General features: G+C 61.1%; 1 protein-coding gene across 5 annotated transcripts; it reads right to left on the minus strand.

Annotated features, from left to right (window-relative positions):
* Window positions 1–2,404: 2,404 nt before the first annotated feature.
* Window positions 2,405–32,065, minus strand: TACC1 (transforming acidic coiled-coil containing protein 1). 5 transcript variants are annotated; one of them, XM_074852072.1, is made up of 14 exons: window positions 31,761–32,065; window positions 21,816–21,931; window positions 15,333–16,380; window positions 13,777–13,812; window positions 11,445–11,505; window positions 10,957–11,155; window positions 9,451–9,506; window positions 6,936–7,070; window positions 6,696–6,772; window positions 6,334–6,377; window positions 6,080–6,240; window positions 5,463–5,569; window positions 4,772–4,892; window positions 2,405–4,248 (listed from the first exon to the last, which is right to left on the minus strand). In XM_074852072.1, the coding sequence occupies exons 3-14, from the start codon at window positions 16,127–16,129 to the stop codon at window positions 4,180–4,182; spliced, it is 1,863 nt and encodes a 620-aa protein (XP_074708173.1). In that variant the 5' UTR covers window positions 16,130–16,380; window positions 21,816–21,931; window positions 31,761–32,065; the 3' UTR covers window positions 2,405–4,179. The 5 variants fall into 5 exon arrangements, with proteins under 5 accessions (XP_074708173.1, XP_074708172.1, XP_074708170.1 ...); XM_074852071.1 differs by lacking the exon at window positions 31,761–32,065 and adding an exon at window positions 28,582–28,641; XM_074852069.1 differs by lacking the exon at window positions 31,761–32,065 and adding an exon at window positions 22,474–22,652.
* Window positions 32,066–67,927: the final 35,862 nt, after the last annotated feature.

Below are 67,927 nucleotides of genomic sequence, written 5' to 3' on the forward strand. Positions count from 1 at the left end.
CCGGAGGGGTTTACCCAAGGCCCTGAAAGGTGTCAGGGACAGTGTGGGGATTACGCCAGTCCCGCTGCCCTCGGCTCTTCCCCCCGGCCGAGCTCACCGGCAGCTGCACCACGGTCCCGCAAAACCTGCCGGGAGTGTCACTGCAGCGTGGTGGGAGTCAAGGGGTCATCAAAGTCATCTCAGGTCTGAACTTCAGAGTTTATGAACGCGGATCTCAGGAACAGATGGTAACTGTGCTTATTTGACACCAGCTGCGTTGTAAACCACATTAATAAAAACGAGATAGAACACGGCCCTTCCTGGAAGATAAAGCCAACTTCTCCAAAAACCCCTCACCGACCTGACAAACACCGAGAAAGCTTTCAAGAGCGATAAACATGATTTTTATTCAGGCAATGAAACATGGAAAAAATATATTAGTAATCATTATAATAATCTCATTTGTGTGAGTATAACTCTTACAAATATTTACCTGACATATAAAAGGGAAATTATTGTACATATAAAATTGATGGCGATGGCAGTTACATACATGGTACGAAGCGATGGGGGTAGTAGTCAGTGCAGAGAAAGTTCCTGCCTCTGGCAGGGGGGAGGCTGGAGGGAGGGTGGAAGTGATTTGCAGTCGGGGTGGTCACTCGTTGGCACTTCATCGTAGACAGAGATCTGCTGGCAACACACACTTGCAAACAGCAACACGAGCGGCTGACGGGCAGGCACCCGCCACCGTCAGAACGGGATATTGAGATTCTACGGCAAGAAAAAGACGACGAACACAACCAGGCTGCGATCGCGACACACGGGAACCCGCTGCTTCCACGCCCCGGCGGGCGCAGCGGGGCGGCGTCTGAACGCCGTCGTCGTTACGAGATGGGTGCGGGGCCTCGGTGCAGCCCCCCCCGCCGCCGGCTCCCGCTCTCCCCCCGTGCCCTGGGGAGCTCCGGGCCGAGCCGGCCCCGGCGCCGCCACCGAGCAGCACGTGAGATCGACAGGCCTGCCCGTTTACAGTTACAACCACACGCCGTCTATTATATATAACTATAACCATTATATATATATTTATATATATGTAACTATAACCATATTATAGTTAATAAATCATTCCTTAGGAATCTTCTTTGCCCAGACTGGAAGTGCATGCTGACAGGCACGGGGACGCGAGAGCACTGGGGTGAGAGGCAGCGAATGTGGGGCCGGGAGAGGCGTGGGAGCGGGGACGGGGAGGGTCTGCCAGCGCGGATTATTGCCCCGGGAGCTGCCCCCGCAGCCAGCCCGGCCTTCCCGGGGGCTCCTGTTTGCCGGGGAGGGGGGACTGCGGCAGGGACTGCGCCGTAGGCAGGCTGGGGTCCGGGGGAAGTGCCGAAATCAAAACTTCTGCAATTAATCAGCCACCTCTGGAGCTGGAACAACACCCCAGATGAGAGACCGAGCTCAAACACTGAGCTCCAGGGAGCCCAGTGCCCCAGGGCTGGTGCTCTGCTCCTCGACCCCGGGGGGAGCAAAGACAGAGACCGGACTTATCCGTCCAGGTAGAGCGGGACGGAAACGTTCACACAGACGGACCAGGGCATTTACACCGCGTGTAAAGCCAGCACAGCGAGCGCCGTGTCCCCATGCCCAGCACAGGCCAAGGGCTGTGGTGACCCGTGACCCCGACCCGGGACCGGCCTCCGGCTCCATCGGCCTCGTGCTGGGACCTCGAGCACTGCTACGGGCACGACAGTGAACCAGAAACTGTCCCAAATCAACCTCCTATGAGCTCCAAGAGCTCCTGCAACGCTGTTCTCTGGTGATCCGCTCCCTTCGATTTCTGAAGGGTTGCAAAGAGAAGAACCCAACTCCCCAAGAAATCCCTGGTTCTTGAGGGTTTTCATTTAGCTGTACAGACCCTCAGAAGGTCCCAAGGGGCAGCACCTTGTGGGGTCACTCCTGGCTGTCACCATCACCCTGCTGAAGGCCAGCTAAGTGCAGCCAGGAAAGGGGGAAAAAAAAAAGGGGGGGGGGGAAAGGGGGGGAAAAAGAGAGAAAATAGGGGGAGAAAAAAGGGGGAGGAAAAAGGGGGAGAAAAATGGGGGAGAAAAAATGGGGGAGAAAAAAGGGGGAGAAAAAAGGGGGAGAAAAATGGGGGAGAAAAATGGGGGAGAAAAAAAGGTTTTTCTTTTTTGTCAGCTGTGCAAAGAGGTGACCGTTCAGCACAAAGCCACGGGTGCAGAGCTCCGAGCGGTACCGGCCATCGGCTTCCCCACCACACAGCTACCAGCCCGTTCACTGGGATAACTGGGAGCACGGTGAACAGGCCTGGCCTCTGTGTGCTGGGGCTGGCTGCTGGCATCTTCATCTGCTTCAGCGTGTAATAAATTCTCTCTATACATAACTAATAAAATATATATCAAGTGTATGGCTCCGATTTGAACAGCTGCTTGCACTGCATGCTCAACACAGGGAATTAGAAAACAGAAGGAAAACAGCTCGGTTCTTTTACAAAAAGGTAGCAGCAAAAAGGTTTGCGAAAGTCTTAGGCTGGGTAGGAAACAGGCCAAACAGTATTTCCCTTTTTTGACGCTTTACGACTCTCCGCTCAAGGCGACAGCAGAGGATCCTACGGACAGCACCGGGCACGGCCCGCGGAGGCCGAGGCTGCGCCCAGGGCACCGCAGTCAGGAAAACTGCACAGCGCCAAAACTCACCGGGCCAGGCTGGCTCGTGCCAACAGCACTACCAGGAGGGCACACACGGGATCTGCACACGGATTTAAACACATCCTACCGCCCCAGAGCCCCCCGGTTCCCAGCACAGCGCAAAGGCAACCTCAGCAATTCTGCTGGAGCGCGGCGTGTCCAGAGAAGTAGCGTAAACACCTCTGGAATGGAGCAGGCAGCCTGCCTCTGCGGAGAGGCAGATCTGGGGCTGCATCCAGACAGAGTTCAAAGTGTATTTTACTGCTGTCTGGATCTGTCTTTGCCTGTCAAGGCTGGCTTTTGTTTGGTTCTCTGGGAAGGGTTCTGACAGCAGCATGACCCAGGGCAGTACCACACTCCTCCTCGCCTTTCTGCCCTGACAGCGGAAAAGAGCCTGAAGTCAGCAGAATGATGAAGCAGTTCAGGGTTTGCTTCCTTCCTCCTGCAACACCCAAAGTGGGGAACTAACCTCACTACGGTGTGGGGAGCCAACAGCAAGAGGCTTGGCTTTGGGCATTTTAAACCGGCCTAGAACCCCACGTTCACAAGCCTCAGGAGGTGCCAGGGCTGCGGGCAGGGCGGCCATGGGGCAGGTGGACGGACGAGCCCCAGCTCTCCAGAACCAACATCTCCATTTCCCAAACACCTCTAGGTGCAGAAGCCTCCTGCCCTCCCCTAGGCCGGGCTCTCCTTTGAGAGGACTTAAGTTACTACTGGTTAAGTGGCTGTATCCATGCCCCTGGGGGAACGAGACGTGTAGCAAGACCGTGCCCGGTTGGAAGAAGCGAGCAGAGAGCCTGGGTGCTCACAAATGCTCATAAAGTGCACGAACGCAGCGGCGTCGGCTGCCTTCCTCCGAGGCTGGCACGGCCAGGGACGAGGACGCGCTGTGCTGCGTGTCACCCATGTACCAGGGCCTGGGACCAGCCCCTTGAACACCGCCAGCTCCCCCCAAACCCATCGATCTCCCAGGAGGCTGCTTCAGCCAGGGGATCCCAGCTGGCGGCCCCAGACCCGTGGCGAGTGCCTGGGGTCCCCAAGCCCCCTCGCTGCCTCCCCAGACGTGCACCCGCGTGCCGGGTGCCCTTCCCCGGAGCCCAGGTGGCAGCTCCAGCCCTGGCATCACCCAGGTCCCAGGGTAGGACCTGCCGCGCGGCCGGACCAGTGTGATCGAGCACGTGAGGACAGTAAGTGACAGAGAGTGTGGGGGCACAGCCAGGCCAGGGGGGACAGAGCCCGGGGTGTCACCTCCCCGCTGAGAGGACCCCGGGAGGGACACGCACCTCCGGTGTGACCGCGGGGAACCCAGCCCAGAGCCCTTGGGAGACAGAGGCAGGGGCAGCGTGGGGAGCGGCTCTGCACGGGGGGGCCGCGGGGTCCGGAGCAGGCAGCTGGACGCGTGTGCTTCTCTGCTGGGGGTTTTCCTGGGTGATAAGGCAAGGTGCTTGACGTGACGAGAAAAGCGGCCAAGTGCAGAGTGCTGGACGAGGGGCGGTGAGACTCAGTCTGCCTTTCCCAGCTTCGCTATCAGCTCGTCGCAGATCTTGGTCAGCTCCTCAATCTCCTGGTTCTGGAAGAAAGGCAGAACTTGAGGAACCCCCGTGGCAGGGGGTGGGGGACAACACCTGAGGCCACGAGCCAGCGCAGGACAGGGCAGCCGGCTCCAACGCCTGCCCCTGCAACAGCTCCTCTGTGCACCATCCAGGTGCCGTGGGCACCCTCGGGCTCACCCCTCCCTGTCCCCAGCAGACCCCGGCGCTGCCCAGCTGCAGCCCAGCATGTCGCTGCCACGAGCACAGGCGAGCAAGCCCTGCCCATGCTCCAGCACAGCCAAACGCGTGCCAGCCCTGAACGCAGCCGTGGGCAGAGCTTGCATCTCCTTCCTTGCGAGAGGGCACAGTCGTACATTTAAACAAACAAAAAATAAAACAACTCACAAAACAAGCAAACAACAAAATACCCCAAAAACTAAAACCACAAAACACTTTCTGGGCCAAAAATCCGAAGGCCAACTCCATCAGGATGCTCAGGGCAGCAAAATGGAAACCCGGAGCGCCGGCAGCGCGCCGGCAGAGGCGGGGCGGGCGCGGTACCTTCTGCTGGAGGGCTCTCTCCAGGGACTCCACCTTCATCTGCTCCTTGCGCAGCCCCGCGTGCAGCGCCGCGCTCTCCGCCTTGGCCTTCGTGCGCACCTGGGCGATCTCCTCGTTGGCTCTGCAGGGGGTTTGGAGAGAAGGGGCCGGTGGTGACGTCTGGGGGCGGCCAGGAGCCCCGTGGCACCACGTCAGATCAGGCGGCATCGGCAGAGCCCGGCTCCCGCGTGCCTGGAGGCACCAGAGGTGGTTTTCCCATATGGAAAACCTGCATGAAACTGGATTAATTCAGCTCCTCCAAACCCCTGTATGGAAACTCTGCTTTCTCACCCACTTCACTCAGGGCTACTGGGTGTTGGTGAGCTACTGCTCACCAGGTGGGCCTGAGTAGCTCCATGAGCCCTTCACACGCCACAGGCATGAGCCCTCCGAAACGTGGGAGCTTGCTGAATGACCGTAACTAGACCATGAACCTCTGCTTCCCCACTGAAAACAACTAAGCTGAGCTCAGAGAACCCATCCAGGGGGTTGTGCTGGCTTACTTACAGCCGCTTGAAGTCACTTGAGCCCGAGGTTGTGGAAGGCAGCTTTTCACATCGATGAGCTCCTGCCTTCCAACCTCAGGAAAGCCAAGTGCAGACACTGCCCTACAAGGGCTTTAAACACCCAGCAACGTCGCGCATGACCTTACTTGTCTAATTTTTCTTCTGCGTGGACTTTCAGGGCCTGATACCGCTGCTCTTCTTGCTTGACCCGGGTTAAATAATCTTGAGCACACTTCTTCAGAGCTTCTTCATTCTGGAAAAAAAAAAAGTACATCCATCTGCATGGAGACTGAGGACAGAGATGTTGCTCTGACGGGATGATGTATCCTCTTCTGAGTGTAAAAGAAAAAGGCTTTAAATAGACACAGCTTCTCCCTTATGCTGGAGCCCCTTATCCAGCTTGGCAGCATGGAAAAACGGTGCCTAGATGGAGGTAGGGTTTTTTGGGGCGCTTTGCCCTGGCACCTCCTCTTCCCTCGGCTCTGCCCAGGGCACGACGCTCCGCGGCCGCGCCGGGGAGGAGTGCAGAGAAGAGCCGGAGAACCCCACACCGGCTTCCCAGGGAGCCTGAAAGACTCTTTGCTCGTGTATCGGACAGCGGGCAGAGGGAAGGCAGCCAGTTGTTCTCTGGGCACGGGCCAGGGCATTTGAGGCAGCACAGCGGGATGGGAGAGCCGTGGGGACGGGGGGGGGCAGTGCTGCACGGGAACGCTGCGTCCAGGGACCAGGGCTGCAGGGAGACAGAGGAAACCAAGGCGAGGACCTTCTTAAAGCCTTCTAGGACGCCCTTCAGGTTTTCGTATCTCCTGAAGAGATCCGACAGGGACCTCTCCACCGAGTTTAGGTCTGCCAGAGCCTGGTCCTTTTCCATCGTGAGCTGCTGCAGGTTCTTCTGGGACGTCATGTTTGTCCTCTGCTCATCCTCTGTGATGGAGAACAAGCAGCGGGGACACGGTGACTGAGCGGGGACGGCCGTGGCAGCCAGCTCCCCGCCCCAGCCCGGCAACGACCCCTTACCTATCATCTGGGCAATGGTCTTCTCATACTCAGCCACGATTTTCCTAGAAGGAAGGGAGAAAAAAAAGCAGATGAGAGGCAGCATTTTTTTTTTTTTTTGCAGACACACACCTACAGCTCTGCGGCCAGCGAACGGCCCCAGAGGCAGCCCCAGCAGCAGCCTGCCTGTGCTAACACCTTGGGGTTTTATCCTGCAACAAAGAAACCATCAGGCTCGACACGGCACAAGCACAGAGACGACACGTCCCCCGGCGATGCCGAGCCGTATCCTCCCGTTACGGCCCCGCTAACCCAGCTCCCAGCGGGCAGCACGCAGAGCACGGCGCTGCACAAGAGCGAGCGTGCGAGGAGAAGGCTTTTACCTCATCTCTAAGACTTCCTGGCGGCTCTCTTCATATTTCTTCTTCCACTCGTTTGCTTCGATCTCCTTGGTGATTATCTAGGTTGCAGCAAACACAGCACCCTCGGGACACGCTCTGGGTGGTTTCCCTTGCTGCCCCATGCCTGCGAGGCGCAGGGGACCAGACCCCCCCCACACCCCCCGGGCAGAGCGGAGCTGCCCTCGCTCCCCCCGCAGCAGCCGGGGGGGCTCCGGCCGTTACCTCCTCCCTGATGAGCGTGAGCACAGCCGTCTTCTCGGATTCACTCAGGCAGATGCCATCCAGGGGATTCTCGCTCCTGCTCACGCTGGTGACAGCCGTGGGGGACTTGTCCATGGAGCACAGCCCGGGATTGCCCTGGGGGGAATCATCCAGCCGGGATGCTGCGTGGCTTTTCTTTTCACCCCGCTTCCCCTGCTTGGGGTGTTCTCCCCCATTTTATCAGCCTCTGTTTGGGCACTGAACCTCCCTACCTGCACACCGACAGCTCAGAGCCTGGTGCCAGACACCCGGCAGAGACCATATGGGGTTTTTTTCATGCACTTTCTGCCCAGTCCCTTGCCAGGAGCCGGGGCTGCGCCGCAGGACACCTGCGGGCTTGGCACGGCAAAGGAGAGACCCGGCAAAGGCCCATTTCGGAAGAGAGAGACCCAGCTCTGAGCAGAGACGCGCTCACATCTGACATCACTTTCCCCCGTGGCTGGTTTAAAAATATCTCCAGCCTGGAGGATCTTTGCTGACTGTGAGGCACAGGCGGGGGGTCTGCAAGGGTCTGGGTCGCCTGTCCCTGTCACCTCCCGGTCAGGCAGAGACATCGCTGACGCATCCGAACTGCTGCCGGGATGTTTGCGGGGCCTCGCTGATCGCCCCGAATGCACAGCGGGGCTGGCGGGGGGACCAGGCTTCACCCCCTGCAGAGCCCCGAGGCTGCTCCTGCTCCCCTCCCATCCCATGGTGCCCCAGCTGCCCAGGAGAGCCCCGAAATCAGAGATGCTCACACAGAGGCTCCCGGCACCTCCTGTTTCCATGACGGGAGCTCCTACGAGGGCCAAGGTGGTTGTACCCCCATGGCTCGCTGCTTTCTCCCCCCAGACCCCAGCTCCTCTGCACCAGTGCTGCAGGCACAGGGACCAAACTGGGCGGAGTGCTCAGCCCCGTGACCCAGGCGCCCAGCCCTGCCTGGATGCCAGCCCCAACCCTTCCCTCGGGGGGTCCTGCAGCCTGAAAGGCCTCCAGAAAATCCAACCAAGATTTACACCACCGCCCATTCCTCCTTTTATCGCCCCAGCCGAGTGACAGCCCTGTGCAGCCATCTCCTTGGGAACCAGCTGCCAGGCCATAAATAGAGAAGTGCTTCGGAGGAGGCAGTCTGCTTCTGCCGTGTTTTGGAAACGAGAGCACGAAAGCGCTTCTCCCCCTCCCCTCCTCCCCTGCGCTCCGACTGCTGCTCAGGCCCCAGCACCGCCGGGCCCCCCACGGGGGCTTGCGGGCAAGCGATGGCTGGTGGCAGGAGCCACCCCCGGGGGCAGGTTTGGGTCCGGGCAGCCCAACCCGGGGAGGTTCAGTGGTTCTGGCAGCAGCTCCCCCAGCAGCCCCCAAAAGCACCTCAACGCCTGCGAGCGCCTCTGCCCACTGCCCGTCCCACCACAAACCCACGCGGGGGTTTCGGGATGACCCGGCTCGGCGGGGGGCGCACAGCCTGCCCACGCTCCCCACACAAAGGTTCACTTTGCCTCACGCCCTTGCAGGGTTTAGCACAGTTAAAGCTGTCTCAGAGACGCTAATTTTGCTGACGTTGCTAATCTCACTGTCATCTGCTGCCACCCCAGCAGCTTTGCCCAGGGGCGACTAAGCGGGCACAGGGTCCCCCCTGCAGCCGAGGGGTCTTGGGGCCACTCCAAAGGCTCCGTGGGGCACACGGGGGTGCCCCTGGGCAGATGTGCCACTGCCGGGGTGCCAGGGTCACTGGTGGCTGCAGAGTCAGGGCTTGTTTTACTGATCCCCTCATCGCCCTGTCAGCCGCCTCCCCGAAAGCAGCGTCTGGGGATCCCTCGCAGGACACGCAGGCGCCAGCCGGCCGTCGGAGCCAGCCCTGGACTCCTGCACCTCAGACACAGCCCCCGGCCGCGGCTCGGCCCTTCCCCGTGATCTCCTCTGCCCTTTCTCTGTCGTTCAGGCTCTTCCGAACGCAGCGTTTGCTCTCGCCGCCCTCCCACGGCCGCAGCCCCGCTCCCTCCCCAGCGCCTCTCCCTCCCACCCACGAGCAGCAGCACCCACCGGGAAGGAGCCGTCCTCTGCCAGGCTCCTCCGGGCCTGACGGGAAATCGCCGCTGTTTTTATCAAGTCCCCGCGGGGCCTTTTCAAGGATTTTAGCTCACAAAGAAACTAATTTCAGAGAGGTTGTGGCAGCACATCTGGGATTAGCAGCAACGTTTGCTGCAGCTTCCCCCCAGCCCTCTGCACCGTGGGGCAGGCAGGAGCATCAGCCAGTGACACACCAGTGCCGGCACAGCCGCCCCAGTGCCACACCAGTGCCGGCACAGCCGCCCCAGTGCCACGCCAGTGCCGGCACAGCCATCCCAGTGCCACACCAGTGCCGGCACAGCCGCCCCAGTGTCACACCAGTGCCGGCACAGCCACCCCAGTGCCACGCCAGCCCAGCCACCCCAGCGCCACACCAGTTCAGCCGCCCTGAGGCTCCCTGCAGGCGAGGGAGGAGGAAGCAAGAGGCACTCACAGGGAAGATGCCAGGCCCATCCTTTTCCGTCTGCTTGGAGATCTCCTTTTCAAAGCCTAAAGACAAGGAAATACAACCTTTTAGCTACCTGGGGATGAGACCCTGGCAGCACATGCAGATCTGCTGGCACGCAGAGGGGCACCCCCAAGCCTCTACATCCCCTTTTGGGGAGCTTCCCCTCCCAAAAGGCTGCTTTGCCCCCAGCTCCTGCCCTTGCCGGGAGGTCGCATCCTGCACCCCTGTCAGCCTCCCTCCCACACTCCCCAGTGCAGAATCCAACACTCCCCTCTGGTGGTAGCTCAGCCCCGTGCCTGTGTCCCCAGAGCTGCCACCCGCCACCAGCCATTCCGGGGACCACGGGGGGCTGAGGAGGAGGAGGAGGAATGGAGATGTACAGGGTCGTTCTGCACTTTGCATCCCTGGGGTGAAGCCCAGCTGCTGGGGCCACTCCAAATAGCACAAGCCTCATCCCACGCCAGCTGGGCCCAGCGTCCTCCGCCGGGGCTGCCCCAAGGCTCCTGCTATTCTTAACAGCAGCCGAGAGGAGATAAAAGCCGTCTCCTCCCGCCTGCAGCGTGCGGGACGTGCTGCCGTCTCACATAGCACGGGAGATAATTTATGAACCTCACTCAAACGACCAGAGACATGACTGGCTCTTTGTGTGTTAACTGGGCAGAGAGGAGCGCACTGCGAGAGCCAAGAAAGGAAGGAGGAAACGTAGCACTGGCGGCTGCAGATTCCCCCCATTTCTCCCCATTTATCCCTGCGCCCTGGTCGGCGGCCGCTTCCCACAGCTCACGGCACCGTCCCTGCAGCCAGCACCGAGCCCGTGCACCCCTGCCTGGCCCTCCGAGAGGAGCAGCAATAAATAAAACCTCCCAGTCTCCCTGCTGACGATCAGATTTTTCCTCCCTTGGGAGACAAAGGACTGCTCTCCTCCCCTGAGAGCCTGCAGCTCTGCACAGCATTCAGGAGAAGCGATTAATGGGTGCAAACCTTCGGCGCGGTGACTGCTCCTGCTTGCACCTATAACTTTGCTATTGATTACATGTCATGTTGCCTGGCTTTTAATTATTTTTTAATTATTTTTTTAATGGATTGGTCAGAGGCTAATTACATAGGAGACTGACAGCAAAATGCATCAGCGGAGGGGACACTGAGAGCTCCACCACCCGCAGCCCTCGTGCCAGGGCGCGGCGGGAGCATCGCGGCGGCACGGCCTGCGACGGCTCGGCCCTCGGCTCGCAGGGAGCCCCGCCGGCCCGGGCAGCACCACGGGGCTCTGCACCGAGAGACTCTGAGTCACCACAGCCTGTACCACGAGTTTTCCATGATGGAAATAGATAAACAGTTGGAGGGTTCATTATAACCTGCCGGAGCCTTTAGTCAGTGTAAATAAACTGCCATGAAGCTGCGTTGCCTCAACAGCACCAGTTCATGGCGGGAGGCTGCGGGTTGCCTGGGGGCACACAGGGCCCATCCCCAGAGGCAGGAGACGCTCCTCACCTCCCTCCACGCCGTGCTTCGCCGCCGGCACCGGGACGTTCGAGCACTCGAAGTACTCCAGGTCATCTTCTGGCTCGGCTTTCTTCTCCAGCCCGGCCGGTTTCTGCGCGGAGGTGGTGGAGGCCAGCTTCTCCTCGTCCGTGGCACGTCCATCCCGATTTGCAATATCTGGGATCTCCGAGATCAACGTTCCTTCATCCTGCGGGATCAAGGCATGCGGTTAGGCGGGACCGAGCTAATCCAGCCAGGCTGCTGGACGGTCCGTGGAGAGCAGAAGGAGGCTCAGCATCACCCCCAAGCTGCTCCCCAGCAGCTCCTCTGCAGGATTTGGCAGAGGGAAACACACCGTGGCAGGAAAAGAAGTGATTTCGGGGAACCAGCCCTTGGGACAGGTGCTGCTGCAGGCACGGGCCAGCCCAGCACTCCCCACGCCGCCATCCCGCCCCCCAACACCCAGCCAGCAGCTCCCGGGGTCGGATCCCAGGTACCTGAGTGCAGACGTCCAGGGCCAGGGGCTGCGTCTCGTACGGCTTCACCTTGCAGCCGCTCCTGCAGAGGAGAGAGAAGCGGCCGGCTGAGGTGGGGGCTCGCGGGGGCTGTGTGGGGAGGGGGGCAGGGGTGTGTGCGAGACAGCCCAAGCAAGGGGAGGCAGCCCCAGCACTAGCATTGCACCCCGCCGCGTGCCAGCAACCCCACTCACCAGTGAAATATCAAGGCAGAGCAAGTTCTGGAGCGAACAGGAGGAACAAGCAAACAAAACAGACGACTACAGAGCAACAGGGTTTGTGTTGGAGGTGTTTATTCCCGTTGACGGTAGGGAGAAAGGGCCCCGGGGGGGGCAATCGACACAGAAAGGTTCCCCTTGCTGCGCCCTCGCCCCGTGCGTCCAGCACGACGGCATCCCCAGGTCGCAGCGCACGTTGAATTTCTGCAGGAAGGAACCATTTCCCGGCCGTCTCACGGCCTGTCCCCGCAGCTGGAGGTTTGTCCGGGATGTCTCCGCAGCCTCCGCGTGTCTCCCACGGGCCAGGGGCCGAGGGCTGCTGGTCAGAGCTCTGCCTGAGGGGGGGCACCGGCTGCAGACGCTGCCCCAGGGAGAAGGGCCTCGCCCATGGGGGGAGTTTAGCTCAGGCTGATCTTGCAGGTGGTCCCGTGGCTGGATGTGAGGAAACTCTCCCTGAATTTCCTCCCGTGTTCCTCCAAAGGTGCCGTCCTGGAGCATCCCGACACTCCGGGCACCCGCATCTTGAAGTGGCCCGAGACAGCGGAGGGACAAGTCCCGGGGGGAGCGGCCACGCGTGGCACAGGGTCCGTGACTGAGGAGCCCGCGACGAGGTGACGCGCATCCCCTCCCGCATCTCACCGCCCTCTCGCTCCGCGTTTATCCGTCGCTCACGGCTCGCTGCCCTGCCCGAACCCACCAGAAGACAGATACTCGCTCAGCCGGGGGCAGCTCGTGGCACAGCCCGCTGCGGGTTCCTGGGGAGGGATCTCTGCCTCCAGACTCGGCGCTCCCCGCCACGGGGACACGGGCAGGGGCCCAGCGTTGCAGCGAGCAGTTCCTAGGTTTAAAGAATCGCCCCCACCCACTTCACCCTCCAGCCCCCCCGTCCCATCGCACAACGAGTGGATGTTTTATCTGCACGCGATCACGCACACATGGGTCAGACTGAAAAATCGCTCTTGGCTAAACCGCAGCTCGCCGTGTCCTTACCCACCTCTGCTCTGCACCACCTCCCAGGGCCAGGGTCATCTGGTAGCTGTTTTGATCTCCCCCCCTACACCAACACCAAGGTCACAGCTCTGTAATTGAAGGGGATGGGGAAATGGGGAGAAGACAGCCCAGGCTGACGGCCCCGGCTCTGCCCCATGAGGATCACACAGAGATCAGGAACTAAGCCCAGCACGCTCCTTCCTCCGACCCTCCCTACACGAGAGCAGAGCCCAGACAAGTCCAGATGGTCCTGGGGGAGGGTGACAACCTGCAAGAGACACCGAGCATGTCCAGGAGACTAAATGGGGGTGACCCTGGTCCCTCCTGCGTCCCTCCCCGTGGGATGGAAGCGCAGGGCAGCAGCCAGCCCGGGGGGGCAGGGCATGGGGCACTCGATATTTCACTGGCATCCCACCGGGGGGCTGCTCGTGCCGGGGTACAGCAGCACAGGTCACAGGGCAGCGGACGAAGGTGGCTTTACTCGAGCCGTGCGTTCTAACCCGTCCAGGATCCCGCAGACCAGCTCCGCCGCCCTGGCTTTGGGCACCGGAGGGATGCTCGAGGGGAGAACCACGAGCAAACCAGCTCTGGCAGCCGCCAAAGATCTAAAGAGCCCTGTCTGGAGCTGGCTGGGAGGGCAAAGCTCCCCTGGCCTGGCAGCTCCCGACTCCCAGCTGATTCCTTCCACCCTACCCCCCTACAGCAGCGGCCTCCCTGGGGGTTTTGCGTGGGAGGGGGTATAAGTCACCCTCATCTCCAGAACTAAAATCTACCCGTCTTTGCAGGGACCCGGCTTGCCCAGGAGCCTGCTCCCCCCCTCTTTAGGTGACGCGTGGGTTTTGAGTGCTTGTACATCATCAGAAGGCGCTGCGAGTCGGCATGCTGCGAGAGCCAGCTCTCCTCTCCCCAGGCCCTGGCCAGGCTAAGCTGCCCCGCGGGGGGGACCCCAGAGCTGCGGGGCACAAATCAGACAGCGGAGAGCACAAGTCGGAGGGCAAAGAGGAGCCTGCATGCCATGGAGACAAGTGGGGCCAGCACACACCCAGAGAGAGAGGACAAAAACCAGCAAAGGAAAAGAAGAAAGAAATACAGAAGAGAGTACTTACAACAGAAAACAGAGAAATTTCACTTGTTCAGTAGTCCTGATGCACCAAAGCATGGACAGGGAGAGAGACAGACAGATGGAGAGAAGAAGAACGTGTGAAAAGACCTGGATATTAACCCTCATCTGGAGAAGCACAGCGAGTTGCCCAGCTCTGTCTTTTTTAGAAGGAACACACAAATATAGGATGCCCTGATTCTGCATTTGCTATTCGCGGCAGCAGGGTGAGATTCAACCACAAACCCCGCTGCGGGGAGGTGAGGGCCCAGAGCAGCCCGTGCTGCTCCGAGCTGACGGGGAGGGAGCCTGAAAATTCCCCGCTGCCTCCCCTCACCAGCAGCTCCTGCTCGCCCGCGGCCACATGCAGGAACACCAACTCTTAAAAAAACCCTTATCAACTCTTTGCAAAGTATTTCTGGAAGAAAAACATCCAACATACCCTTATTTTGGCCTGCTAGGTTTTATCTGTTCTCTGTGCAAAACCCCACTCTAGTTTTCCCACCAAAGAATCCAGTAGCCAAGCGACGGCTTGTTTTGGTTTTACTGCCAAAGCAGCCACAAACTCTGCACTCCTAAAATTTCCCCTTTTAAGCTTATTTCTTGCTTTTGCTTTCAACTGGTTCCAATTACCCATGTTAAGCGCAATCACAAATTATAGTGGAAGGACCCAAAATTGGCTGGGCAATCGCTCCCTCGTGCAATATCCCCTCTGCTTCCCTCGGCCGCTCAGCGACCTGTGGGGGGGGCAGGTAGAGCTAAGCCCGGCTCAGCAGCAGCTGCCTTCAACGTCAGGCTGAGACTCCAGCGCTGCCCAGGCACAGGCTGGAGGACGTTTCTGATACAACAGGTGAAATATCAAGAAAACAGCAAGGTTTAGCCACTAAACCTGTTCCCAGAGGAGAGAACACTGTCTGCATTCCCTGGAGGCACTGTCAAACGCCACCATCTACACGGGGGTTTTAAAGTGCAGGAACTAAAAATGCACTGAAATAGTTCAGCAAGGGCCAACAAGCTCCCCACCGCCTGTGCAGATGTGGTAAAGGCAACAAACCATCTGCCTGTTCAACCTCTATTCTCTTCCCCTGTTATAAAATGAGCGATTCAGTGGCAGCTCACAAAATGTCTCAGCAGCATCTGATTAACCAGAACGGCACCCACACGCTCCCGAAGAATCCTCCGAACCCTCACGCCTGCTTGGCAAACCCCGCGGGCTCAAGCCTCCGCTACGGGTTTGCTCTGACTCCACGACCCTACAGCACCTGCACCCCGACCCCGCGAGCTGGAGTCCCCCGGGGGTTTCCAAAGAGGTCATCCTGCGGAGCGGGTCCCGATCCAGCCCTCCCCACTCTCTCCGGGACACTTGTCCCTCTCCTCCCGTCTGCCTCTGAGCGACCGGGGTGCTGGCAGGGAGAGGGGAGCTGCCCCTCCGCCGGGATAAAACCGGGGCGGCAGCAGAACCCGAGGTGCACGTCAGTATTTCAGGGAAGGCACCGGCACCGCTGCTGTGCCCGTGCGGGGGACGGCGGGGGCTGCCCCCTCTCCGCGCACACCAGCACTCACGTTATCAGGCGCGACTTGGGCTTCTTCGGGGAGTCTCTGCCTTTCAGGAGATCATCCTGCACCTCCAGTGTCTGGGACTCGAGGATTTCGTTGAGGCTGTTATCGGCGGTGGGGCAGGAGTCAGCGGCGGTGCTGGCGAGGGTCTTGGTGGGCTTAAACGGATCCACAGAGTCAAAGTTATCGGGGTCAAACTGGTACGAGCCCTTGGGGACAGTCGGCGAGTTTTGCAGCGCTGAGTTGCCATCGAAGGGGTTGAGACTTGGGCTGTCCCAGAGCGCAGGACCCCGCCGGGGAGAGCCCCGGGGGGGCAGCGGCTCTGTGGGACCCCTCTCCGCATCCTCGGCTGGTTTCTTGGGGGACTCTCGGTGTCTCTTCGGCGTGAGCTTGCTGGCCGGGATCCTGCTGCCCTTCCTGGGCGCAGCCCTCCTGGCCTCCACGCTCTCGCCTCCCTCCGTAAAATCGACCTCGGGATTCGGGACCTGCCCTTTGGGCTCCGCGGCCGGGTCCCCCCGCAGCTCACCGGGGGGGAGGCGGCGCGGGGCTGCCGGGGGGGAGCTCTGCAGCCGGCAGCCCCCTGCCTCAAAGGGGTTTACACTCTCATCGTACCGCTCGGGGTCGAACGGGTAGGACGCTTGGGGCACCAGCGTCTCCTCCGTGGTTTCTTCTGTTTTCCTCCCCAGAGAAGGCGTTTTCCCGTCCCCGCGCTGGCCCCGGCTGGGCGAGCACTCGCAGGCCAGGCCATCAGCCGTCGGCTCCCCCAGCCCCGTGCTGGCATCTGCCGCGGCCTCTCCCGACATGCCCCGCTCCTGGGCAGCTCTGCCCGCATGGGGCACCGGGGCCGGCTCTGCGGGGGGCCCGGCGGCGCAGCCAGCGCCAGCCCCGCTTCCCGGCGCCGTCAGGGACCAGCCTTCAGGGTCAGGTTCCCCTTTAGTATCCCAGTTGGCTTTAGGGGCTCCGATCTCCGGTTGAGCCTCATCTTTGGGGTGCTTCCCAGGCGAGCTGTCCCAGCCGGCTTCCCCTACCAGCAGGTCACCATGGCCACTTGGCTCTGAAAAGATAAAAGGAGCTGGTTAAACCCCCGCCTGCCGTGCACCCCCTTCCAGAGGGGCTTCTCTCCCCTCCTCACAGCTGCTCCAGGGTCAGGTTTTATGGGGGATCCACTGACCCAAAGCTCAGCTTCCCCCCCTGCCAGAACAACTGCACAACCCTGGCTTCATGCACTTTCTGCAAAATTTGAAGCCCATGAACACAGTGGAGAAAACGCACATAAATTACACGCTGGGGGCAACGGAGCCCCCGGGGGGAAGCGTTGCCTGCACCACGCCAGCACATCTACCAACATCTCCATTTATGCCTCTCCTCTCCCCACCACTTGCTCCCACCCAGCATGGCAGCACCAGAGGGGCTTCACAAACCCCAGAGGCTCCCGAGGGGCTTCACAAACCCCAGAGGCTCCCGAGGGCCGGACACCAGCTGGGCCCAGCCGCGGGACGGCTGCTGCCAGGGCAGAAAGGCTTGTATCCAAGTGAGTCCCTGCTCACCTGGGCAGAGAGTTAAGAACTACTGGGAGGATTTCAGGGAAGCACGACATGAGAAACCACCACGAAACGTGAATAAGCAGGTCCCGGGTGAATGGGAAGGGGATGTGTGCTTACTGAATAAGCAGGTAACAGGCTGCAGCGGGGGGTTGCGGGTCAGTCACCCGCAGGCGGCTGGTGCCAGCACTGCAGAGCTGGATGTGAACAGGGCAGAGACACAAAAACTGCTCCCCGGGACTTGGCCACTGCTCCCCGAGGTGGGGGAGTGGGTCTGTCAGCACGGCTGCCCTCCCTCACACCCCAGCTCTTGCTCTCTTATAGAGCCTCAGCCACCCCGACAGGCACCCGAGCCCACGCCAGGGCACGGCTCTGCCACCACCGGGGACACGCGGCCCTTGGGAGGGTCCCCCATAAACCAGGAGGGTCCCCCATAAACCAGGAGCTCCAGATACAGCAGCCACACGCGGTCGCCGCTCACAGACTGTCGCTGCAACGCATCGACACGAGGAGCCGAAGCACCGGGAGAGCGAAAACCTCGCGTGCATTTGGCGAGGGGGCGGGCAGGAGGGAAGGGGGGGCGCAGCAGAGCAATGGGACCCCCCAAATTGCAGCGAGCCTGGAGGAAGGGGCCTGTTGGCAGCAGGGTGCAGGCGCTGGAGCCGCTCTGCTCAGCACCGCGGCTGCCCGCAGCTCCCGTCCTGCCCACATGCTGCCTGCACCTCTGTCTGCAGAAACCCTGCCTGTGCGTTTACGCCAGGCTCACCGCGCTGCTGCCAGAGTTTCTTACTCACAATCCCGATCCATGACTTAATGACTATTACTCTGATCCCTTCCCCTAAATCCTTTTACTGTTTAATCTTTTCTTGGCTGTCAAGGGATGGGGAAGCTCATTATCTGCTGAGGCACCCTGAAAGCTACACCCAGCAAGCACCCAGAGCCAGGACCTCCGCACAGGCGTGAAAAAAAAGGGGAAAAAGAGGAGAAAACACCTGGTGTCACCTCCGCCCGCCTCATTCGCACCTCTTCTCCCCTATCTCAGCCAGGGACGGTGGCACAGAACGGGATGTTGGGGCGCTCAGCACCCATCGGGGAGCACGCAGGACCCACGGCTCTCGCTTTCCAGGCAGACGCAGCCCAGCCAGTTCCTCCAAGGACAGAACAAAACCAGTGCTCACCCAAGAACCAAACTGCTGTGAAAACCTGGCTGGGAACAGCGGCATGGGCGATGGAGAAACCTGCCTGTCCCCCTCCACTGCCGCAGCCCTGCCCAGGCACACGGGTGGCAGCTGCCCAGGGCACTCGCAGCGAGCGTGGCCCCGCTTTGCACGGGGGATGCCAGCGACGAGCTCCCACAGCCCCGAGCGAGTCTCCCTGGAAGGGCTGTTCCCATCGCAGCCATCTGCAACCAGCTCACGGCTGCTGGTGACCGGGCGAGTCACAGGCTGGCAGAAGAAAAGTGAATCAGGCAAATATCTGGTCCCCGGGCTAATCCAGGACACCAAGCCAGCAACCCTGACTCAGCTGATGGCTCGTGGTTTGCATAATTGATCTCTAGGATGCTAAAAGCCATGGCAATGAATCATGAGGGGCTGTGTGCTCCCTGAGACTGCAGAAAAAGCTCCCTCCGACTGCAAAAAAGCTCCGTCCAGATAGACATTGCCTTGCTGCCCCAGAAAATGCATCAGTAAACACAAATCCAGTGGATACGTACTTGGAGTGCAGCCAGAAAACACTCCGAGGCAGCGCCTGCCAGGCCTTTCCATCATTAGGAACCAGGAAAACCTTCTTAACAGACCCCAACGAAAACTTTATTACACTTGCTGCGTTGCTCAGATGTTTTAAACCTCACTGAGACAGCCCTGAATAGAAGAACAGACTTCAAAGTCAGGGCAAAAGGCACCTTTTAAATGCATTTTACATTCCCACCGGAAGGTTTTGCAGCCGCCGTTCTCACAGACTAAGCCCATCCTGGTTTCTAACCCAAGCAATGAGTAATTACTTCTTGAATAACAAGCAGTCAGCACGCAAACCACCTCTCCTTGCTGTGGATGTCTGCAGGGCGGGGAGAGAAGCCGGGATGGTGCGTGTGACCATTTCTTCACAAAAATTAGAAGAACCACCCACCCAGGTCTCCCAATTTTGTGATTCACTCGCTTTCTGCACCCAAGACAGCTCAGCTGCTCCGCTCCCTCCTGCCTGCAGCCAGCCCACCCGCTCAGCCAGTCCGAAAGCTGAGGAACTGGAATATACTGGGAGACACGCACGGGTGAAGGACAGCTCAGGAGCTCGCCTGCGATTTTGGCAAAGTTGAGGGTGGAGATTTTCTACTCTCTGAAGAAAAACGTACAGGCAGGGCAGTCTGGCACCGCAGTAATGGGCACTTTGTGCGTGTGCATGGCAATCGTTACGCCTGCCTTCCTCGGGCTGCAGTGAAACACAAACACCAACTAACTAAACAGCTTTCCTCCGTGCCATCCCTCGCTCCCTTAAATGAATCAGAAAAACTTGGCAGCAGCCTGGCAAAGGCTCCGCGCCCTTTTCATCCCACAGACAGCAACCAAGTGAAGCAGCAATGATCCTCCGCACAGCCCTGAATGCCAAACGCCGCCGAGAACAACCCCTCCACTATCCGCAGCCTTTGATTCGGCTCACGCTTTGTGCACAGCGTGAGTCACGCTCTTCTCCCTTCCCCGGCTCACCCGCACACGCAGCCTGAGCACAGGATATCTGGCCGGTACATTCAGCTCAGGCTTACATAGCTAACGGCTTTTTTCCTCTTTTGGCTTTCCGCTTTTGTTTAACAGACGTTGATCTATTTTTAAATCTATTCTGTTAAGAATTAGCATACCGGCAAACGATGCTGCCACTAGCGCACCGGAAAACACGTGCCCTGCATCGGGGTTACAGAAGTAAAAGCTGGTGAGCCTGCTCCCGTCACTGACGGTTCCATATTTGCTGCTTCGGCTCATTTCCTTGCACAGAATCATCTTCTTCTGGCAGATGACTGAAGATCCTTTAGCAAGAATGAGACAGAATTACAGCCTCCACCGTCCGAGACAGCGAGAGGAAAACGGCTCGAGCGATCCGGAACGGGCGTGAAGCCTGACCACAGCCCCCTCCGCGGGGCAAGGGGACCGGCTGAATTTTTGTCCCCAAGAACAGGGTTTAATGCATCCAGGCCACCTCTCAGCTGCGCGCAGAGCAGCCAGCCCCCAGTGCCACGGCTTCTGCCTTACGTTTCCGAACCCTAGTAAGGGTGAAGCTGCAGCTGTAAGACTAACGAGTGTCTGTTCCTGCCGGTACCCCGAGCCTGGGAGATGCTGTGCCAGCCCGTGTCCCTGCCCGTGTCCCTGCCCGTGTCTCTGCCCCCCAGGTGCACACAGCATGGGGGGCAGCAATTCCCCAGCGACCACAGGGCAGCGGCTCTCGCCGTGCGCGACAGCTCAGCGGTTGCAGCGCTGACAAGCAGCCATTACGCCGGTGCCTCCAGAGCACGGCGCTTCTCACCGCTGCCACTCCCGAGCCACAGCCAGAGGAAAGGGCACACGCTGCTGCAAAACAGCACTGTGAGGATGAGAGCTTAACGTCTAGATTACCCAAGGTCCGGTGATTTAACAGCCCAGGATGCCTCCTGCACATGACAAGCTCCCGGGGAGCCCCTTCCCTCCACCATTTCAGAGACACTGAAGAGATGCAGCCGAGGCCCCGGCAGGGATGGAGCCGGGCGCAGTCACGCAGCGGGTTTGGCCCGGCTGTCTCCAACATCCTGCTCTCCACCAGCCACCGCGGAAAAACAGCTTTTGCCAGAGATCATCCCCTCGGCCCGACCACACTGCAACCTTTGTGCGCGGGCAGCAGCCGGCTCCCTCGCTGCCGTGCCGGGCTGGCCCCGGGGAGCAGCTCGTCCCGGGGTGCAGGGGCACAGGCGACCATGGAGTCCGAGGCAACATGCTTCCCTTTGGCAGAAACGATCCTCACACCTGCTAAGAAAGCCTTTATCTCCCTGCTCCCCCTCCCCAGACATCATCTCCCAAAGTAAAGATGCCTCTATCATCCCTTCTTAAAAGGCAGGGATTATTCCACGAGCTGCGATTATCGGAAGCGTGAACTGAGCGATCTCTCCACCAAAGCAAACAAACCCGCGTCTCGCCCGGGGATGGATGGGAACCCAGATCCGCCCCAACAGCCAAACCACCCCCCCGGAGACGCAGAGCCACAGCACCCTGTTACTGCCCAGGTCACGCAGCACTTGGGCCTCCACGCCGGGAGGAGCCGGGGTCTGGCTTGAGCCAGCTCGCTCTGAGGCGGGCAGCGAGGTACCAGCTGCTGTTGCGAGCGCTCAAGAAAAGCACAATATTGCACGTCACAAGCCAAAGGCCAGGCAGCAGCCAGAGGCAGTTGGGCAAGAGAGGGCGGAGGATGCTCAGGGTGGCTCATCCGGGACCCCCTCTCCCAGAGGCGCTGCCCTCCCGCAGACACTCCCGGGGGGCTCACAGACGGCCTGACATTGCCCAGCCACAGAGGAGGCCCCTGCCTTGCCCCGATAACCTCCAGCCGCTGTTGCAGAGGTGCCGGAGCTTCAAAGCCTCCTCCCGACAGCACAAAAACAGACAAACACCAAGCTCAGCCACAGACCCCAACCGCAGTTCACCCTGGAGGGAAGGGTATGAGGACAGGGGGGAGCGGGTCCCCAAAAGGCCGAGGGTTAAGGGGGAGCCGGCTCAGTGCAGCAGCAGCCGGGGCGAGACACGAGGACAAGCCAGCGCTCGAGTGAGAGCACGGCCCCTCGCCGAGCCACAGCCCCCAGCGCCGGCATTTGAACCATCCAGGCCATTAACCACAAAAAATGTGGCAGGCGTTATTCAAAACGAGCAGCTTCTCCTTGACCCCACCCTGCTGTTCCGCACCCGCAGCCCAGAGCAGGAGGTGCCCGCTGGCTCCTTACCTCGGCTCCCGGCTTCGGGCGGCGGCGATGCCGGCGGTGGCTCGCAGAACTCCTTTAGCGGCCAGCGGGTCGGCGTTTCTGCTTCAGGGGTCTCAAAATTCCCTTCGGAGTCCGAGCTGCCGAGGGGGGGGGAAAAGAGTGAGGCATTACCGCTTTCAGGGCTAGCTCTGCAATCCTCCACGCTGCCCACGCGTCCAGCCAGGCCGGCCGGCTGTGGGCATCCTGCGGCCGCCGCTCGCTCCTGTCCGGCGGGACACGCTGGCCAACGGAAAAGGGAGAAGCAGGTGAAACAACATCAGGAGCATCCCCCCGCGCCCCCCCCAGCCCGCACCGAGCCAGGCCCGAGCATCCACCGCGCGCCCCCTCGGCATCATCCCGCCCCCCCCGCGCCGCTCCGGAGCGGCAGCCGCGGGGCGGGTCGGGGAAGCAAAGCCTCGCCGCTCCCGGGATCGTTCCTCCCCGCTTCCCGGGAGGAATCCGCAGCCCCGCGCCCCCCCCGCCCCGCTCCCGCGCTGCAAGATGCGCCCCCCCCCCGCTCCCCCCAAACCCCGGGCAGCCGAGCTGATGCCGGGCAGCGAGCGGGCAGCGAGGGGCGGATGGGGGGGACGGGGGGGACACGTCGCAGCCCCGCGGGGGGCGGCGGACTCGGGTCACTTGCCTGAAGCCGAGGGCCGTGCCCTCCGCCGCCGAATCCTCCCCTCCGGCCTCGCCGTCCGTCCCCCCGGGGCTGCCCCCGCCCCGCACCGCCGACCATGTCCACCGGGCCCACTGCACCGGCGAGAGGATCTGCCAGGCGCTGAACGCCATCGGCCCCGCTCCGCTCCCCGCCGGGCTCCCCGCGGCCGCGCCGCCCCCACCGCCGCCAAGGGCCTCCCCCGGACCGTCCCACTCGCCGGCGGGGAGAGCGCCCGCCCCCCCGGCACCGCCCGCCCGGGAGGGACCGGCCCGACAGAGCCCCCCCCGCCCAACCCCGCCTCCGCCACCCCCCCCGGTACCGCCCGCCCGGGAGGGACCGGCCCGACAGAGCCCCCAACCCCGCCCGCCGGGATTTGGGGGTGGCGGGGGGGATGCGGGATGCGCCCCCGAGCCCCCCCCCAACCCCCGGCCCGGGCGGTGTCAGGCGGCCGCCGCGCTCCTCCCTCGCTCTCCTCCCTGCCCACGCAAATTCTCAAATCCGCCGATTTCTGCCCAAAACGCGGGGCCGGGGTATCCCCTGCGCGGGCACATGGCACCCAGGCGCCAGGACCCCGAACCCGCTGAGTCCCCCCCCGCCCCCGGGATGCTGCTCCCCGCCGCCCCCCCCCTCCAAGGACACCCCCCACGCAAGAGGGCGGGGGGCTGTGAAACCGGATCCCCCCCGAGTTAATTCCCCCCCATTTCTCGGGGCTGCACCTGCGCTGCAGGCGGATTCCTTCCGCTCCGGACGTGCCAGCCAACACCTCGCGCTCGCCGGGAGCTGCCCCCCGCCGCGGGAGAGTGGCCCCCAGGACAGGGGGGGCTGCCCAGGGCCAGGCGGAGCGGGTCGCTCCCAGGACTCAGGCGCAGAGGGACCTGGGCAGGGAAACACCTGCCCCTTCCATTTTCCACGGAAATCCCGACTTCAGCAGCCCTGGCTGGTGCGACATCCTTCCGTGGCAGCAAGTTCATTTATTTATTAAACTATTGTTGTTTAAAAATAACAGCCAACCGTCCCCGCAGAAATAAACACTGCCGTGCTGGCCTGCCTCGGGAATTTTCCCCCTTAACGACGGCTCCCGCTCCCAAACCCATCGCCTCCCGCGTCCTTGAGAGGAGCGTAACGTCGCGGCTGGGGCGCGGGAGCGCTGCGAGGCCCGTCCGGGCAGCAGATCTGTCGCAGGCAGCGGCTTTACCGGCTCCGGGCAGCCGGGGCCGCAGAGCTGGCAGCTCCCACAGCCCCGGGCTCCCGGCGGCAGGTCCCAGGGATGACCTGGGAAAGGGCAGACAACCGTCCGGCTGCAAAACCAGCCGGGCCCGCTGCGCAGAAGTGCCGCTGGCCCTCCGCGGGGCTCCCGGGCAGGCTGAGGCCACAGCCCGGTGCTTTCCCCGTGAGTCACCAGCGCCAGGAACGCTGTCGCAGGGGCAGAGGCCTCTGGGGCTGAGCAGACCCATCCAGCTGGTCTGGCCACCTCCAACGCCAGTCAGGTACTTCAAAGGGCTCGGTCCTGGCTGCCGAGCATCTCAAATAACCTCCCTACAGGGATCCTTCTTCCAAGCTTCCATCTGTTGGTGTCCTTATTAAACATATGTGTTGCTGCTGCACGCTTTTACCGCCTGGCCTCTGTCAAAGAGAATCTCTCATCCCCTCACACAACACTTCCAAACCTCCCCACGGATCCCCCTGGTTCAGTCGAAGCAAAGGTGTCGCCAGCCCCCACCGCAGGGCAGCAGCAGAAGCCGGCCCCGTGTCCGGACCCTGGGATACCAGCCCGGCCGCAGCGCTGCCCCCCGCATCGCCCTGCAAACCTCCGGCTGCTGCGTAGAGGACAGCGAGCAAGAGAGGACTGAGCGACACCCAGCAAAGCTCAGCCAGAAACCAAGAGGCTGAAGCAGAAGCAGAACCTCAACATCCTGTTTGCCTGCAGCTGCTGGGAGCGGGAGCCAGCAGCCTCCTGCCCACCCCCCGAGCGGCAGAGCTGATTCCTGCAGATGAATTTTACACAAGGAGATCTTCGAGGCGCAGCCCTGGCACCCCTCCCTCTCCCCCTGCCCCGATCCCTCCCGACCCACAGCCTTTCCAAGCGGCTGCCGGGCTCCGCGCAGGGCGAGCAGAAACGCAAGTGGGGCGGGAGCAGCTGCGGAGGGGAAGAACGATGTATGGACCGACTTCTACAGCCCCTGACTTGCTGGGCGAGGGAACCGGGGCACACGGGTGGAGGAAACCAGCAGCATCTTTCCATCATGAAGGCTGCACGCAAAGAGGGGCCCAGCCAGGACCCTCCGCTCCCAGCCCTGCCCAGAACGAGCGGCCGGCAGGACCGGGATCGGCAGGACGGAGCCAGACTGGCCCTTTGCTCCCGGCCTGCAGCACCCTGGGGCAGGGAGATACGGAGCAGGGCAAGAGCAGAGCCCGCTCCCGCTTGCTGTTCATGACGAGCAATTAAGAAAATGCCTCGAGTGGCATTTTCCAGCTTGGCACCACCCCAGCCTGGCGGCAACGCCGGCTGCAGCTCAAACGCTGAGGAGATAACCCGGCTGTGGATCTGCCTGCCGAGCGCTGCCTGGTGCAGTCAGCGACACCGCTCTGCGGAGCAGGGAGGACGCTGACCTGTTCGGAAAAAAGACCTGCCAGCCCTTCCATTGGGAAGAGACCCGCCAGCCCTTCCATCGGGAAAGACCTGCCAGCCCTTCCATCAGGAAGAGACCTGCCAACCCTTCCATCGGCAGGACGAGCCTCTGCCTGCACAGGCAGCAGCCGGACGGGCTCTTCTTCACACCCCTGTCACCCCCCGCCCCAGCCCAGGGCCCTGCTGTGCCAAGCACCGCACAGCAGCAGCAGCTCAGGGGTAGGGACCAATGTACAGCCTGTGTACTGGTGTACAGCCTAACGATGTACAGCCTAATGATGTACAGCCTAACAACGTACAGCCTATGTATCAATGCACAGCTACCCATGTACAGCCTGCCGATGTACAGCCTAACAATATACAGCCTGTGTACTGATGTACAGCCTATGTACCCTGACGGTGTACACTCTACCGATGTCCACCCTCCCACCCTCCTGCCAAGCTCCAGCCTCTCCTGGGTGGGGTCCAGGGAAGCGCTGCTCTGCAGCGGTAGGAGGAGCAGCAGCCCCGGCCTTGGGGCCCGTCCCTGCGGCAGCATCCCGGAGCATCCCGGAGCATCCCCCAGGCACGGCAGCATCCCGGAGCGTCCCGGAGCGTCCCGGAGCATCCCGCGGGCAGGGCCGGGGCCGGGCGAGCGGTGTTTCGCTAGAGGGCACTCCAGGATGGGATTTCGGAGGGTTCGGAGCCTCTCCGGCCCCCGGGGAGGCGAAGGGCCGGGGCTCTGACGCTTCCCCCGGGCTCGCATCGCCCCGCGGCCCCAGGATCGGAGGGGGGGCTCCTCAGCCCGAGCTCTGCCCTGTGCCCGGGTGGGGATGCAGGAGCTGGGGGGGGGCGGCCTGCGGGAGAGACCCTGGTGCGATGGAGCACAGGACGCAGCCGAGCTGAGCCTGGGGCTGAGCCTGGGGCTGAGCCTGGGGCTGAGCTGATGCCCTCGGAGCAGCACGGAGGACCCTCTGGCATCGCCTCAGCCCGGGCGGTTGCCCCAGAGACCCCGAGCCCCTTCTTGCGCTCCTGTCCCGGAGCTCCTCACCCCCACACCACCCGTGACTGGGCCCACAGCCTCACGCGTGGGGTCTGGCAGCACCCGCAGCCACGTCACGCTCCACGGCCACGGCAGCTGCGGGGTGGAAGGTGGAAGCTGGACCGACCCAACCCCACCAGTCTTTCGGGGCACGATCCCAAACCGTGGGGCCACGGGAGGGCAAATCTGCAGCAGCAACATTCCCACGTTCCTTCTGCTCGTCCTGACCTTGGCCGAGCCGCAGCCCAGATACAGGTCACAGGACCGAGCAGCACAACCCTGAACGCTCCGGGATCCGCGGCAGCCCGAGCGCGACTTCCTCGCACCTCAGGGTCTGTCGCTGCCATCTGCTCGCGGGGACCTGGGTGCCACTGGCGGCGGCAGCGCCCCGGAGCAGCGGAGCGATGCCCAGCGTGGGACAGCGCTGCCGAGCTGCTCAGCTCCCCCCGGGACCCTTCACAGCCCTGGGATGTGACAGTTCCCAGCACTCCACATTCCATCAAAACAGCTCCACAAAAATAGAAGTGAAGGACACAACTGTCACACAGGAGCCAGCCCCCGGGCTCCAGCTGTCTTTCCCCACCGAACTGCCATTAAATTCATAAACACAAGCATTTGGGGCTGCATTAAGAAAGACCCACATGAAAATCAAGGCACTGCTATTCCTGCATTTTAAAAACAACCGCAGCTTAATCTCGCTCGCCTGGATGCGAGCTCATGCAAAGCAATTCAGTAGGAACAGGCTCAAGATGTGCGAGCTCCAGCCTGATTTTCACACTGATGATTTATGAACACGAGCATCTGCCTTCATCTTGCTGCTGCTTTACTCCCCTGACAACTCCTTCGCTCTGTTTGCTAAAAATATCCGTGCGAGGCAAGCAGGAAGGCTCTTATCAGGTGTTTGCCAGGCCCTGGCTCCCTGGTTTTAGCCAGGACTCGGCGATATTGGGAACCGCAGGCAGCACCTCAGCCCCATAACCTGGGGTGCTGGCAGGGCTGGGGGGCAGTGAGGAGCGAGGACGGCAGCTGGTGCAGGGAGCGGGCGAGGGAAGGGATAAAGGGCGGGGGGGGGACAAAACAAAGTTTGCTCAAGGTGGAGCAAAGGGGTGGGAAGGAGCAGCAGGCGAGTGCGTCAGGGCGGAAAGGAGCAGCCCCAGCACACGGGGTGAACAACGGGGTGTTCTTTCCGCCTGGGAACACCTCTGGTTTCTATTGAGGAGACAGCTGAGGGAAATACGGGCAGGACTGAGCTTACGAGGGGGGAGCGCGCTTGTGTTCCCTGTCTGAAACCAGCGGTTGGGAATGGGGCGGGGGGGTTGCAAGCGCTCAGCAGAGCAGCTGCCCGGCTCCGGGGCACCAGCGCGGTGACACCTGGCAAAGGCTCCCGGACACCCACAGCGCTCGGCCGGCACCGGGTCCCGACGCGGGGCCAGTGTCCCCAAAGCGTGACGAGGCGCCGTTGGAAAGGCGGCAGCAAAGTTCTCGGGTAGGGCGATCTCTGCATGGCAGCGGGGCTCGCTGCAAGAAAATATTTCTATGTGCCGGAAAGCGTTTGGGTTGATTTACAGATAAAATGCCTCCAGTTCTCTGGATCCCAGCTCATCCGCGCTCCCTTTTGCTTTCAGTGCCCAAGCCAGCGGGTGAGAACCAGCTCCTCCGGCCCTGGCCGTGGCTTTCACTGGTCACCAAACCTCCGGGCAGGTCAGAGGAGGGGAGGGGAGGGGAGGGGAGGGGAGGGGAGGAGAGGAGAGGAGAGGAGAGGAGAGGAGAGGAGAGGAGAGGAGAGGAGAGGAGAGGAGAGGAGAGGAGAGGAGAGGAGAGAGAGGAGAGGAGAGGAGAGGAGAGGAGAGGAGAGGAGAGGAGAGGAGAGGAGAGGAGAGGAGAGGAGAGGAGAGGAGAGGAGAGGAGAGGAGAGGAGAGGAGAGGAGAGGAGAGGAGAGGAGAGGAGAGGAGAGGAGAGGAGAGGAGAGGAGAGGAGAGGAGAGGAGAGGAGAGGAGAGGAGAGGAGAGGAGAGGAGAGGAGAGGAGAGGAGAGGAGAGGAGAGGAGAGGAGAGGAGAGGAAGGGGGGAGGAGAGGAGAGGAGAGGAGAGGAGAGGAGAGGAGAGGAGAGGAGAGGAGAGGAGAGGAGAGGAGAGGAGAGGAGAGGAGAGGAGAGGAGAGGAGAGGAGAGGAGAGGAGAGGAGAGGAGAGGAGAGGAAAGGAGAGGAGAGGAGAGGAGAGGAGAGGAGAGGAGAGGAGAGGAGAGGAGAGGAGAGGAAGGGGGGAGGAGGAGAAGGAGGAGGAGGAGAAGGAGAGGGAGGGAAGAGCCTCCCCCCCAGTTTAACCACTCAGTGCTCGGACTTTCTCTCTTTCTCCCCCCCCCCGCCTCTGCGGGCCCCGGTCCAGCTGCTGCCGGGACGGACCCAGACCCCGGCCCGGGTCCCCCCCGCCCGCACTCACCGGGGGGTCCCGGGCTCCCGCCGCTCCTGGCTCTGGGCCGCCCCCATGGCCGGGCCGGGCCGTGCTGCCTCCGCTCCGCGTCCCCGGCGCGTCCCCGCCCCTGCGGGAGGGACCGGGAGGGACCCGGACAGCGGGACAGCGGCTGCCCCCGGGTGGCCCCGCCGGGGGGTCCCGCCGCAGGGCTGGGACCCCAGTGCAGGACTGGGACCCCGCGCAGGCAGGAGGCAGGCAGCTGCCGGTCCCAGCAATGCGGCTCAGGCAGGGGCCGGCATGGGGCAGGTGTCCAAATCATTGGGGAACGGCCCCTCGACCCCTCTTTGGCTCCAGGAAGGGACAATGTGCCCCCCCTCGGCACCGCTGGGCAGCGACCCGCCAGCCCCTTCCCTTTATCCCTCATAAATGACGATCTGGATCGTGACCCTGAGGCTGAAGTCACAGCCCCACAGGCATGGGGGGAGATTCAACACAGTGGTGTAAAGGCACAGAGGTGACCCCCACTAAGGAAACGTCCTGGTTGGATTTATTTTAATTAAAGTGCCTGAGAGAACACAGCCATTTCTGACATCATTTGGGGCTTTTACTTCAGAGAAACTGAAAACTCAAGTATTAATCTTTTTTTTTTTTTTTTGTCAGTCAGGGTGTTCTGGCTTGGGTTGCATTATTTTTTGGCAAGAAAAGTGGCAACACCCTTGAAAGCTTTCACCTTCCTAAAAAACAAACCAACAAACCACACACACAAAAAACCCAACCTAAACCAAGTGAACCTTCCTTGGATTAAAAAATACCCTGAGGGGCTCGACTGCCCTCCTGCCTGTGCAAGGGCCCGGCATCCACGGACGCCGACGCGCAGAGCTCAGGGGGGTCTTTTGGCGGCTCTGATGTTCCGTGCGCGTTGAAAAGACCAACCACCACATCCACACCACGCCGTGCCTCGCGTCACTGCCCGCCTTCCCCGCCTCGCGCCCCGGCCGAGCCCTGCCCGCAGGCAGCCCTGCCCGTCCACCGGGGCAGGGACAGTGTGGGGCCGTGCGGGACCCGAGTGCCGCTGTCCCCAGCGCAGCATCCGTGTGCGGAGGCCGCCAGCCCGAGGGCCGCGTTTTGGCAGGGGCAGCACCCCCCAGGGCTCGGCCCTTTCGCGTCTCTGCTTTTGGTTTCCACAGAATTTCCCGCAGCCGTTTTCAAGGGGGGCATTTCCCAGCCGAGGCAGAAACCCCCGTGTGCCCGCAGCCGCCGGGACGCTGCGGTTTGCAGACTGGGGGGCTGCCCGGCACCTGCACAGCCTCTCGGGCTGGGATGCTGCTCCCGGGCTCTGGCGATTTATCTCCGAAATGCGCTTCCACGAGGCCTCGCTCAGCCAGGCACTGCTGCCAGAAGGCAGGAATTCGGTATTTCCTAAGAAGTCCGCCCTGTCGGAGCAGGGATCTGAACTGAAGGGGTGAACCCGCACATAACACCGCCCCGCTCAGCGGCTCTGTCCTCCCCAGGCTGCCCCGGCCCTGGGCGAGGGACCCGAGGCTCCGGTGACACGAACACGATGGCAAAGGGGTGTCACATCGCCAGGCAGGGCAGGGGGACGCTGCGTTGGACGCTGGGCCAGCTGGGGGACGCGCAGCCGGTAACGTGCCAGCGCTGCGGCTGCTGCGGCTGCGCCCCGGCGCTCCTTGGCAAGGGGCCCCTCCCCGCCAGCCATAAACACGTCCAGACCTCTGGGAAACTGCCGGCTTTCCGGTCAGATGCTGCAAGGGAAAATCAGGAGGGGGAAGGCACCAAAATTAAACGAGGATTATGTGGCCCCCCAGGAGAGAAAACCAGCTGCCAAACAGCAAGGACCGCAGAGTGCCGTCCCACACCACCGTCCCCAGAGCTCCCTCAGCCTGACCAACGTTGGCAACAACCTAATTAAGCTTTCCCAGCCCCTCGGGACAACAGCGAGGGTCAGTGTCGCCGTCTGCCAGCCACAACCCCAGCCTCAGAGCAGTGACAATCCTTGTCCAAGCCCCCCAGCAGCCCCAGTCCAGCCCCCAGCCGTGGCATGGCCCCCCTCTGATGGTCTGGAGGTGAGCATGGCAGTGTGAGGCGGCTTCTAAGTGACAGCAAAGTGTCACAAGACCTTTAATAGTCACACACGGCCATGAAGCTCTGCCCGGAAAACTGTTCCCCTGAGGGCTGGCAATGCCCACGGAGGCTGTGGGACGGAGGCAGGCAGAGGTCAGGCAGGGCTGCAGAGCAGCCAGAAGTGCCCCAGCTGTGGGGACCTGCTCGCTCCAGGGGCAGCAGCCGGGGCTCTGGGGCCGTCTCGCCGCTGGCAGAGCTTGGCTCAGGTGAGGCTCCCGCACCCCCTGCCTGGCTGGCACCCCGAGGAGCTCCAGAGCCAGCCGGCGGGGCGGCTGCTGTCTGCGAGGAGGCAGATGGTAATAATTACCCGCACACTAATTCCATGGAAATTTCCATGTGCCTGGGAAAGAAGCACGCCAAGCCCTCGCTGCTGCCCGGGCAGAGGTTCACTGTGTTTCCGGGGACTGTGACTAAGAGCCGGGTCTGTCACATGGATGGGGTTTAAATGCCTCCTTGGAGCCTCCCACCTCTCCAAACCTGCCCAGAGCCAGCACCGCTGGGCTGCGAGGGGGCTGGGGGCAGGACCCCCTTCTGCGGGGGCTCCCCGGCACCCCAACCCGCGCCCGCCTGCCCAGGCAGAGCAGCAGCAAGCCGCCTCGGGGGGAGGACGCTGTGCCCCAGCCCTTCGCAGAGCACTGATGGCATCTCCCCTTCCCATTTCCCGAGCGAGTCCTGAGGGAGGCCAGCACACGGCACGGGACATGCTCTGGCAGCTCCTCCTTAGCAACACAAACAGAGGCACAACACGGACCTCGGCAGCAGAGAAGCGTCGCAGCCCGGTGCAAAGGTGCTGGCGGGAGCCCCGCGTGCCCACGGCCGGCTGGCAGGTGCCGGTGCCCCCCGGGAAGCACCACGAGATCGAGCGCTCTGGCAGGGCAAGGCGAGGAGGAGGTTGTGCTGTCCAAAGGGGCCGCTGAGGTCTTGCCATCGCAGCAGGCCAGCTCCCAGCTCTGCACCCCGGGGTGGCCAAGGAGCCCTCGCTCCCCGCTCTCCTCCTCCCTCCAGCCCGAGGCAGGCGAGCGCTCGGTGAGCGTCCTGGCCCTCAGCTCCCTTCTCCTTCCTACCTTTGCAGTCGCAGACTTGTCCTGGGCTCCGTCACTCTTTGCTACCTGTCCTGGGGCTCCCTCGAAAGCCGCTTGTGTGAGGAGTTGCCTGGAAAAGGAGCAGGGAGGAAGGAAGGGGATGGACAGCGTGGGGAGGGCCAGGCAGCGGCAGGGTGTCTTGGTGCACCCTGCAGCCTGGGGGAAAGGGAGGAGGATGTTTTGTAATATTTGGCGAGCGCTTCCACGGGCAGAGAGAAGAAACCGGTGGGGCAGACGGCGCTGGGCGAACCGTCCACGCACGCTGCTGCCGCGCCGGTACCGGAGCCGCTGGGCCGAACGCCCGGATCTTGTGCTGTCTCCTACCGGGGCCCCACTGGTGTCATGCCGTAAAAATGTGCTCTTGGCTGGAATTTGGCAGCCTGGCCTCCGGCGGGGAGGGAAGCTCTCGGCTTACAGAGGGAGCGGGAGCTGCGGTCTCGGGGCTGCGGGAGAGGGGAAGGGGAGCTGGTCCCGAGCTCCCGCCCCGCTGGGGAAGGAGGGCTGGGAGCGGTGCGTTGACACCCTGGAAGGGTGATTCCCTCCGGCTGCCCCGCAAGAGGGCAAGACACAAGGACAGGGACGGACAGAGCCACTGAGGCCCCCAGAGAGGCTGAACAGGAGGCGGCATCGCCCAGGGTACCGGATCTGGGGCAGTGGGGGGGCGGCCAGGAGGTTTAGCTGAGTAGCAGGGGACGTGATTTGGATCAGAGGAGACGTTTTCCTTTGAGGTTTCAAAGGTTTCGGCTGGGGCTGCTCCCCAGTAAAGGGTTTTCACAGCTGGGGCACAGGGACAGCTGCTCTGGCGAGCATCCCCACATCCCATGGCCTCTCTGCTCCAGCCAGCTCCCCTCTGGGGCAGACCCCATTTCCCAGAGCCCCCAGGGCATCACCCCCCCAGTTTGCCCAAGCCCAGACTGGGGTCTGGTCCTGGCCAGGACTCACCCCAACACTCACACAGAAATTAGCTCAAGCCTTTCACTTAAACAAACCCCTGGCCTCACCCCAAAGGGTTCATGCCAGAAGAGCCAGCCCGGCTCTGGCTGCGGCGCCGTGGGCAGGATGCGGCCCCCGTCCCCCCCCCCCGGGCCCACGTCGGCTCCTGCAGAGGGAGCGCAAGGAGCGGGAATGAGCGATGGGCTCTGCCGCAGCCATTTCATCCTCGGAAAGCGTCAGGCAGGGGTGTTGCTTCCCAAAGGGAGGAGAAAACTGCACAGGCAGGGAACTTCCCTCCGCAAACAAACTCTGCAGTCTGCTCCCCCAGCCCGGGCTGGGCCCTGCTCCCTGCCCTGCCCGCAATGACCTTCCCAAACACCCCCGGACCTGCGGCAGCCGTACAGAAGGGATAAAACCAGCTCTCTGCATCCCCCCTCCTGCAAAAAGCAGGAGGAGGACAGCGATCAGGAAGGAAACCGCTGTGCCACATGCAAGCAGGGTGGGGGGCAACAGCCCGGGAGCCCCCAATCACTTCTGCCTTCTCCAGGGAGCTCCCTGTCTGCGCACCCTCGGCCGCCCGAGCACCTTCCCTGCCACCCATCACTCCCTCCAGCCAGAAGGGTGGGGTGTGGGTACCCCGGTCAGGAGCAGAGGGGGGTCCCTCTCCTTCCCCTCGCTCGAAGGGCCGTAGTGTCCTCCCCGATCCAGCCAGAAGCTGGGGGAGCTCCCCGGAGCTGCCTTCGGCAGAGGGCACTGCCGCTCGCCTGCTTGTCTCACCACTGGCCCCAGTCCAGCCTCAAACTCGCATCTCCCAACTTGCTCGTTCTTTTCGGCTGAAACTTCCTGTTAGTTATCATTTTAATTCTTTACCTCTTCAGCAGTGCAGAAAATTGGCACTTAATTCACCCTGCGAGGCTGTGTGGCGGCAGCTTAATTGACCCTCGTTGCGTCACCCTGGCCGCATCTCGGTCAGTGAGCTCAGCCTTGTGCCACATTAATTTCCCGTCCACTCTTTGTTTATTTGCCCTTTTCAGGGATGCTGCCTGTGTTCAGCTCCAGGCGAGAGAGCCTCGGAGAAAAACCTGCTGCCACGGGGTAGGGGTGGCCCGCGCTGCCCGGCGAGCTGCACGGGTCCCTCCTGGGTCTGCAGTCAGAGAAATGGGGTTTCCTGCAGCTCTCCACCTTCCTTTCTTCCCCCAGGCTCGTGCCTTCCTCAGCTGTTCAGCAGGTTGCTCCAAACCCAGCACATTTGAGCGTCTCACCTTTCATACCAAGTGTTGCAAAATGATGTTGCAACTCCGGGAGCTTCCCCAAGCATTGAAAATCAGTCAGAAACCTGAGCCTCCAGTTGCAGCCCGGACTCTGCCAGTTGTTTTCCAAGAGCTGGTCCCAAGCCTCTGGCCTTGCATGGGCTGGGAGGATCACAGAGCACGTCAGTCAACACCGGAGCAGCGAGGACCGACCGAGTGGCACACTGACCGGAAAGCTTATCATAAAAACAGATTTAGAGCAATTGCCCAAACATAATCTCAGCTTAGCTCCAATTCCCTTATTGCATCATTTGGGGCAGAGATTGCTGCACGAGTACCTGAAATAATTGGTATTCAGAGCATAATAAAACTCCACGTGTGGTTCACGATCCAGGCAGGACTGCGTTATGGCAGATGTCTAGCAGGGGAATAAGGTTTTCCAGGTGAATGAAGGAAATGCATATAATATTTTGGGGTATTTCTGAACACTGCTGAGGAGAAGCGAGCGGCTCGTTTGCAGCTCCACTGCGCAGCAGCAGCGAGAGCCGGAGAGCAAGGCTGTGCCCAGTGTCTGCTCCGGCGCGGGGCCGGCCGAGGGCCCGCAGGATCCTCCTCACCCCACCGGGCTCCTGGGGACGTCAGGATCCCAGCAGCAGGTCCCAGCACATCTCCCTGGGGCGCGTGGGGATGGGCTCGGATGCAGGTTCCCAGGGCAGGGCCAGAGGCAGCACCTTCAGCCCTGTGCAGCCTGGATGCTCTGGTAAGGAGGAGGGCTTGCTTCCTATTTAATATATCGCCACTCAATTTGCGTTGGACCGTGGAGTCCTTCCAACACTCAGAATACAATGAGTTAGTATCTGCTGCTCTGGAGTTTGCATCCAGGCTGAAAACCCGGCCAGCTGGGAGCACGCGGGGACCAGGCTGGAGCACAAAGAACAATGGGAAGGCACGGCGAGGGGCGGTGGAGAGGCAGGATCCAGCCCTCGGTGACAGCGCTGTGCCTGCTCAAAGCTCTCTGATGCCCCACCTCAAGAGGATCACAGCTTCCAGACCCTCCTTTTAACTCTGCGCCTTGTCCCCTCGCTCCCCGGCGCTGCGTTTTCAGGCGGGGGGTTCTGCGTGCCAAATGGGATGCTGGAGAAGGCGCTGCTGCCTGGATGGGCTCCAGATGCAACGCAGCTAATCCATTTTTATAGCCAGGAGCAGGTGTCTCGTGCATCACAAGCAGCCAGTTTGAAGACCACTCTTCTCATTTGGCCACAAGCCCCAGAGAAGTCCGAAGGCATCAGCCATGGCTCAATGCCCACCAGCTCCAGAAACACCCCACGGGGCCGTGGTCCAGCACCTCGTGCCGCTGCATCACCCCATTCTCCCCTCTGCAGCAGGGTGGGCTCCGGAGACAGCCGCAGCATCACCAGCACCCCCAGCCTGGGACATGGGGCCGTAGGGGTGCCCACACCCTGCTCGGGTGCTTCCAAGCTGCTACCTTGGGTACCGCAGCGACCGACGCCACGGGGCGTGCAGCCTCCCGCGGGCGCTGTGCCCTGCACGTGCGTCAGGCGAAGGGTACAGCCCCGGGGCTCTGGAGAAGCTCCCTTTTGCCTGTACTTTCCCCCCGTCCCTGTTCCCGTGCTCACCTGCACTGCACGAACAAGGATGTGCACAAGCAGCGAGTGCCCCTGTGTCTGGAGATCTGCAGCAAGCTGGGGAGAGTCAGTACCTGCGGGGAGGAAAAGAAAAATATCTGCTGCTGGAGCTGGAGATAGCAAAGGCCAAAGGGTTTGTTTTCCATCCCCAGACCGCAGCAATGTGGCGAGTGGAACCCGGTCAAGAAACCCCATCCAAAGCCACAGCTCCGGAGGCTGCTCTGGGCAAACAACGCCTCCAAAGGGACCTCTGTCCCTGCCTGCCCCATCCCCGCCCCGGGAGGGAGAGGGGGCCCGTGGCCAGGGCTTCAGCCTCCCCCTGCCCGGCAAGCTCTGGCCTTGTCATCGCGGCACCCGGCCATGGCAGCACTCGCCACGGGTGGCAATCCCGTCCCCAGAGCAGCCAGAAGCGCCCGGCTCTGCGAGGAGCTGCAGCCATGGGCCCTCTGGCTTCGCTGAAGGCAGCAGGTCCTGGGGGGCAGTGGGGAGTAGCCCCCACCAGGGAGCTTCGCCACAGCCAGCTACCGGCGCGCCTGGATGCGATAGCTCTGCTGAGACAAAGAGCCATTGCTGGATTCAGCTGCCCTGGGTATTTTTTTCCCTCTTCGATGAATCACCTGCTAAAAATATTATAAATTGAGTTGCTGGCCAGACCTTTCACTTCTCTGGAAGCAAAAATATTTATTTTACTCAGGCCGTGCCTGTGTTTTAACAGAACTTTATGATCAATTTCTGAGGAATGTGCCATGCTGTATATTCAAATTACAACTTTTTTTGGCTTGCAGTGTAAATTTAAAATGTCTTGTTTAAGACGCAACTGTTGTGCTGCCAGAAAAATGCGGTTTCAGCTGTTTTTTTTCCCAAAGCACTAGTTTCGCCCGGTTGAAGGTTACTGCCACCCCAGGTGCGTGCCTGTCCCAGGCATTGGTGGCACCAGCAGCTATCGAGGGGCTCAGGCTGGGCTTGCTTAGACTGGGAGCTTCCACTTCCCTGGGAAAAGCGCCACTTAATGAGCAGCATCGCCACAAAGACGGGGCGCGGGGGCTGCCCGGCTGGGGTAACCGCTCTCCCCGTCGCACAGGGCTGTGTTTTTGGGAGCTGAAGCGGGACCTCTCCCTGCACAGGCTCCAGGCTGGCGCAAATGTCACGCGAATTGTCAGACAGGCGCCGAGATCCTCGAGCTGTCGGTGCAGGTAGGGTATAATCACAGCCATGGGGGAGTGTGTCCCAGTAGCACCTTCCTCCTCCCAGGGTGTGCAGACAAGTCACATTGTGGTGCCGGAGTCGGGGTCCCCGCCGGGCTCCTGTGCCGGCTGCTGTTGCCCTTGCTCCCGTGCCAGGCGCGCCTTCCCTATAAATCTCTCCCACACTCATTTGAATTTAGGAAGGAAACGAGAGAAATTTCTTTTTCTTGCCTCAGGGCAGAGAGAATAATGGGATCTTTATTCCCCATTAATTAAGTTGATTTTTACGTGGGTTCAATTTACGCTCCCTTCCAGCCTTCCCTGCAAAGCGACGCCTCTCGCGGGTGCGCGGCCTTTGGGTGGGTGCTCAGCGAACCCCAGAAAGGCACCGGGGCACGGGGCGCTCGCCAGGGAGGGTGCACAGGGGCTGCAGGCGGGCTCCAGCACGTGACACCCAGCCACTGCTTCTGCGGCAGCAGGAAGGTGACGCGGGTCCGCTGCCATCGGAGAAGTGAGGAGCAGGAGCTGCGAGCCGGCCCCGCCAGCCCCAGCGCCCAGCAGGTCTCCCGGCGGGTGGCTCCGGCGTTCCCAGGGAGCAGCGCTGGCACCCGCCTGGTGCTGAATGCGCTGCCTGGCCCCACTCCAGCCTTCCCGAGAGGCGCCAGGGAGACAAACACGCTGTTGGAGTTGGACGCGTTAGCGGCGGGTTCTGCAGAGAGGCCAAATAAGTCCCTTGAGCCGGTGTTTAGGAAGGGGTGAAGACATGGGGCAGCCGCTGGACTGCAGTTACCTGCGGGAGCCCTCCCCAGAGGGCTGGAGATGAACCCGGGCACGGCCCTGGCCTGCACCTCTCCTCTTCCCAAAGGAAAGGCAGTCGGCGTGCATGGGGGGAGCGCCCAAAAGCAGCCTGGCGAGGAAGCACCCCGTTTCCCAAGGGGGGGTTTGGCCTGGGGGGTCAGGACAGCTTTGTCACCATGGCAGCGCCAGGCTGTTGTTTTCGCCCATCGCAGCCAAACAGCTGGAGACGCTTCCCCAGAGAGTGAATTATGGGGACAGTGTGACAGGGAAAAGGGGCTCCACGCTCGTGTCCTCCCCGGCGGGGAGCTGAGTGCAGGGGCTGGGGGCCCATCACCAGCTGCTGGGATCCCTCCTATGCCTGTATCCCGGTCAGGGGGTTTCCCCACCGCTGTTCCAAGGTCCACCAGCCCCTCCCCAGGCACCAGCCTCGTCACCCTGGCTGGGGACGCATGTCCTGGCTCTTCCTTGCAGCTGCCTGGGTGCTTTCCCTGGCTGAAGGCGTTTTGGAGCCACGCAGCCCCCAGCCCTCAACTGTGGCGTTGAGAGCAGCCCACAGCCGGCTCCCCCAGGAGGGGGACGGGGAGATGAAGCGAAGCCCCTCTGGTCTCGCAGCAGTTTTGCCTGCGCCGGGTGTCGCAGTCACGTCGCAGAGCGAGCGCAGTGCGCTCCAGCCTGCCTGGCAAGTCCTCGCTGAATTAGCTGGGCTGAACTGGAGTGCAACTGGTTGCGCCGAGGCTCAAGGGATCGGCTGCTGATGCAACGTGGCAGCTCCTACCTCTAAGGTGGGGAAGAGGGTCGGGGTACAGGAGCATCCCACAGCCCCGCAGAATCAGGACACTGTGCTGTCAGCCTGCCTGCGAAAGCAAGAAGCATGTACAGATTTACACACCCCCACGAAATTCCCAGCAAGCAGAGAAAGAGGGAAAACAGTATTTTTTATCATAGATTTTTAACAACATAAACACATGCAGCCGAACAGACGCTGCTGCGGAGGACGCGGCCCTCAGTGGGTGTTGGGCAACACGAGGGGTCCCCTCGGCGCGGACACGATCTCCCCGGCCCTTCCCTTGCTGCGGGGCAGACGGTGGAGGGGAGCAATGAGCACCCAAATGAGAACCTGCTGTGTTTGCCAGCGCTCTCGTGGGCCGCAGAGGGGGAGCGACGGCCGCTGCACCCAGAGCCACAGCCCTGTTCTCAGGGACGCCAAACCCCCGGCAGCACCCGCTGCATTCCCCAGCCAGGGCCGCCCCGCGTCCCCACACAAGTGTTCATCGGCTGCAGCGCTCAGAGCCCCGTCCCCGCCGCCCTGCAGAACACGCTCAGGAAGTTTCTGTCCTCGGCTGAAACCCCTTTGGTGTGGGAGAGCCTGGAACTTATTACAAATCGCTTAAGTAACTTTGGCTCACTTGGACTAATTAAATTGGTTTCCCTGGCTATTCTAGAGGCTTGAAACCACCAGTCAGCTCCCAGGCTCGCTGTGCGAAATTAATTAAAGCAAATGATAACTTGGCAAGGACAAAAAAAGAAAGTCTCTGTAGTAAGGAACAAACCCAGCGCGGGGGGGTGTTTGCCGAAGCACGTGTCTGTGCGAGCTATAAGGTGTTTCAGATACACCCTCACGCAGGGATGGACTTCAGCTCACGCGTAACGCTGTGTTCAGGCTTAAATGCTTTGCCAAATCTGGGCATAAAAATAAACTTGGAAGTTCAGTGCAGAAACACAGAGTAAAGGCAGGGACCTCTCGCTTTCCATAGGAAGCAGAATTAATAGCTTGGCAGAAGGGGTGCATTTCCATTTTTATACAAGAATTTCCTCCTCCTTCTCCTCCTGCAGAAAAAAAGCGCTTGTAAGAAGTACAAATTCGGACAGTTCTCCAGAACCTGGCAGCAGGCTCCGAAGCATCCCACGAGGCGTGTGTGGGCCAGCGGGACTTCCAGGTTTCCAACGAGAAAATCGAGTGGACCAGCGCACCGTTCCTCGAAAGCACCAGCGAGGGGAGCGCGGGGAGCCACGGCTGCCCAGGGCCTCCCTGCTCCTCGGGCACGGCCCTTTGGCACCGCGTCCCGGGCAGGCACCCTCCTGCTGGACCAAAGCCACCAGCTGCAGAAGGGGAGATGGGCTTTGGGGTGTCTTCAGGTCCTCGCCGGGCCCCGGCTCCACAGAGCTGCTTGGCTGGAGGAGCTCCCCCGAACCCCCCTGCGAGGGGGTGAGCGGCTGAGCCCTGCATGTGCCTCGCGTTAAGCAACAGCCCTGGCAGCAGAGCCGCGCCGATAGGACAGAGACTGCGCCCGACCTTCTCCCCCCCTTCTCCAGCGCTATCCGAAAGCGTAACCTTGACTGGCTGCAGTTTTCATCCATCTGCAAAAGCACATTAAGGAGGGAGAGAAAGGTTGGCAGCTGACCACAAACCTACTCCCCAGAGAGGTCCTTACCTGACTCTAACCAGATGCTGTTTATCAGCCCGAGCATATACTACATGCCCGATGTGACGGAGACAGAAAAAATACAAGAAATGCTTGTTATGCTCGGGGCTTCAGGGGGTTTTCATCCTCAGGCCGGATATACAAGTTCCAGGAGAGGAATATGTGTCCCTGGAGTCCCGGGCTGAATCTGGAATTCATATACTCTGTAAATGTACTTTATTTAATACAGGAATCAAGAAAGGTTTTGGAATTATTGCACTGCAGAGCTTGATTGCATAGTTACAGCTTGGAATTAAGGAATAACTGCAGATCCGTAACACAGCGCGTCAGCCCCATGGAAAGGGCAGGACGATGCACTCGGGCTGCAGTTTTGTGTCTGTTCTCCCATCGCTGCCCAAAGCACGTTGAAGCCCACGGGAAGGCTCCCGCAGAGCCTGGCCCAGCCCTGCCGGCGTCCCGCAGCAGATCTCCCTTCGGATTAAACCGACAAAGCCCAGCAGCCCAGGGAGGAGGCACCCGGGCAGCAGGTCCCAGAGCTCAGTCCCTGCCAGCGGCGCGGTGCAGCCAAGGGGACGCCGTGTTCCACACCGATCGGCCCAGTCACCACACGGGGACAGGGATAAACCATTAACGTCCCCGTTAACCTCACTGCTGGAGCCATGAAGTTAGAAAACCAGGAGCCGAGCTTTGGCCCACTCCACTACGTGAAGACGAAGGAGCAGCTGTCTGGGCAGGGAGACAGCGTGTCCCCGGCTCATCATGGTGCTGGGAAGCTGCGCTCGGGGCACGGAGGTGGGTTGCCAGGTCCGAGCGCTCGCAAAACCTGAGGAAGCTGCTCAGAGCAGCTCCAGAGCCAGGGCCGGGCTGGGAGAGGACGTGCTGCAAAAATCAGGGCAGGAGTAATGTGGAACATGGTAGCGATCCAGCCCAAGCGAAGACAGATGTCTTCACTGCAAAAGCAACGATAGGACTAACAGATACATGTATAGACATGTGAGTGCATATCTGTATGTTTATAGAAACACACATGTGCCTTATGTATTCCTGCTTGGTTTTCAGAGATCCAGCTAACGTGTTTTTGCTGTGCCAACATGCTTTAGCTGAAACCTGCGAGGTCTTGGAGGAGCATCTTTCCCCCACGTAGCTCAGGGCTCCCTCGGGAGCGGCCTTGTCCCCATCGGTGTCGAACTGACAGCTCCGCAGAGCCCAGGGCAGCCTCCTGGGAACCTGCTGGCTCGGGGAGAGCCGCAGTGCCGGACGCGGGGCAGTGGGACACCAAGTGCTTTTTGGTTTTTTGGTTTTCCAAGCCAACATCTTCCAGGTTTGCTCCATTGTGTGGCCCCTGGGCACCCCACGGGGCCCGGGCAGAGGGTCACCCCTCTGCAGACCCCACTTCCAGGAACCTGCCCATCCCAGGGAGGAAAGTTCGGTCCCTGTGTTTAGTGGTGCCCCACCACAGGAGAGACTTTCCACTCTGCCACCCCAGCTCCCCTGTCTCCTCCTGGGCTCGTTTTCCACACAGCAAGGAAAACAAATGCAACACTGAAGGGAGCGGCTGGACCATGGGGGCTCACTGGTGCCCAGACAGCGTTTGAGACGCCCCATGGCCTGTGCCCGCTCCTCTCTTACCTGGGCAGAGCCAGCACCGGAGGCCGGACACTGGATATGCTCGGGGCTGCTCCTTTTGGGGTGCATTCGTGGCTACAGGGTATTTCACGCTGTGGCCAGGTCCCGCCGCGCTCCCCCGCAGCCGGGCAGGGCTGGAGAGTGTCACAGGGCGCCGAGCACGGCGCGGTGCTCTGCCTGCACGAAGCTGGGCTGCTTTGGAAAGCATCCCAGTTCCTCTGGCTGACGGTATTTAGGCAGAGGCTGCTGGAAAAAGTGATGTGCTCTCCACGCATGTGTGCCACCAGCAGCCGTGGTCCAGCAGCGTTAATCACTGTGTCAGGGTGCCAACAATTACACAAAACCAGGGGAACATCTTGCTGTGGCTCCCTGACTCGCGAGGGGAGCGCCCTGCCCCTGCCAGCCCCAGGGGTCCTGACACCCAGCACTACCTACAGCACGAGCACATTCATTTTTCTTCACTACCTGCTAGGAAATCATCTTAAACAACCTACAGATTGTCCTTTGCTGGGCACAAGACACAGAAAAAGCCGTGTGCCGCTTCTGTCCACGCCTTGGAAGAGGCACATGCATACAGACAGGTCTGTGTGCCTCAGACCCGTCACTTCCATAGGTGCAGGTGCCTCAGCCACGTTCCAGAGCACCAGCAGCACTAACTCCCAGTCCCCCAGTTCCTCCATTTCTCCACAGTCACGTCTGACTCCAGGACATGAAGCTGCTTCCACTCCTGAGCATCTTACGTGAGAGGTGAGCTGGGAGCAAACACCCCCCTTTCCTCTGCAGCTACAAGAGCCATCACAGACCACTGGCATCTCTATTTCTGCTCCTGGGGGTGCTTCCTCCCAACCCCACAGCTGGGAGCTGCCTGTGCTCTCCCCTGGAGCAACATTCTGCCTCGGCTGCAGCCAGCACCCCCAAACACACCATAGCAACGTTGCTCTTTGCCACTCTCTTGGCTGGTTGCAGCTGGGACCACGTTAAGTCCTTATAGTCCCTCCTCGCCTTCCCCTTCGGAGCAGGGAGAAAGACAAAGAGAAGGAAAACCACACAAAGCACCATTCCCAGCCCTCAGAGCTTTTAAGCTGAGTTTTTACATTCACTGAGGGCTTTTATAGCCTAGAGGTAACTGATTGCTAATTAACTCAGAGTAATTAGCGCCATTGAAAAAGCTAATCTGGTCACTCCCTGAACATGTGTTCCTAACTATGGGGTCGGCTTTGCCCTCTGCTGAGGTCTGGGGAAGAGCTGCCAGTGTTGGTGTGCTCAGACTGGGGGCTCTTTGCCCCCCAAAGCCTCTGTGTTAGACTTTCACTGGGTGCTTCTGCAGAGCTGTGGGTATTGAGGGGAGGGGGCGCACCCTGGGTGTCCCTCACCCCTGCCACCTCTGCTCCCCCCTCCATCATTTCTCCAAGGATCCACAGGGAAGGACCATCTGCCCACTCAGCCCCAGCCCTGCTCGCGGCGCTGGAGCACCTCGGGGGTTATGAGCAAAAGGCATTTCTTGGAAGGGCTGTGAAATCACCTGTGCCGTGGAATTTGGTACCGGGAGAGCATCATGTCCCAGCAAAGGCCCTGGCCGGCCGGTCTGGGGACAAGGCGAACTCGTCGGGAAGGCGCTGAGGAAGCGGGTGAAAACGCTTCGCTGCGTGTCGGTGTCCCCCGCCAGCCGCGGGGGAAGTTACCTTGGCTTTAGAGCCTGCTGGCACAACAAAGCGCCCTCCGCGCTCCAGCCACCGCAAGGGCATTAATCAGGCTGAAAATATAAAAGGAACACGAAAAGCACCATCTATGGGGTGCGCAGCATCGGACACTTGCTCTGGGAGCTGGGCCAAGTGCTCGTATCTTGACTCATAAATACACCGCTAGGAAAATGCATTATCTCTGGAGGGCTTTAAGACCATTTAGATTTCAGAGCAAAATGGTCCAAGGCACCTGCTGCATTTTAATGATTCTTCTCCATCCCCTACAGGGATGCTGAGATTTAAATAACCGCCCTGCAGCTGCCCTGAGCTTCCCCCACGGCGCTGGGGAAGGCAGCATCGGCAGTGCCGGTACCGGCCGGGGGTGTTTGCACAAATCCTCCATTTTGAAGCGTTGGAGGATGAGCACGGTGGCAAGGGGTCATGTACCTGCCAAATATTTCCCCTTCTCTGGACTGAGTTGTTTGCACGGAGCCTCTCAGGCAGCTGGGACAGAAAGTCTTTTAATTGGGGACTGTCGTCACCGAGAAAGCACCGGGGGCTGGGCAGGGGGTGAAATGCCGGCTCCCCGGGCACTTCTGCCCCATCCTGCCCGGCTGTGGCGCACGGGCAGCGCTGCCGGGGGAGCTTCGCTGGGCTCCTGCCGCGGAGGACATGGGAGCGTGGGCTGAGCCGGGGTGAACGGATGCGCCCTGGTAAAAGGTACAAAGGCTCAGTCACGCTGGAGCCCGAAGAGCAGACTTGATGAAGAAAACATGCCCTTTGCATTGCTATTCCCTCCCCATAAAGCTATAAACTCCTTTCAAATGCTTCATCTTCCTAACTTTTGGATGTCATTAAACTCTTTATTAATTTACTCCAAATGTCTTCGCTCATATTCCAACACAGCTAACCCCATCAAAAGGATAAGAGCACAGTGCTTAGACAGCACTTCTTCTCTTCAAAGCCTGTTACTGAGATTAATTGCTTCTCTCAAGTCCTCTGTGAAGGAGGTACATGGGGATAATTGTGATTAGTGCTGGGTGTGAGGTAAGGAGCTGAGTCCGAGGTAAAAGCGGGGACCTGGGCTGTCACAGCGCTGGGGGGAGAGAGTGGGCTTGTGCGGGCGGTGGGCACAGGAGGACGAGGGGGCTGCAGGGGAGCGCAGCTGGGGTCCATCCACAGGGGATATTCCCGCAGCTCCTCGGGGGGCAAAGCCCAGGCGGGCAGCGTGGTGCCAAGGCAGAGCCGCAGCGCCGGGGCACCTGGCACCCCCCCACCTCCAAGCATCTTCCCTTGGACGAGGGCTGAGCTTGTCCTCGGGCTCCCCGCTGCTCTTCCCTGATTGCCGCTGCCTGCCAAGAGCCTCGTGTGCAGGCAGAAGTCCCTCCTCCTTCCCGATTTATCCCATGATGTCACCAGTCCCAGTCCTTCCTGACATCACCGGTGACATCACGAGTACTTCCCGCGCCCCTGGGGCGGCAGCGGGGCTGGGCAGGGGAGGACACAGCCGCGCTCTGCCCCGCTGAGCAGCCCGAGGTCCGGCTCCCCGCGGCGTGAGGGAGCAGTTGGCAAACCCGCGGCACCAACTCGCAGGCTGCCCGAAACGCTCCCCACCAGCCCTGGGGCTGCGCAGGCTGGTGCCCGGGGGATGGAGGATCCCGAGGGATGGAGGATCCTGCGGCTTGGCCGTGCGGGACGCTGATGCCGTCGGCGCAGAAGCCAGCCCAGGCGATGGCTCTGGCGGCGCCCGCGCCTTGGGGCCAGATGTGCGCGTTGCTGCGGCTGACACGGTACATCTGGTCCGGGTTTTGGTTTCCATCGCGGAGTTTACCACATCCCCCCCAGCCGGCTGGAGGCGAGGAGGCGCACATCTGGAAGCAATTCCAGCTGTCACGCTTCAAGGAGATACTGCACCGCAGAGAGGAGAACCCGATCCCTCGCCCCGGCAGCCTCCTCCCGCCCTCCAGCTCCAACAGATGAGAAGAGTACCAGCATCCCCCGCCGCGATCCAGATCCTGCCGGGTGCTGAGCCCCTCCCAGGAAGGGCAGCGCACAGCGCTGGCACCTCATCGGGAAGAGGGATGGGGCCAAGCCCCACGCTGGGGGGTAGCTCAGGCTGGGGACACCCCCAGCTCCGTGCCGGAGCGGGGTGATGCAGGACGGGACCCTCTCCCCGCTGCAGCCGGGCATCTCTGGGGGCCCGGCGCGGCCGCACGCCCTGGCCGTGTCTGTTTTTACCCTCTGCCAAGCCGGCGAAGCCCCGCGCCGTGGTGGGCTCCCCCGCGCGGACCCCGCCGGTGCCCGGGAACGGGATGCCTTTCCGTTTCATTCACCATCCTGCGCCTTCTAGAGCTCACCCAGTCCCGGGAGCGCAGTCACCGCGCAGCGTTTCTGGCAGGGAAGGAGCACTTGTTTCTTTATGATATGGAATAGTTTCAGCATTAGTTATTTCTAAATCATTCTGGTTTATGAGCAACCTGACAATTTGGCGAAGGCAGCAGGCCTGGGTCTGTACCAGGCACTAATAAAACCTTGAGAAGAGCTGTAAACCCGCACTGGCAGCAGGTTGCTGGGGGAAGGGGGATTACTAGCGGGCACCTCCGCTCCTGCCTGCTCCGGAGCAGCGGGCAGCAGCGGGCAGCAGCGGGCAGCCCCGCGCCTCTCTGCGGGAGGGGATGAGCATCCCAGCCCGCTCTCCTGGCAGCAGCGAGCTCTTTCCCCTCATCCCACTCTCACCCCACCCATCTCCCACAGCGTCTCTGGGCAGCCCCAGGTGGGGCAGGGGCCGGCTCCTCACCTCGCAGGGAGCCAGGAGACCGCGGAGAAGGGGAGGCGAGAGCTGCTTGTTCCCTGCCCCGCGCTTTCAGCTATTGAGGCTTTTTGGAGGGGAGAGGGGGAAAAAGAAAAAAAAAAAAAGACTGAAATGGGAAAGAAAATCCCACCAGGTCTGATAGGAAACAAACCCTGCCATTGCTGGGCGGCTGGCGAGGGGCTCTCAGCAGTCACCGGCCCGTGCCTGGGGGCAGAGGGGCTCCGCGTGTCTCTGCACACGTGAGGGCACCTTTGCTTTAGGGGACAGGGAAGGCACTGGGGGAGGGTGGTCCGACACCCGGCCCTGCTGCATTTGCCCAGGAATCAGCTGTTCTGCTGGACCATTTGTCTTGCAGTGTTACTTTGACTGCAAGAGCTGCAACCCCCTGCTTGGCTAAGTGGATGTTCACTCTGGAGCCTACAGATGATGCTCCAGATTCAGCTGCTAATGTAGGAGGAGGGAAAGCAGGCAGGAGCCTCCCCAAAATGCCCAGCTGGGGCACAGCAGCCTCTGAAGAGCATCCAGCCATGCTGCCCTGGCAGTTGGACCAGCACAGGGTCCAACCCACGGTCCCAGCCCAGCTCTCGGGAGCTCCCGCAGCAGCGTCTGCGGCAGAGATGGACCATTCTGCTGCTGTGGGCTGTTGGTCTGGCAGTGGAAGGGTTTGAAAGGGGAAGATAAATGGACATGTACGTAGAAATAACAAGTGCTTTGTGGAAACCATGAAGAAATAACAAACGGATTAAAATAGAGGATCTATTTTGGGAAGGCCTGGCACAGGGTCTGACCCAGAAAGCCACCTGCAAACCCGGCCAGTGCCGCTTCCCTGTGCTTAGGCCCGGCCAGCTCCACTCCAACGACTGAGACACCCCTGTCCCGCTGCAGGCGAGGTGCTTGGAGGGGCCGGGAAACACGGCTTGGTGCTGGCCCAGCCCCAGGCAGCAGCCGGGGGGTTTCCTGCTGCAAGACCCCACGGGACCCCCCGGGAGAGCGCGGGCAGCTTGGAAGGGCCCAAGGGATTCCAGGGCTGCAGGGACAGGCCCTTTGCTGTTTGCGCGCTGGATCCAGTTACAGGCCAGGTCAATAAAAGAACTGATTTTAGACTTTTATGGCTGAAATAATTGCCACTTGCACGCCAAGGGCTCGTTAGCGGGGGGCAGCAGGTGATGCTGCGGCCGGGGCTCACACAGACCCCTTGGGTTGGGCATCGCTTGCTGCTGTTTCACTGCCCCGGTATTTCTGCTGCCACGGAGGGAGGGGGACGGGGAGTCAATGGCACAAGTGTGGGTGACCCCAGCGAGCCGCAGTCACCGGTCCCTTGCCCATGCAGCAGCCAGCCTTCCTCCCGCTTCTCCTCCTCCTCTCCTCCCCGCTTTTCCCCTGAAAACCCTTCTTTGTCATGGAAAGTTCTGCAGCTGGAAGGCGCCGGGGCTGGGGCCAGGCGCGGGGGCCGCCGGGTCCCCTTGGCGCCGCGTTTGCTCCGCTCCCCAGTGCCAGCGGCTCGGGCGGCAGCGCGCGCCCCGCTCTCGCAGGCAGTGCCTGTGCCAGACCCACCTCCCGCCACGGCCACCGTGCGCGTTCTCAGTGGTCACACATGGAACAGGTTATGTTTTTATAATCATCTTTATGCAACCCTTTCCTTCTTTTTTTGTTCAGTCCCAATATCATTCCATACAACTCCTCCCCTCTCCCCCGCAAAGGTCTTTCAAGCTTGTGTCTACAGGAGCCCGTGTGAAACCTTCCAACCGCGGCTCTTCCCTGTCCCTTTCCAGGAGGGAGGCCCGTGTCCGATCCCTCCACCTCTTGCAAGGTCCCTCCCTTCTCTCACCGCGCTTCCACAAAGTCTGTTTCCAGCAGGGAACCAAAAGCAGAAGGAAGGGGCAGGCAGGTGGGAGTAGCTCTGCTTCTCCTACAGACGACACCCAGTTTTTGGCACCCATCTCCCCTGCCCGGGCACCCCCCAGCACACCCGCCTGTGCCGTAAGCGCCGGGGCGGCTCGTCGGGGCCAGTGGGATGGAACTGGCAGCAGTGGATGAGGAGCACCGGCTCTGGGCTCAGCCAGCCGAGCTGGTGTTCCTCTTTCCTTAGAAAAAAAAGGAGACAAGACTCTTTTCCCACGCAATCGCTGCTCTGAGGCATCTGAACCCGCCCATGGCCCCACTATTAAATCTCTGTGATGAGAGAACGATTTACTACAGGATTTTAACTGGTTTTTATTCTACAGAGAAACTCCCGGTGCTACCTGCAGGAGCCGGCCCTGGGTCCTGGGCTTTGAGGAGCCTGGTCCTGTTTCGATGTGTCTTCAGGATGTTTTGCTGGCAAATGCAGCCCTCTGCCTCTTCCCTGTCAGGCCCCAGCCCGGTACCACACTGCTGTGCCCGGGCAGAGCAGGCACATTCCTGCCCTCAACACCACGTTGGTGTCTCCCTGCAGGGACACACGCAGGAGCCCGACCTGGCGGGAGATGCATCAGCGTGTCCGTCCATCTGTCCGGAGAGACACCAGCAGGGTCCAGGGAGCATGCCAATCCGGGAGAGGAGAAGGGCAGGGGCAAGTGAACTTCATCAGGCTCTGGGCAAATATTTTCTACTTCAGAGAGTGCCTAATGCTTGGAAGGGGGCTAGAAAGGTGTCTCGGAGGTGTCTGTCCTTGCCAAACAGGGGTAAGAGCGCAGCCCACGCGCCAGCAGCCCTTAATCCTGCTTGTGGCTTCTCCAGCCGCGATGCCCCTTCCTTCTTCTGCACAGGGCAGTAAACTCGAGGAGAGAAAGGGAGAGCCCCGAGCTCCTGCCCGACACGGCAAACTGGGCAGGAGAGCAACTGCTTGGGGGTCCCGCGGCAGCAACACCCGGGTCGAGCCGAGCTGCTGAGCCAGCAGTGACCCCCCCGAGCCCCAACAGCCCCGCGGGCTCCCCCCTGCCAGGAGCTGGAGCCCTGCCCTGCGCTCCCATCGCACCGGCCATAAAAGCAGACAGGGCTTGTGATGCAGGCAGGGCAAAGGCAGAGTGCGTGTTCTCGCTGTAAATAAAACGAGATGATTAATTAAAGTGCGAGTCTGCTGCCAAAGGAAGAATGGGGCTCAGGTGGCTAATTAAACTCAGGCTGCAAATCCAGCCAGCGAGTTTCTGCCTTACGGTGGTGCACACAACATCTGCTCCATTAAGATTTCAAGAGATAAAGGCAGGAGAGGTGCAAGAATGTAGGAATTCCAGGAGAGTCGAAGCCAGGGGATGCGCAGGGCACGGCCTGAGCTCCGCAGGACACGAACATCCCTGGAAATCCCTCGTCCCCGAGGAAAACACAGCGACGCACCCCGACAACCGCCACCTCGCCCAGCAGAGCCTGTGGTGCTGCTGAGGGGGGGCTCTGCTCCCACCCCTGCATCGAGGTCATAGTAAAATCGCCGGAGGGCTGGGCAGGGCCCCCTCTCACCCTGCTGCACCTCCTGCCCGGGTCTGCCCCTGCCTGCCCCTGCCTGCAGCTCTCCGCGAAGCAAACGCCGCCGGGACCGCAAGGGGTGGAGCGGCACCAGCGAGGTCGCTTCGGGGCCGGATTCCCCCCTCTCCTCTCCCTCCCCAAACATCTGTGCAGATGTTAACAGGCGTGGCAGGGCTCGATTTTCGATACGAAAGGCAAAGGGTTAGAGTTGAGCTCTTGGGTAAGCGACACCGAGAAAGTCAAAGTTTAATTGGCATTCCTGCCCGGGATGAAAGCCCGCGGCTGCCGGTGCCGGCAAAGGCTAAGAGGGGCCATTGGTCACGGGCTGTAATGGCCACACAGGCGGCACTGGGACCAGTCTCCCCCGATGGAGAGGCCTTCGTCATCGGGGCTCGCCCGCAGCGCTCCCTCCTCAGCCTCTCCCCGTCCCGCATCCCTCGTGCGGAGGCAGCGGAGCATCTCGCCTGCATGTCCCCCCCGCAGCCTTCGGTCCCCACCCTCCGAAGGATTTGGGGGGGCTCATCTTCCAAAAGACTCTGAGCAGCGCTGGATGGTTGTAGCCATCTCGCCTCAGGGCCCTGCTGGTGGGGAAGGTTTATATCAAAACCTGTTCCTACCTGTGAAATTTTGCAGTCGAGCCCCTTCTGAGACCAGTGGTGCCCCAATCCCCTTCCTCGCCTCCCCCGTGGGCCTGGATCCCTCTGCAAACTGGGGTAGCCCATGTCTGCTGGATGCCCTGCACCCCCTTGCTGGGGCTCTCCCAGTTTGCAAAGAGGCTTGGGGGGGGTCCAGGAATCGCCTCCAAATGTCCATGAGCAAAACAAACAGCCGTGGGCAGCTGCGCTGCCGGCCTGGCGCTGCCGTGCGGAGGGAGCTACAGCGAGGGGCATATTTACCAGACTTCCCAAACTGCTTGAAAACAGTTATTACATTAAATGCAAGGTCTGGCAGATGCAAGTCAGTCACTTCACTTCTGATGTAACTTGTTCACAGCGCCAATGCCACGGGGAGGGAGCTGGGCTGCTGGTTCCCATTAGCACGAGAGCCCTGGCTTCGCTGCGAGCCCTTCCCACTTTAAACGCTTCGCTGGGAAAATGGAGCCACTAAATTCAGCCACGGCCTCAATCCCTTTTAACTCCTGCATTGTAGGGGAGCTTCAGGCCCCAAGGGAGCTGCTCTGACTTGTTTTGGGCTCCTCAGAGAAATCAAAGCAAATGCAGAAACATCTTTCTTATTAAATCAATAGAGACTCGCAGGCTGCTGGGGGGAGCGCCGGGATCAGACCCAGGGCAGCTCTTCCTTGCTCGTCCGGCTGACCCAAGGACAGGGCTCGGGCACAGCAGGTCATGGCGTGGCTTTGCCTCACTGGGGGAGAGGAGCTGGGCTGGGGCGGCCCCCCAGGACAGGGGAGCAGACAGGGCATCACAGGGGTACGGCCGATGATCCCACCGCGAGAGCGGCTGGTGGGAACTGACCCACCCCGCTGAGGGGCTGGCTCGATGCCGGGATGAGAGTGGGCAGAGGGAAGCGCAGCCCCGGCTCGCTGCCACCCCCAAAACCCTTCGGCAAGTTGGCAGCAGCACACAAACCCCTGCCCAGCACCTGCTGCACTGTGACCCCAGCACCCCTGGCTCTGGGTCCGGAGCCTCCTCCTGCCAGCCCCACGCTGTTTACAGTTTGTTAAGAAACAGCAAAGCACTTAGTCCTCATTACAGACCCCTCAACTGCCAAATTCTTTCCTTTGACTATAAATCCGACCCAGAGAAGCCAGAGACACGAATACCCACAGGCTGCAGGCTGCCACTTTCCCCTCGCAGCCCACCGCAGCGGGCAGGGGGGAGCAGGGAGAGACCCGGTGGGGATGGAGGTGGCCACGCACAGCCAGCGTGGGGGGCAACCCCAGCCCTGCCCTGCGGTGCACGAGCCAGGGAGAGCCGGTGGCCAGTGACTGAGGGTCCCCTGCCCCTCCCCAGTGACACCCCAGAGCACAGTGACAAACCCTACACCCCCAGCCACACAAAATCCCCCACAGCCATGGACCCAGGAGAAGCCCCCCAACACTTGAACTTGCCAGGGGTCCCTAAGAAAGCTCAGCGACTGGAGTCAATTGTGGTCAGGTGGTTGTTATTATCAGTAGTTTTCATCGTAATTCAGAACGGCTGCCACTTGCCAAGTGCTTTCTGCAGCAGCCCGTTATTAACGGCACGTTGAAACGCAGCTGAGCTTTGCTTTTGCTGTCAGACAAGTACTTTTGCTGTCAACTGCTCCTCGCAGCCTGACAAAACTTGGGGGTTTCTCCCGTAGACAGTCGGTGCTCCCAGAGCCCCCAGGGCTGAGCTGCCAGTGGGATTCCCCGTGGCCAGTGGTGCAGAACCCCCGGGGCCACCCCACCGGCAGCCCCAGCACGGGCAAAGCACCGAGGTTGGTGGTGGCCTCTTGGAGTGGCCGTAAGGAGCGAGATGGGGCTCATCCCGCATCCCACCTCAGAGAAAAGTCAAGTGATGCTGGAATTACAGATTAATCCACCATAATAACTCATCCTGCTCCCCGTTAGCCAGAGGCTGGTGTACGCCGTGCAGTGGGATGCTCTTCCCTGGTTATTTTTCCACAGTTCCTTGGGCAGCCGCCTGAGATTCCCGCTGGGAAGGGGACGCCAGACAGGCAAGGACGGGCTGACCGGGGTGATGGGACCAGCCCTGCGGGCGGCCTGGGGTGCCCCGCGAGGAGGAGATGCTGTGGTCCACACTGGTGGATGCATTCCACGGTGTGGGGACGCCAGCTTTAGCTCTGACACCACTGTGCTAAAAACCCGTAAAACCTCCTACAAAACACGAGCTTTTTGGGTAAATGTAGTGGGTCCCCCTGTTCTCTCTCTCTTTCCCTCCTCCGTCCTGTGGGTTTCCACAGGATCACTAAAATCTCCACTGCGGTTACAGCTCCATCGCCAGCACTGCTGGGGTGCAGCACCCTGCCCGCCCCCCCCTCCCTGCTCACCCCCCCTCTCCCTGCCCGTGTTCCCTCTCTGTTCCTGCCCCTCTCCTTCCCTGCCTGGGGCCATGGCAACGGCCATGACGTCTCCCGCACCTCGAGGGTGATTTGATTACGTGGGCTGCGCATCAGAAAGTTCCTGTTGGAGCAGAAATGGATCTAATTATTGACGCTAACGGCGGCACAGGCTTAGCAGTGGAGTGAGGTGCCGGGGAGGTGGGGGTGGGCTGGGCAGGAGTGTGCTCCGCAGTGTCCAACAGCTCCGCTCTGAGCGCAAGGTCAAGGGCAGAGCTGAGCCTGCTTGACCTGGGCGCAGGAGAGAACCAGACACCAAACCTCTCCTCCTCCTCCCCACTCCCTGACGCTCTCCGGGAGGATCCAGGGCAGTATCGTGCATCGCAAGGGAGGGCAGAGGTGCCGGGGTGAAAATCCAGACAGGCCCCAGCTTTCAACCGATGTTTGTGCTCCACGATCATTTTTGCAGGAGGCAAATCCCTGTAGGAAGCGTCGCCCCAAATGCCCGGGGCTGGCTGGTGGCCACGGCACCGGGCCAGGGGGGAGGACGCTCGCTCCATGAAATGCTTCATTTCGTGTCCGTGGCTGGGCTCATCCCGGGAGAGCCCCAGTGCCACCTCGCCCCCGCCCTGGGGGGCTGGTCACAGGGGACGCCAGAGGTGGGCAGAGCCGTGACCCTCGGCTGCAGCCCTGCCAGGGGGGAGAACGCGAGGGGACGAGGGGAAGGGCTGGAGCTGGGCCGCCCTGCCCGCGGTCCAGAGTGGGCACAGAAGAGCAGATTTTGGCATGCTCAGGGCCGGGGCTGCGTCTCCCCCGTTCCCACACCCCGTGCCCCGGCTCCGGAGCGGCGGGTCGGAGCTGGCGCGGAGGGTGGCCGTGCCGCTGGGGAGGACGAGCCCCCCACACCGCAGCTCCTCTTTCAAAGAGTCTCGGATGAAGATTTTCACTCCCTCCCTCCTTCGATTTCAATGAAACTGCAATTTTCATGCAGAAAAAAAGCCTTAAAAAAACAATCTTTTGGCATGTTTTTGAGGCAAAAATCCCCTTTTTCTTGGAAAACAGGCCAAAGCCTAGCCCATATTCGCTTGGAAATGGGCCTTGTTCTATTTGAAAATCAGCCCAATTTTTCAATGGAAAATTGGAATATAGACCCAGGTTGGCTCCAGGAGAACGTGCGCGTCGCAGCAAAACTTTCCATGAAAAGGACCTGCCGACTGCAACAGAGCAAAAACCCTCGAAAGTGGAATTTCATCGGCCCAGCCCAGCGCCGGTGGGACCGCTCCCGGCCGGAGCCGCTTCCCCAGCCCGCTCCGAGCTGCTGTGGGCTTGAGGAAAGGCAGGTCCCCTCGACCCGTGGCTGGTTTTTTCCAGCCTAATATGAGAAATGAACTCCCCCACAAAATTTGCCCTGCTAATGTGGTTCTGGCATGGCATGTTGCCTGATAGGATTTCTATTAAAATGTGATTTCCTCCTGCTTATAATTTCATTATCCGAGGCATTCGTGTAGAACATCGACCACACAGGTAATATATGGGTAGGGGGGCTAAATTAGAGAGCGTGTACGTTTTTTAATGGAGGGTTGCAAGTAGATGTGAAATAATCAAGGCTGGATACAACTGCCATCATTTACCGGCGCCTGACAGGGTGAAATACTTCATCGAGGGGTTATTGCCATTTAACACATCTTTCACTTCTTCCATCTCTCCTGAATAAAGTGCCCAGCCGTCCCATCCGTCTTCAGGCGGGACCTGTCAGCGCCGCTCCCCGCTCCGCCTGCCAGCCGCCGCGTGACGCTGATCTACGCCGCCATCGCCCGCGCCCGGCAGGAAGCATATTTCTCTTTTATTTATCAGCACTCGAGGTGTTCCACGTAAATTCAAAGACAGGGACGTACCCTTGCTCATCTCGTGCCCCATCCATCTCCCCCCCAGACCTCTCCAGACTGTAAATTCATTTTGCCTCCCACCTCCCTGTCTGCAGACACCTTGCGTGGGACTGCGGCGGGGGACGGCTCTGCTGGAGCTCAAACCCCTCCCAGCCGCCCTCAACTAACCCGAGACAAGCTACCGAACTCAAAGGGTGCTCTGGATTGCTGCTTTCCTGGGCAAAGCGGCCTGGGAGTAAGGAAAAAAAAGGCATTTTTGGCCCCTTCCAGCAGCCTGCAGGCTCCGGGGGTCTGGGGGTGCCGGGGGGCAGCAGCCCCCCACTTGGGTCAAGGGCAGACGATGCTCAGCCTGGCGCTGCCGCTTAGCATTCCCCCGGCATCCCAGGAATAAACACCGCTTTGTTTTAAGCCCGGTTGCTGCACAGGCAAGAAGCACTTAGGGGCTTTCATAAGCTCATCTGCATAATAATGCTGGAGAATTCTTATCTCGAGTGATCCGAGTGTCAAAACCCACAATCCAGCCGTAAATTATGGGCAGGAAGCGCCGCGGAGAAAATGACACTGGTGTGGTGGAGGGAGCGGGGCTGCTTGTGGGGCTGCTCTCATGCCACCCGGTTTTAAGTGAATGTCTGAGGAAGAGGAGGGCGAGGGGGGGAGCGAGGAGGAAACCCTGGGTGCCCAGGGAGTGGAGAGGCCTGGCCGTGCTGCCGGGCGGGACGCGTGCGGCTGCCGGAGCCTCGTCCCCGGGTGATGAGCAAATCCCTGTCTGCGGGGGGGTCACGAGGTCCCCACGGGCGTCACCGGAGACCCCCAAAGCCCCGCGCACTGACTCGCACCGCGGCCGGGGGGGTCAGGACCTCCCCACCCCACCGCCGGCCCGTGGGAATAGGGGCCACGTACCAGATGAGCGATTGCTGGGGAAATTCTGATTTATGAGCAGCAAAACCTGCTAACACCGTCACTCGCTGGTGAGGGAGACGTGTTTTCTCTGGCGTCCCGTAGGAACAGGGGCTGCTTTGAGCTGGAAGCCGTCCTGAGCTCCCAGCCCTCTGGGTGTGAGAGTCTGGGAGGTGATAACTTATGCAAACACACACGCTATTACCCGGCCAGCTGAATTTAGCATAAATCAAGAACTCTGGCTTTGCAACAAAAACAGAGAGGGTGAAATAAGGCAGGGCAAATGGAACAAAAGCCCTTTCCTAACTTCGATGATAACACAGATAGGCAGACAGGCAGCGTTACACAGGCTGCAGCAAGCGCACGAACCCTCCAGGAGTTGGGGCTTGTCAGGGGCACCCAGCTGCCTTCTGCTGGCATCCCCCCAGCCCTTCCCCGCAGCCCATCCCCGCAGCCTCATGGCAGGCGGCTGGGAGGAAGGTGACGGCTTTGCTCGGCTTCCCCCTCCATCTCCTGCGACACTGGGCAGCCTCTCCCGAGGAGCATTTGGGAAGGAGGGTGCTGCCGTTGCCCACGGGGTACCTTGGAGGATGCTTCCTCAGCCTGGGGAGGGGAACCGCAGCCCAGACACCTGTAAAACTCTCCCCAGAGCCACAGCGGGCCAGAAGGCAGCTTCTGTAAAAGAGAAATGAGTCTCAGCAAGGTGCATAATTCATCTGGGAGCTCAGCGGGTGCTGAGAGCCGTGCCCGCGGTGCGGGGTGTGATGGAGGTGGGTGGCGGCGAGGCAGCCGCGCGAGCACCCAGCTCTTCTCGGCCTGAACGCGTCGCTTTGCGGGGGAGACACGGCCAGGGGTGAGTGATGGCTCCAGGGTGGAGAGCAAGGGGGGGAAAAGCTGCTGCTGGAGCCTGGAGAGCAGGAAAGAGGAGGAAATCACACCCGGCTCTGGCTGCTAACCCGCTCCTGGGAGCCAAGGCAGGAGCAAACCCAGCGCTCGCCCCACAGCCAGACCTTGCAGCAGCCTGCTGTAAAACCAGGGGTGCCCTGGCCCAGGCCACTCACCCCCTTTTTCCTGCCTCTGGCCACGAATGCAGCCGGCCCCGATGACGGCGATAGTCCAAACCTCCTCCCCGGGCTGCGGATTGTGGGGAGCTGGCCCTGTGCCTGCGAGCCAGGGCAGAGCAGGGGCTGGCCCAGACCTGGCCAGCAAAGGGCAGCAGCCAGGCTCGGGGCGGGGGGGGGGGGGCCGGTGGGGGGCAGCGAAGCTGGGCTGGGGCCAGCACCCCCTCCCCAAACGGGGCTGCTTGCAGGGGAGACACGTCCTCCGGCTCCTGACTGGCTTCACACCCCGGTGTGGGGCAAGCGGGACTCTCAGATCACCTTTGTCAGTCGAAGAGCCGCCGAGAGGAGCCGGGAGTTCAGCTGGCACGTCTTTAACCCAGCGTTTATCCTGTCTCCGAGGAGTTCAAAAGTTGCTGCCTGCAAGGTTCCTCCCGGAGCCCTCGGAGCGCGCCGGGGCTCCCCAGCCCGGGCCAGGCAGTACCGAGGGCTGGGAAGTCGTTGGCTGCTCGGAGCTGAAAATAAAACCACGTGTGTCCCATCCCCGGCTCCTCGAAACTTCCCGTTCCTCCCGTAATGCAACAAAAACATGGGCAGGCGTGAAAGGAGAGGGGCTGCTGACCCCAGCAGATCTGTGTCTGCCGTCGTGAGCTAACAGACGCTCTGGCCGTCCTAAATGTTCCCATTCCCAGGGAGATGCTTGGGGTGTAGCACAATAAAACACGATCTTCTTTTCTGCCAAGTGACGTCAGGATTTACAAGGCATTTCCAAGAGGGAAAAAGTCAGGAATTATTGTGGATGCGCCTTCATTTCAGCTCCCTGAATGAAAAGCTTTCGGCAGGAGCAGGCGGGTCCCCGGCGCGGGCCATGCCGCAGAGCCGACAGCAGGGCGGCCGCGCGGGACACATCTCCCGGTGGGTGAAAGGGAGGGTGGGAATTAGGACGCTTGGGTCCCCGTCCTGACCCACCCCAGGCTTGGCTTTGCTTTCAGCTTGGAAGCCATCAGCTCCTGAGAGGCGGTATTTTTCCTTTTTATTTTTGTCAAAGAGCCCTGTGAGTGGAGGAACCGTCTCGCCTGGCAAAGGGCTGGTTCGGCCGAGGCAGCGCAGGGCCCCTCGCCGGGCACCAAGCAGGCGGCAGCGGCTGCAGCACGCCCAGAGCACCCCGGGGGGGTTGCTGGATGTGGCCCCTCTCCCCCCGCAGCCCCCCGGAGCCTCAGGAGCGCTCGGGCAGGAGCCGCTGCCGGTGCCCGGGCAGCACCGTGCCCGCAGAGCTGGCCTCGGCCCTCCTGGCTGTGGGAGCCGCTACCGAGCGCGGAGCAGGAGGGGGAGATCAAGCATGCGGCTATTGATTTATTCCAGTTCTTTTAACAGATTACTGGAAGGAATAAAGAAGGGAACCTGGCATTGCTCGGCTCAGCCAGCAGTGCATTTCCTCCTAATAGCTCTGTCGCTCGCCTGCACGATTGCTCCCCGCGGACCTGTTAAGTGAAGAATTCCCTTGCTGATGGCAGCAGTCGGCCCCTCCACGCGAGGCCGGGGAGGCATTTCTATTCTTAGCCGCTTCTGCATCTTCCTGCAGCATCCAGTCGGTGTTTGCCTGATTTTTTTCCTCCACCCCCAGCTGTTTTTTGACAGACATTTTGTTGTGCAGGAGAGGCTTGAGGTGGGGTTTCGAGGCAGCGCAATTCCTCTGCAGCAAAATCCAAAATGTTCCGGCAGCGGGGGCATCGGCAGGACGGGGAGGCCGGTGAGAAGGGGCACCTGAGCCTGGACCACCCCGCGGGTGCTCACGTCCCCCCGCAGCGCTCGGGGATGTGGAAGATGCTCTTTCCCCCCCGGGGAGCAGCGAAGCTCCAGCGGAGCAGAGGGCCGAGCCCCCACCGGGACGGGCCATATGCCGGTGCGGCGTTCGCAGCCCTCCCGCCAGAGCCCAGACACCTTTTGTCGCCTTTCCAACCTACTACATATTTATCAGCCTCATTTGCATGGCTCTTTGCATAAGCTGCTGGGCCGGTCGCCGCGGAGTGTCTCTCTTGAAGACAATCTGAAGTATTCATCTAAATAATTCTGCCGGCATTTTGACTTCCCAGGACAGAGCCTTTGTTTTATGCTATTGCCAGCAAATTCCTGGTCAGATGGGCTCAGGTTTCCCGCGCGCCATTAGCACAGAGCCGTTCCCATTGAGAGCGGCGCAGAGTTTCCCCGTTTCCTTCCAACTCCAAACAGCAGCAGCCCGGGTCGCGTTGGGAAACCTGCTCCTTATTTAGGTGTTTGAACACAGTCAAGATGAAAACCTTGTTCAGAAACGGCGGGACAAGCCCCCGCCGGCTCTGCCACCGCGGGCTGCGCAGCAGCGATTCTGGTGACGTGGCTCACCCGGGCAGTTTCACCAGAAAGCTCCTTTCCTACTTCTTACTGCTCCATTGAGCGAGAGGAAATAGGGTCGTTATGCTTTTGATTTCAGACCCTAATTAGGCCTCAGGAAAGGAAATAGTGCTACTGAGGTAATGCGCTCGGTGCTCACCAAAGGGTCCCAGCGTCGCTCCGAGCTTTGACAGGGTTCAGCCATGCACAAGGTCCCTGCTCCGCCGTCCCGAGACGGGGCTGGGGGGGAGGAGGAGCCACCCCTGACCCACAATAGCCCCATTGAGGGCTTCCCACTGGGGTGCAGGAAAGAACCACACCAGTGCAACCTGGCACGTGGGTAGAATAGAACCGACGTGGTGGTTTCTACATGGAAAACACTCGGGCAGAGCTCTCCGGGCAGCCCGCGGCGAGCCGGCATGGCCGAAGGAAGCCGAGGGGCCAAGGCATCATGGGCACGCTGCATCCCTACCCGGGATGTGTCGAATGGGCTGGGCACTTAGAAAATATCACGTTTCGCCACTGAATAGCTTCCCCCAGAAGAGCCATCTGTTCTGTCGTTAAAGATCGCCCCATCATTGTGGAAAAAGCCCTTTAACACGTTCCAAAAAAGGGTCCAGCTTCGTACCAGTATAACCCCAACAGAGGAGGTAATGCCCAGTCCACTGCTACTGCCTACACTGCTGTTGCAGTTCACAGCCAGCAGCTTATTTAACATGCACATAAAGATTTTTTTTAAATAAAAACATATTTAAAGATGTGTGCATTGAAATGTTTGAGAATGTGCACATGTAAATATGTACATCGGGGTATCTGTGTCCTGCAGGAGAGCGAAGGGACCCTGGCCTTTCTCCAGCAGGAAAAGTTGGTCTAAAAGTATAAAAGTCCCAAATCTCCCATTTCTTGGAGAGGAGCAGCCATTTCTGTATCGTATTCCCAAAAGCAGCTGCCGCAGCACTGGCTGGGGAGAGCCCTGTGGGGCCGGGAGCGGGCTGCGTGGGACCCTGGGGACGGGGACGCCAGGCCAGGGCGATTGATTTAACAATTCTGGAAGAGCAAAAAACCCCACAGCAACACTCGAATCAGATGTTTCTGCAGATAGATCAGTGTCCCTTAGGCCAGCACGCAGCTCCCCGCCTGCTCCATGGCTTGGCTGCCCGGCGTGATGCCTGAGCGCTCCAGCCCCGATCGATGCTCCCCAGCTTTATAAACCCACTAATCACCCTGATTTGTAGGCGGTGGCACCTGGAGGCCTCCTGCGTTTGTTCCGAGAGGAGGGTTTAAACCTTTCCTGCTTTTTAGTAATTCCGGTTTGGAGAAGCCCACAGCCCCTTCCCTGACGCTGCCGAGGTTTGCCGCGGCCGTTGCCCGCTGGTGGGGCTGGGGGAGGCAGAGGGCTGCCGGCTCCCGGGGAGCGGGTTCTGGGGGACCCCGTGTTTCTGGGGTCAGAGCTATCTCCAGCTCCACAGCTGAGGAGGCAGCTCTAAAGTACAAGCAATATTTGTGCTGTAATTGTACCCTTAACGAGCCCATCCTCTGCTTAGCAACTGCTCCCTGTTATCTGCAGGGTATTTGCTTTATACGAGCAGTTCTGGGGGCTCTGCAGCGTCCGGGGGCTGCGGGCAGGCTCCGAGCTGTGCCTCGGCCCGGGCAGGAGGCTGAGCAACACCCCCCGACCGGGCGTGCACCCAACGAACATCCCCCACTGGGCAGAGGGAGAGAGCGGCATCACCGGGGCATCAGCACAGGGAGCTGAGGAGCATCTTCACGGGTCCTGGGGGGCATTTCCATGGGGTGCTGGGGGCATCTCCACAGAGTGCTGGGGGGCATCTCTGCAGGGTTCTGGGGGGTATCTCCACAGGGTGCTGCCTGTCCGCAGGGTGCTGTGCGCAGCCTGATTAGTCCAGGCACCCCCTTGCCCCGCAGACCTGCCGAGCCAGCGCAGTCTGCTCAGCTAATCAGGAGGAGATGAAGTGCCGACTTGATTGCGGTGACTAAGTACCTTTGTGGGCAGAAAACGCCGGGTGCTGGAGAGCTCTTCAATCAGACGGCGCAGAAGATGTCACAGCAAGAGCCGGCAGCACTCAGGGTTTGCCTGGGGACCAACGAGGGAGGATGATGAGGGGAGGAGGGATGGGGAGCAGCCCCATCTCCATCCCTGCGCGTTGGGGTGCACGGGGGGCTGCAGGAGACCACACCAACCTCATTGGCTCGGGCACACCAACCTCATGGCTGTTTCTGGTCTTCAAATCTGTGAATCCACGGGCTTTAAGTATTTTCAAAGAATTTCCTGTATTTAAAGAGAGAGATGCTATTAAGTGCTTCCCTGGACGAGGGCCAGAGTGCTGAGTGCCTGCAGATGGACCCGGGCTGGGGTCTGCACGGCCACATGCCAGCTCCTGGCAGGGCAATGTGCCCCCAGATGCACCTTCTCCCCAGGACAAGGTGCCAGCTCCCATCTGCAGGGCTTCGGGGCATCCTGCTCCTGCCTGCAAGGCTCTCGGCACCACCGCAGGTGATCCCTGAGGCAGAGGAGAGCTTTTTGCATCTCCTGGATGGCTTCCCGGGCTGGTCCCTGGGTGCTGGGTGGCACCAGAGGGGCCGTGGGGACATGCCCAGCGCCGGGGAGGAGCGCTCCTGGGGCTGACTGCATCTGTCAGGCAGCATAGAAAAAGCCTGCGCAAACCTGCGCGTTTAACCGCTCGTATCGACCCTTGCACTGTGGTCTGTGCCCACAGACCCTCTCCCCATCGCTCCCGCTTCACTGTGAAGCTCTTTTTGGCCCCCACGGGACACCAGTGCTTGTTCAGTGCAAGGTGGCTCCCGTCTGGGGTGATTCTACAGCTTTCTGGGTGCGCTGGGGTGGATTTTTTTCCCAATTTTCTATGCTATTTCATTCGGGCTTTCTAAGAAATAAGCTCTTGCCGCCCCACAGCTGCATCTTCCAGACCAGCGCTGCAGCCTGCCCTGATCCCGCAGCCTGAGACATGGACCCCCCAGCACAGCGGCGGGAAGGGAGGAGAGGTGTGAGAGGCTGATTTACTTGCTTCGTGTAAATGATGCATTTGTTTGTGTTACTGCTGGCGCTGCAGAACTGGCTGCTGCTCCCTCTGCGGCAGTTCCCGCAGACAGAAGCGCAGCATCTCCCCCCTCCCGTGGGCTCCTTCCTCCCCACAGACTGTGCTTTTCACTCTTAATTTCCTCTTTCCTATTTAATGAGTTGGTGAGCATCAGGGATGATGCCTGTCTGGGAGCGCCCTGTGCATTAGCGGGAGATGATCCCATTAGGAGCAGCCCAGCGAGCCCGGCTCGACACATCCCAGCCCAGCCGGGGCTATCGGTCCCAGGGCCAGCGCCGTGGAGCTGCAGGGTCCTGCGGGACCCCCCCGCCCCAGGCAGCCCTGCCTTCTCCCCCGGGGATGAAACCAAGGGAAGCTTCACCTGGGAAATGCAGAAGTTCCCGGAACCGTGGGTCACGCTCCAGGGCAAAGAGAGTGTTTTCAGCTGTCTGCTGGTGAGAGAGAAAGCAGAGAAGAGAAAACAGGTTCTGCTTTTGGAAACCGCGACCTTCTAGCCCAGAGATCAGGACACGTCAGCTCATCAGCGCCCATCTGCCAGACTCTGCGTGTACCGGAGGTGTCAGAGCGACAGATAGCGTAATTGCTAAATAATTCATCAGAAAAGGCCAAACAAAAGCAAGTGGTAAGAGCAGCCCCACAGAGTGAATATGCAAGCAGACCCCAGAGAGCCAGGGCTGCAGCGTGGTATCCACTTTTCAGCGAGCTCTCTGTTGGCAAGAGCTGCTTGGAAAACTCTGGGTGGCTTCGCTTCCAATAACACGCCTGTTGATTTTCCCTCCGTCCCTCCAGCAACTTTTGTGACATCATTTTCCCCTTATATCCCTCTTTCGCATTTCTATTTCGGACCAGGGTGAGGAAGGAGAGCAGCAGGATCTCCCCCCGCACAGCTCACGCTCCCATTGCCTCCACGTAACCCCGGAGTGTCCCGGGGAGAGGCAGAGCCAGCGCTGCCCGCAGCCACCGGGCCTGGCAGAGCCAGCTGGGTCGTCCCTCGGTACCGCCAGAACCCCCAGAGCAGCGGCTGCACCCCGGGGCGGCTGCCGCTCGCGGGTGCCAATGCCCCGGCTCTCCGCAGCCAAGTGAAGCAGCATCCAGAAGGGGCAGGACTGGCAGGTTCCTGGCACTCGTCCTGCAGGTTAAATCTGTCCCCGGCCACAAATGAGATGTGTCTGTTGAGTTCATCTTAAATTACAGTGTGGAGCGGCCCTTGTAATTAGGAGCTTTGCTCTGAAAGCACATCCCTGCAATGAACGCCCTGCGCACGCTTCTTCCTCCTGGGCGTAAATCAAGGCAGAGGGGCCCCATCCTGCCCACGAACCCACGTGGAGGAGGGCTCCAGCCCCAGGCCCCTGCAGAGCTCGCCCCGAGGGGGAGGTGGCAGTCACCAGGTGCAGGGTGGCAGCGGACGCGTGACGCTGCTCTGTGCTGGATTTCTGCCCAGCACATCCCCATTCCCAGCCCTTGGGGCGCAGGAGCGGCCAAGCTGGGGTTCATCCCAAGCCCCAGCCCTAAACCCTCAGCTCCTCGCAGCGGGTCTGGCTGTGCCAGGGGGTGGCAGAGCGGGGATCACCCTCCTCCGCGCCACACAGCCAGTTCCCAGCCGTGACAGGAACGGGTTTGGCCGGCGACTTCCCACCCCTGGAACTGCCAGGGTCCGGAGCCAAGTGGCTGCTTCCCAAGTGCCCAGGGCAGCATCTGCAGGGATGGGCTTGGCACCGCTGGAGCCTTTGTCCTAAAGAGGCAAAAGGCAAAACGCCCAGCATTAAAAAAACCACTCCAGAGGAGACCAGGGGTGTTACCTGTGCCCGAGTTGAGCGGGGCATGGCTGAAGGGTGGCAGGTTCTTCCTACAGCCTGGGAAAGCCAGGCTGAGCATCTGCTAACCCAGTGAAATGAAATGTAAGATGCTGAAAAATTATCCAGCCCATCAGTCAGCCCTTCCCGAGGCTGCGGCCTCCGCACGGGGCCTCACCTTGTGCCCCAGCCCCGGCTCCGCCGAGACCCTCCCGGCAGCCGCCGTCATGCGGCGCAGCCGTTGATGAATCCTGCTGCGGGCTGGGCTGTGCAGCCATTCCCAGAGCAGACCCACGCCCCCACAGCACCTGCTTTAGGGGGGCCACAACCCCCCTGGGTGCCGCACAGGGGCTGGGGGCTGCATGAACCAAACCCATTGGTGGCCACTTCAGAGCCGCGGTGCCTCCCCGTGCAAGTGTTTGCGCAAAGCCACAGTAACCAAAAGATAATTGCTGCGCCGTGCCGGGGGCAGCAGCAATGCCGGGGGGGGGAAAAGAGGCGTCACGGGGCATCCGAGCCGAGCTGAGTCGGGGGCAGCAGCGTCCAGGGCCGATGGGGTTGATCAGCCGCGCTCCGGTAGCTCCCGGCGCAGCGGGATGAGGCGGCCGCAGGTACGAGATGTTTTCACGCAGACCCGGCCTTTTTGTCAAAACAAAGCAGGACAGAAAATCTGCAGATTATTTTACTGAAACCTCACATTCCCTCTCACAGATAAAATTTCCCTTTCTGGTTTGTTGTTTTTTAACCAGAATAATCTCAAACATTTCAGAAATGTGCTCAGTGGCCCAGCCCCAGATGCCTACCAGCATCTTCACCCCAGCAACCCCGGCCCCGGCCTGCGGCTCCCCACCGCTTCCCGCCGCACCGGACAGGATCGCGCTCTGCTGCGGCCGGAGAGGACGGACACGTCCCCGGGCAGCCCCCTCCTGCCCACCCAATATTTCCGTGGTCTTGCAGTTGAGAGCAAAACCGCTCCCCTCCTCCCACTGCTGCTGGTCTCAGCATCACCCGCTCCATCGCCCGCACAGCGCCGGGCACGGGGGCTGCATTCGGGGGGTGCATTCGGGGTCCGTGCCACCCCCTCGGTGGCAGTGCCGGTCCCGCTCCCGGGCCAGCCCAGTGGTCACGCTGCAGCTCGGTGACAGCATCGCGGCACCCAGGAGCTGTCAGCAAGTCTGGAAGCTGGGTGCCAGGAGGGGCGGGCAGGGGCAGGGGGGCCGGTCCCACTCCAGGCACTCTGATTGTCCCCCCAGCACCACAGACCCCCCCATCCTCTGCTGCTTTATACAACCTGGGGTTAAACCTCCCCGGGGCAGCAGCCACCAGATGTAAACTTGAGCCATTGTCCCTTTAGGACGTTTGTCACCTAAAAATACCACCTGTGTTTTCCTGCACTCTTGTAGTTTGTAATTGGTGCCTGTAAATATATAAATACTCACATACAGAGACACGAGGTGGCTATTTAAAGCCTGGGCCAGGAGAGGACCAGTGCCAAGCCTGGTTTTTAGGAGCAGAGCATAGGTGCAAGCCGAGGACACGGGCCCAGCCCGGTGGCTGCACTCCGGGGTCACAGACCCATCGCCCGGCAAAAATAGGAGCGTCCGTTGGGGTCGGAGGAAGTTTAAATAAACACCGGAGGTGGCGCGGGACGGAGCGGCTGCGTCCGGCCGTGCGGCACCTGCCCCAGCGAGGGGCAGAGCTGCGGGTACCCCCTGCCCCAGCCCCCCTCCCCGAGGGGCACCGCAGCACCCCGAAGCCCCCGGGGCAGACGGGGCTCGCACAGCACCGGCCCCGGGAAGGTTTAACGTTCGCAAATGCCGAACGCCCCCGGGACGGGGGGTGCGGCGGCAGCACCTGCTCTGCCCTCACACCTGGGCACAAAGGCAGCCACTGTGCCGGGAACGCGACACCCCCGCCAGCTGAGCCCCGGCCTCCCCGGGGATTTGCGCAACAGAAACCCCGGCCCTGCCAAAGCCAACAGAGGCTGCTGCCTCGGCGGGAAGCGGCAGAGCGGAGCTCAGAGCCTTTGTGCCAGGCCCAAGCACAAACCACCTCCTGCCCGCTCGGATGCCGTGGCTTTGGGGGTTTTTGCTTCCTCCCCACCATCGTTTGAGTCAGCCCTTTCGGCAGCACGCCGGGAGCAAAATCCTCCGCAAGCGCCTCCGCGCGAAGCCACCGAGTTTCCCTTCGGTCCCACCCCGGTCCCCACGAGGACCCAAGTGACCCCCGACACCGCATCTGCTGTCCCTGCCCCCGGGACCTCATCCTGAGCAGCGCCGGGGGGACGGGGAGCTGCTGGCCCCCAGCCAACGGAGCATCCGAGTAAATGAGGAGCGGTGCTAACGAGCGCCGCAGCCCCGGGCCCTGCGCGCCAGGGCTGGACGAGAGGGCGGGGGGGGTGGGGACGAGCACTGGTCTTTGGTGGTCGTGCAGCGCCGGGCTGCGCGGGCCGGTCCTGCGCTCCTTCTCGGGGCTGCAAACCGAGGGGCAGCGCGCTCGCCGTGAGCCCACGCCGCTGCCCAGGCTGCACAGACGAGGGGACAAACAGCCTCAGCTTTGCAGCCACGGAACCAAACCCACTGCCCTGCACCCTGGGCCACCCCGGGAGCCCCGGCCGGGAAACCCACAGCTACCGCGGGGGCTGCGACTGCAGCATCCAGAGGCACCGCGTGTCACGGTGCAGGCAGACAAGACCCATGTCGCAACGCCTCCGGACACCCCCCTCTCGCCACGCTCGCCAGGTTGCAGCCATAAACCCCGACCAGCGCTCCCAGTGCCTGGCTGTAGCACAGATGTACCTGCCACAGGCTCGGCCCCTCTCCGTCCCCACACAGCCACCACCCCCTGCTCGGGGCCAGCTGGCAGGTGACGATGCCGGGGCTTTGTCTCTGGCCTATGATGTTGCCCGTGATTTATAGGTCATTTTACAGCAGCTGTAAAGAGGCTGTAAATTATAGGAGGGGCATAAATTAGCCACGGACCCCTTTACTGGCCATAAAGATCTAAGGCCCACCACAGCTGCCTTTGGAGCTGGCACCCCGGGAGCATTCCCGAGGACAGCCAGGGGTGCCTTCAGCCAGGCCAGCGCGGCCGCGCCGAGTTATTTAGCACGTCTCAAATAAATGGGCCCTTTTATTCCAGCGGAGTCGGCGGGTGGCAGGTGGGGAGGGGCCCGTGCGATGGGGACAGCCCGGGGAGGGGGCAGGGGACTCCCTGCCGAGTCCAGACCTTCCCCCCGGTTTGGTGGAGGTGGGGAGAGGGCACTGCGTCCCCCCCGAGGCGCCCTCGGTGCCAGGACCCCCAGCCCAGCCCCGGGAGGGTTTGGTGGTCCAGCCCTTTGCCAGGATGCAGCAGCGGGATGGGGGCAGGGGGGGCGATGCCTTTGGGCTCGCAGGTGGCTCTGAGGGGCAGCCCCACATCCTCCTCTTAATGAGCACAGGGTCAGCTCCTCGTTTAGCTCCCGCAGCCCGCGGTGGCCGGTGCCCCCCGCGCCGCGTGTCCTCTGTGCCGAGGCTCCGTCTGCGCCAGGTCCCCCAAATTCCTCCGCTGGCTGCCCTGCCCCAGCGGCCGTTGGTGCCCTGTTGTTCTGTGACGTGACCCTGGGGCACAAACCGCTTTGCAGCTCCTCGCTGTCCCGTTAATTACATTATGTCTAACGAGAAGGATCAGGCGGAAGGGATTAAACTTTGAATCTGCTTCTGCGGTCCCGGCGCACAAGAGAGAAAAGCAGCTTTATCCGTTGAGAAGGGGAGTCATTTTTCACACCACCTCCAATCCCAGCACTAATCTCCTTCGTCTACCCAGCCCGCTGCCAGCTCTGCAGGCAGGGCAGGCGGGATGCTCCCGGCCCCAGCCTCGGGGTCTCTCCTTCCTCATCCATCCTTGTAGCCTGCTGACAGGGATGGAGGTGACGGAGCTACGACGGGGCGGGCAGGGGACTCTGCAAGCCCTGCCCCAGCACTCGGCGTGCTCGAGGGACCCTTCCAGCAGCTTCTCCCCCGCCTCTGCCTGCGCACGGGACAAAACTGCACATCTGGGGGATCTCTGAGAGTTGCCAGCAGCTCAGCACTTCCCCCTGCCTGGGGCTGCCCTGCGGAGCGTGGAAAGTACCGGTTTGGGGTGAAGCCTGTTCCCAGGCGCTCCAGGGAAGAGCTTCCAAGCGTCGGGGTCCATACACACCCGAACCCCCACGGCTGGGCACTGGGTGAGCCCCCACGGCCGAGGAGGGCCGGAGCCGGGCAGGGAGGGCTGCGGGGAGCGGTGACTCCAGAGA

This window comes from Strix uralensis, chromosome 28, assembly GCF_047716275.1.
Source record: "Strix uralensis isolate ZFMK-TIS-50842 chromosome 28, bStrUra1, whole genome shotgun sequence".
NCBI lineage: Eukaryota > Metazoa > Chordata > Aves > Strigiformes > Strigidae > Strix > Strix uralensis.

Excerpts from the sequence above, each read along its gene's own strand:
- TACC1 (XM_074852069.1), bottom strand. The coding sequence starts at position 22,622 with ATGGCGTTCAGCGCCTGGCAGATCCTCTCGCCGGTGCAGTGGGCCCGG. Across the intron at positions 5,570-6,079 it reads TCCTAGAAGGCTTTAAGAAG|AATGAAGAAGCTCTGAAGAA; the intron begins GTCCTCGCCTTG and ends TTTTTTTTCCAG. Across the intron at positions 4,893-5,462 it reads GCAGAAGAAAAATTAGACAA|AGCCAACGAGGAGATCGCCC; the intron begins GTAAGGTCATGC and ends AACCCCCTGCAG.